This window comes from Amblyomma maculatum, chromosome 10, assembly GCF_055883805.1.
Source record: "Amblyomma maculatum isolate TAMU_Amacu chromosome 10, ASM5588380v1, whole genome shotgun sequence".
NCBI lineage: Eukaryota > Metazoa > Arthropoda > Arachnida > Ixodida > Ixodidae > Amblyomma > Amblyomma maculatum.
The window spans coordinates 177,199,324-177,271,412 of record NC_139353.1 but is presented as its reverse complement, the minus strand read 5'-3'; the positions used below and the strand labels follow the sequence as shown (position 1 = coordinate 177,271,412).

At 45.7% G+C, this 72,089-nt stretch overlaps 2 protein-coding genes and 1 long non-coding RNA gene across 3 annotated transcripts in view; 1 reads left to right on the top strand and 2 right to left on the bottom strand.

Annotated features, from left to right (window-relative positions):
• The window catches only part of LOC146178006 (uncharacterized), a 13,471-nt gene extending 7,910 nt beyond the window's left edge, over positions 1 to 5,561 (bottom strand). The window contains exon 1 of the mRNA XM_084581908.1: positions 4,632 to 5,561. Within this exon, the coding sequence (XP_084438034.1) occupies positions 4,632 to 5,561 (930 nt within the window). The remainder of the gene's footprint in view (positions 1 to 4,631) is intronic.
• Positions 5,562 to 28,923: 23,362 nt separating this feature from the next.
• LOC146178004 (uncharacterized) lies at positions 28,924 to 67,011 on the bottom strand. Its single transcript, XM_084581665.1, has 5 exons — positions 66,990 to 67,011; positions 63,620 to 63,732; positions 61,231 to 61,404; positions 43,264 to 43,353; positions 28,924 to 29,086 (listed from the first exon to the last, which is right to left on the bottom strand). Exons 1-5 carry the CDS (start codon positions 67,009 to 67,011, stop codon positions 28,991 to 28,993), a joined length of 495 nt encoding a protein of 164 aa, XP_084437791.1. The 3' UTR covers positions 28,924 to 28,990.
• LOC146178005 (uncharacterized) lies at positions 52,701 to 56,401 on the top strand. Its single transcript, XR_014701129.1, has 3 exons — positions 52,701 to 53,439; positions 54,204 to 54,608; positions 55,312 to 56,401. It is a non-coding gene; the product is annotated as an uncharacterized LOC146178005 (long non-coding RNA).
• Positions 67,012 to 72,089: the final 5,078 nt, after the last annotated feature.

The following is a 72,089-nucleotide window of genomic DNA, read 5'->3' as shown; positions in this document are numbered from 1 at the left end:
TCATACGGTTGCGCATAACTGTTTGAATTACCCGCGCCGTGATGCGTGAGCTGCCGACCTGGTGGGCCAGTCAGGAGTTAGCACAACCAAGATCCTTGTTAAGCTTTGAAATAAAGGCCAGAATGGTTTTATATATTGTAAGCAACTTAGTTTCGCTGCGCGGCCGCGTCCGACACAATGAAGATTTGAGTAGAGCGGCCACGTACTCGTGTGTTCACTCTAATGGCGAATTCGAGTGGGAGAGCAGGTGCACTCGAAAGCACTTCAGAAGTGCTCTCAGACAAGCGGGTACCCTCCAGTTGGAGAGCAGGATTAGAATCACTGGCTTCCAATGGTAGAGGCGGAGGGCTTTTCTTCCGCTGAGAGCACCCGAGTCCCCTCCCGGCGGCTCCATTGTCTAAAGCGAGAGTAGAGGAAGTCACATGGCATAAAGCGTCCTGTCCGCGCCATCTCTTTTTTTCTCTCTTGAGTCGGCGACGCTCAAAACGGCGGCTGCAAAACGTCGGCGAGCGGAAAGCATTGCTCAGGTGTTGTATGCATGTTTGAGAATCTCTGCTGGCGTCGAAAGGGCCAAAGGAGGCAGGTTACCGCGCTGTGAGAACAAAGGCATACAAAGCAAGCGGTTCTATACGGAGCGTTGACCTTCCCTCGGGTTGCAACGGCCGCCTCTGCGGGCAGGCGGGGAATGCTGGGGAAAGAAGTGCGGTCACATGGTCGAGGCGCTCTGCTTTCGACAAGCAGAGAGCGTTCCCGTGTGAGTACAGTTACACCCTCGCTCGGTGTGCTCCTGTACTGCTCTGTACTGCTCGGCGCCTCTGCTCTCGTCCCCCCAACCGAATGCGCCATAAGAGTGAATAAAGCGGTACGCTCCTGCGTCACCTAGGAGAGGCGTATATGATTCGGGATAAAAGGGTTCTCATCTCGGTTTGGTTCTCATCTCGAAGAAAGAGTCAGGGTTCACAACGCCTGTGACCTCAGCCGTGTCAGGTGGTTATCGACGTCGCACAGGCCATCCCGTGCCACGTCAGCTGAAACTACCACTAGCAAAAGCTACGAATGCTTTCGCTAGTGATCCCATATACTCCGTACATTCTGCACAATGAGGCACGTAACGTGGTCGCGTTAAAGGCCCACTGTCCACCCTCCGGTCGAAAATATTTTCTTCCCGGTGACTGTGAGACTTCGCCCCTGGAACGCAAGGCCGCAAAATGTTTTTGAAAAGAGCAACTAATAACGCAGTTACAGCCACCGCAATCACCCGATTCTATCCTGCCTCTCTCCTTCCGTTCCCTCGCAAAGGTTTTTCACTCTCCTTCCCGAGGTCGTCTAGCCTCCGCAATACAAATTCCCCTTCCTCCTCCGCGTTTGGCGGGAGGTGGGGCGTGGCTCTCCGCGAGCGCGAAAGAAAAAAACGGTCGAGGGAGCGCGCGCCGCTGGATTCAGTCTGGCCGTGGCGAGAGAAAAGCGCGCTGCGAGCGGTAGACACCCATCCTTCTCCCGTCAGTCAGCGAGACGGACCAATGGACGTCGTTCCCGGTACGTACGTCATTATCGGGGCCCGTCGGGCCAGCGCAGGAAGCGGTGAAGCTGGCTTCTCAAAGGAGAGCATGAGGGAGCTTTGAATTGTATTTTCGATGCTTTGCGGCGCGCGTGTCGCTGTAGAATTTTGCACAGACTATCTCCGGTACCTGATCGAAACACTGGGCTCTTTTTCTTAAAGGCCTTCCCTGGACAGTGGCCCTTTAAGGCTTTTGTTTAACGAGGACTTGGAAAGTCAGTGATCGGCATTTTTATTTCAGCACGCCGGTGGCTGCCGCTGCGGCGTTTAATGATTAACAGTGCATTTGACAAAATTTTGACAAAATCATTTTAAACCGGCCTGCACTTCGGTTATCTGTGGGGAAAAGAAAGCAATTTTGGTCCGCGCTTTTACAGGATTATTGTAGTAGCTCGTGACGATGACGTGTGCACTGTTCAATATTTAAGTTTGTATCCTACGCGGCAAAAGCCAACGGTTTTAGAACATTAGCATTGCCTAAAAGAACCATGAAACAATATTTAGGCTCAAAAAATTCCACGAATGATCGGTACTTCATCAACTATCACCACGCCACTAAATATTGGGTTTAGTAAAAGCGATATTATTGGTGACAATAAGGTGCTCCTCCTCTCTCTGCTGAACTCAACGCAGGCCTTTGTCAGCACAAAAAAAAAAAAACAACACAGGCAACCATCTGCTCTTCTTGCCCCATGCCTCCCTCGTATCTCGAGCCCGACCAATGAAAAGGCTCACCTGGATTTCCCACTCTGCATCAGAATGTCAAAGATGGCTACAACTGTGCGGTGAGATGCCCCTCTTATCGGTTGTAAGGAGCAATTTTTAAGCACTATCTCTAAATTATACGGCCAGGCAAAGCTTTTACATTTAACATAGTGCTGACAAAGGTCACCGGTAGGTATTTATGCAATACAGTGTGACAATTAAACTTAGTACGTTCACCAATTTGTGAATACGCAGAGGCATCCCCCCCCCCCCCAAAAAAAAAAAGTAATACTACACCTCCTTAACAAAATGCTAGCTTGCAGCATATTTCTCTGTCTGATATACAGGGCCAGGTGCATTCAGGTCACTTGACACCCGTCTAATCTAGATGATAGTACAGGCTGTTGAGTTACGCAAGATCCAGCTTTCGTGTTGGATTCCTAATTATAAATACACTTCGTGCCCCTGATCATTTATCATGTCTTGTGTGCGATCGTATTACCTGATCAGAAAATTTTAAAACTAAACGGGACTCTTAATTATCAAAGATTTTAACTGTTCGCATCTCTGATGTGGCACAAAATATTTATTTGCACGTTCTAGAGCAGGATGGAAAGTGCTAGATGAGGTTGTTTACTTCTGTTGTAGAGGTTTTCCTAAGTAATCCTCGAGTGCATCGTTCGTTTTTTGTTTCTTTATTAAGCGATTTATTGTACAAAATTGATCTCGCTCGACTGTAAACGATAACATGTGGTACACCGTACAACGAGAGTGGCATAGCGCATTCCTAGTGCAGAACTACAATTCTAAAAACGGAAAGTATCACAATTTATTCCGGAGTCATCCATAGGACAGCTAAAAAGTTATAGTGCAAAAACAAAAAAAAGCGACAGCCATACACAGACAGCGTGACGACACACAACACAGTCCAGCCCAATTTCTTCAATTGGATACATTGCAGCGCATAGCTACGGATTTTTAGATAAACGTGGGCTTAGATTTGAGCTATACGATAAATTTGAACTTATATTTACTTTGAAAAAATCTAATGAAGTAAGCATCTCTTAACCAGCTCAACAATATTTACAACAAAAATCAAGCATACTTTGTTCACATATGCTTCCAAATCAGCAAATCAGTCGCATTCAAAAATAAGCCACCAGTTTCGAAATCACTGACTTTGTAAACGTAAATTAGTTTCATGTACGCCATGTTGTCTCTATCCAGATACTGACCCAACCTGGCTGACCACCTTTGTTATATGGCCGCACATCGCGGCACTTGAAGCTGGCCGGAAAAATTTATAGCATGCTTCCTCAATTATCAAAGCAAAATGATGGCCGTGTAGCCTCACAGTTAGATAAGACCGTAATTTTGCTTCATTACCACACGTTATTTTCTAAAGAAGGACATAGACGTTTCTATCTGCTTTGCGCACAAATTTCGTGCGTTAATATATTATTATTTATTTTGAAAGACATAGCTTTAAGGCTCCCGTTGAGCTGAAATGAAGGTATTGTGCTGTTAGTGAGTCTTCCACCACGGTCACATGATACTGCGCGGGAATTTCAAAAGCTCGACTGTACTCATGGGAAACGTGACGTCCGGCTTGGAATGAAAACGGTTACATAATATTTATCAAGAGTTAGAAGTCGAACCTCATGTGCAAAGTGATGCTTTCATGCATGTGCTTTACATAAAATTTATTTCGTTTAAATAATTTAAAGAAACCTCACAATTTCACCACCACGGTACGACAAGCTACATTCGCCACCAACGCGACTACTCAAAGGAAGCTTACAGCCGGACAACAAGCATGATTTGTATGTATGTGGTGCAGGTTATCATGTAAAGTGGAATCGTTTGACTGTATGCAAAAAGTCTATTACTTTTGGGTAGCCTCGCCATAATATATATGTGCTAATAAGTATGAGTATAATTAGAGACTACGACAAGTGACTATCGCGACATACGCTTAAGGTAGAGCTTAATTGTCGGTTTTTTTTTTTGTTTACTTAATAAAAGACGTCTTTATTCTGCTCGCTAAGAACGTGCTTCCTGGTCACGAACAAGTGGCACTCGGTGATTATTGTCACCTATACATGCTGAGGTTTCCTGAAACTTGAGTCTTTATTTATCCTTTGTTTAACAAAAGACGTTTCTAACACGCGCGTTTCACTTTGCTCAAAATTTGGAATTGTTGTGAACATATCGTTTACCAATATACATCTATGCAGCTCAAATATACAACTCGTCATTGTCTACTATTATCATCGAAGTAAGGCGTATGGGACAAACTGAAATATTTAACATGCTGCAAAGATGATGGACACTATATTTTACAACATCTTGAACTTCAAGGGATTACCTCCATTTGCAAGTCCTGGCTGATGACCGCGAGTTCAAGAAACTTCAGGGAGCAGTAGCAGCTGTAAACGAATCCCAGCCACACGTCCAAGCGGGCAGCTCTGTCGGCGAACAGGCAGTAGAGGCTGATGCACTGGGCCCACAGGAGACCGACAGAGGACGTCAGGATGGCCGGGTTCCAAATTTCGTTGAGGCATGTCTTCAGCTCCCTTATCTTGCACAGATTGTCGCGAACCGATTCCAGCGCCCGGGACGCGTGAGCTTTAGGCTGCGCTTGCCTCCGGTCCCGCTGGCAGTCCTCGAAAAAACACCGCTGGGCCTTGACGTAGTGCACGAGGACTTCGGACGTGGAGCTCAAAACAAGGTACATGACGGAATCGTAGAAAATGAACACGACGTCGGCCAACAAACTAGCTATCTTTACCGCTACGTTCCAACTTTTTCTGACGCTTACCAGCGGTGCTTGGAAGAGCCCCATCATTAGGAGGCTCAAAGCTGCCAAGGCTACGGCTAACAACGCGATCCTCTGAAAGGCGAAAAACCACCGACGTCGCGCCTCGGCGCGTCGACTCGGACAGAGGAAACCGCTGGACTGCTCGAAAACCGCCGCTTTATTGAAGAACTCCAACAAGCTTCTAGAGCGTACTGTAACACTCAAGATGTTTATTACCACGTTGACCAGCGCAAATAGGCGGACTGTTAACACGAGCGCCTTGGTAAACGTCTTCGCCGAGTACAAGCGGCTGATCTTCTCGTGTAGCACAACGCCTTGGAAAGATAATGAAAACAATATCCATGCGGCCGAGTAGAACACGTATGGAGTCTTCCAAGTCACTTTTGCTGCGGGTAGCTTCCGTTCGTTCAGGTTCTTAATGTAGAGACATCCTAATAATCTGCAGAGCCTCGAGCAACGGAAGAAACGCCTCACCATAAAACAAGCTGCTGTCGGAACTTCTTGAGCTTCAGGTTTCTGAAGCGGAGGCTTGAAGGTGATTACACATGACGTCGTCTTACTTGTGCCTGCGTAAAGCATTTTAAAGCAGCTATTTTATTCAAACAGCAACGGCTGCATAACATAATAAAGTTAAAGTATGATACTTGAAAAACTTAACATGCTAAGAGTCTACAGAAACGCGCTGCTGTTCACTGTATGTAGTTGTAACGATTTAACAATGTGTCTTGTTTCCAGAGACCCCTCAACTTCTTTAAACTTTCGGCTAGCTGCTTTTTAATAACGGGTATGCTAGGCTCGTCTGAAGATTAAGGAAATCTCTTCTCTTTGATTTTTATCCCGGAGAATAGATCGATTTTAAGCATGTCTTATGCGTGTCTGTCGGCTGGATCTCTTGAGCTAGATCAAAAATAAGCAGAACACACAATTTTGAAGTTTCTCGATTTTATTACTGGTTACTAAATACTTGTTAATTGTAAAAGGCGAAGTAGGTAAATTTAATTTAGAATCCCTTCAGTCAAATATATGTTTGGCTAGTACAAAATTCTGCCAGTCGCATATGGCAGCCAGGGCAGGCTGCTAACCCTAATTTAGTTCTTCTGAAGTGTTGGGAATATTTCGGCAGCCGCGCACCGTCGACAACACTGTGTTATTCCTAAATCAAATACTCACAGCCTATGATAGCTCAGTACAATATTTCTGCTCCATCTAATTTAACGAGGATAAGTGCACCAGGACATACATCTGAACTGAAGCTATCAATCTCTAACAGAATTCAGCCGTGTATAGAAAACATTTATTATTGTCGACTGCTCAGGAATAACATAATAGCGCAAATAATCTTTAAATAAATGTTCTATGTCACGCGATTAGAAAGTGCTGTCGCTTCTTACAGTCCAATTTGTTCGTACTTTCTAATGAAAGCATTCCAGAAACCCGCCCACAGAAGCCGAGAGACAATCAGAGAGAAAAAGGCGGTGGAAAATTCTAAGACCAATTTATTTGTTTTCTTATATCCTGTAGTGAATCTCCTATATACTGCAGAAAGCAAATAAAGACAGAAAGAAACCTCACATTGTAGCAGGGTTTCCTGTTTCTTCTTAGAGTTCCTTTTTTGCTTACGGTCATTCATCGGTCGCATGCATCAAATCATGTTCCGGTCAAAAAGTGTAATCGCTTAACCACTGAACTGGCCCTGCACGGCACAATTATCAGTACAGAGGGACCTCCGGCGTTGCTGTTGTTTGTTCTGCATGAAGAGGGCAAATAGACCAGCTAAAGGAGGTATAAGAAATTTGGCGAATAGAAAGGGAATCTTACCCAGTGTGGCCTATTCAGCAGGAATGACTTTCGCGCGAGTACCAATATATACAATCCGATGTTCATGAAAACTTTAAAAAATTTTCCCGTCATAGTATAGTGCTTGCAAACACGTGATAAGTAGTAGAGTGAACGTTTTTCTTAAAGGGAAGCTGAAACACTTTTCGCAAAAAAATATACGTTCTGTGCGGCATTTATACTTTTTTGTCCACTGAACACGACTATCATGTATTAAAAATGGCGGAAATGAACGCGAGCAGCCGTTTGTTGCACGAACAAGCATCAGCGGGTCCGCCCTCTAAGCAAACGCCGCTATTGCCTGTAAATGGCGGGAACATTATGACGTCACTCTCGGTATATCTCCAGCCGGCGCCTGCACTGTTGCTGCGTGTACTTTGCTTCAGGCGACTTGAAAGCTCGATTTAAAACATTGATTATTCGAGCAATGCAGAACAGCTTGGATACTTGCAGTAAGCGTTCGAGAAACCAGCGGTTTCAAAAATCAGTGCTACGAACGGCGGTATCAAAGTAGGTCGACAGCTAAACTGAGTCATCACATTCTCATGATTCTGAAGTCTGCACACGAGTGCTAAAAGCGCACTAGCAGGTCCGCTTTAACAGCTGCCTTGTACACACTAAATCACGTAAAATAGTAACAAATGAGGTAGGCATTGTATCGGGAGCAATTCTAGTCAACAACGCGTTTGTACAACCTTCTAATGTCGCCCAAACGCGCGCAAACGAGCGCGCGTACAGCTTGCAGCTTATATTGAGCGGTGTGTGGTTCAACGCAACGCCGAAAATGGTCCGTTTACAGACACGCATGTAATCAGACAAGTTCACGAATCCTGCAGTGGCGTATGCTGCGAGCTCCTTGCAACTATGCTGCCAGCGAGCGCGGCAGACTGGCGCTCAGGCCGGGTGCTGCTCCCTGGTCGTCACTAGGCCTATATTGTTCCGCATCGACGCCACGGCAGATGACACTTTGGTACTGAGCAGCGATGTAGTTAACGACCTAGTCATAGACTGGCCTTACTGTCAATTCTATTGTCGCGTAATTAAATGATATGATTAATTACTGCGCCGCATTAGAGGAAGAGCTAATGTATACAAGAAGACCGGATGAGCCATGACGCACCGGTGACTGCTGATACACAGCTCTGATGACAAACTTGCTTGTATCGCAGTTATCCTACTGGCATCTCGGTATGGATCAGCGATTCTCAATAAGGGTACTTTTTGACATTAATTTATCCCTTGGCTTATTATTTGAGATGCCAATTAATTTTAGCACGTTTGTTTGGCGCTAGCGCATTGGATATGCATGGACAGCTTGCGGAAGGCGTGGCCGACGTAGAATGTGAAGGCAGTGCTGCCTTCGGACGACGCTTGAGCGCGTGGCTGCTACGCGAGCCGCACGGCTTTCCTATACACATGCGTTATAAATGACGATCGCAAATGCAGCTTCGTACTGCCAATCACCGTATCATGCATTTGGTTTGCTGTACTTATTTTCGCAATTGTTCACGTAGCCGAGAACGGTGGCGAGCTGTGTAACAACAGTGAGCCGCGATTCGCGTTTTAAGTTCAGTACCTCGATTAAGCATAACGATGATGAAGCGAGCCTCGCAGCAAGGGTATTAACCTAATTAGGCGCGACAACAATGAAAGAATGGCACCGGACTTCAGTTGGGCTGATCTATATGGAATCCCAAGTGGCAGCTATCCCGGCCAAGATTCGATGATCGTCATCAGTACGAAGATCAGTGCACAACACAGCTGATTTGAAAGGCAAGAATTTTTTTTCTATTTAATTTCAGAGACCCACTGGCTGAGATTTTATCTTCTGGGAAACTATGAAACACCATGAGCTTCTCCGCAATAGCTGCGTGTCTGCTGGCCGACCTCGTGGAACCTTTGCGCACGCGGAATCTTTAACACCGAGCGACCGAACTGAACAACGCAGAGGTCACCAGCAGCACACTGTGCTGATTCATTGATCACCAAAGCCTGGGGATGAAGCGGAGCAGTAGTGTAAATCGCGCGGCTAGCCTTGCCGGACGGCATTTCGAGATTGATATAACATCCGCCTGCACACCAGTTCCGGCGTCCCGTCCCCGCCGCTCCCGGCAGCAACGAGGGAGTGCCCGCGGTACGTTTTTAACAAGCGATTCGGCCTTTTTTATCGACAGAAATACAAAAAAAATGACGCACATGGTTTTTATGCTCCTTCTTTCCAACCACTTAATTTCATGCAATTTGAAAACCGTTTCAGCTTCCCTTTAATGCATTCCGTCTGTTCAGCGGTGTTGCTCTTCAAACTACTTAGAGCTTTGGAAAATAAATAGTAAGAATGAATATTAATTCCTGATTTCATATAACAGCAGCTATCGGCACGATGTAAATGAATATCCACTTACGCTGGAATAGCGCCATCGGAATCCGCACTGAGCCTATCCAAGATTATAAGGGCTATTTTCCTAGGTGCTACTTTTCAGCAACCCATCAATCGTATTGCCAACTTTTATTTCGTTCCCAGCAACGTTATCCCTATCCGGTGGTTTTATTTATTTTTTTGTTTTGTTTTATAAAGAAGTGTTGATTACGTGAAAATTCGCTTTTAAGAATTCATGCGTTTTCATGTCTCTCATGCTGCATGGAAGCGTTTATATACAGAAGGCTCAGCCAAAGTACGTGCCGTGGCTTAGGGCATATAATGCCTCACTGTCACGAAAGAAAGAGAGAGAGATGGCGATGGAACAGGGCACAGAAGCGCCGAAGCGAGGAGAATGCTTGTGTTGCCACAGACGGAGCGGAATTTCATTTCATTTCAAAAAAGATAAAGCTAGAGAATCGAGAAAAAAAAGTGGAAAGGGTTGTTAAAAACACAAAATCAATGGAGCGGGTATAAACATCTACGCGTCTTGCTTTTCTGCATCAATGCTAAGCAAGCACTGAAGGCGAAATACGCACGTTAAGAAATGAAAATTCAAGTGCAGCCAAAAGAACGATGAAGGTTGAACGAAGCATGATTCACGTGGAGGAAATGAGGTGCGAAGCAATAATGACTTTTTTCTCTTTCCGAAACGGGCACATATATCTGTTTCTATTATGTTCACGAAATGTGCACTTGTCAGGTTTAAAAAAGGTTGTAAGTTTAGAATTTATTGAAACTCACTGTTTGAACCACTCAGCCTCTAAGCCCAAGGAGAAACCCCAACACGTTTTTTAGACAGCTGAGCTCGTAAAATGAGTTTCAGATCCCAAGCGAACAAACCGCTAACAGAACAGCTCGGCTCATAAAAAGTATTGGAGATCTCAAGCTAACAAACAGTGATTTCGGATAATTTTTTGTGCTAACTTCACGCCTTCCGCTCATTGCCTTCTTTGGAACACCAAAAGTTTGCTTTCGTTAGAAAAAAAATACACTTTCACCTTCAGCCTTTAAAAAGGGCCTATTCCCCGTTTCTGGAAAAGATTGTCATTGCGACACACGAATATTCCGACTTGCATTCTTTGAGATATGTTTGAAATTCACCTTTCATTTCATCTTTTAAGGCTCTCAAGCTCCTTACTCCTGCTTTCGAAGCGTCCGGTGCAGGCCTGGGTTGTGGCCGTGAGGAGTTGTGCAGTCAGCGCTGTTAATGTCAAACACGCGCTCTTTATGCGAGTGGGTCAATGTCAGACACAAGGGCAGACCGACCCACGTACCAACCTATTTCCGCCGTGATTGAGGTCGGCGCACGCTATCAATGTGAATAATCAATGATACTGCGAAAAAATAGTGGGCTAGCTTCAGTCGACATGTGTCGTTCGATGAAAACGATTGTGACACCAAAGGCAAAGAATGGCGTGGTTTGCGTCACTTAATTTCGCTATTATAGGGCTTTCAACCATGTTGCTAACTTGCGAAATACGACCGCACGAAACGGTCATACGGAACGTGAATGTTTTAGTCAACTTCGAGCTCTACCCATTTTGGCACGTCAAGCGGTTTAGTGACGTCACATGACCCCCTGATCAATAAGTTCTGGGCCATGCTACTTTCCAGAGCACCTGCAAGTGCGACCTTGTCACATGGTCTCGTGACCTCACATAACACGCCACAAATTGCCGCTGGCCGTACCACCTCCAGCTGCCACCATCCACGCAAGCCGCCAGTGATGAAGGGGCAGCTTCTTTTAGAGCGTTGGCCTTACGACAATACACAGTGGGGCAGTTAAAGGGCGGTCTAGGGAAAGCAAATGTCTGCTCGACCTACGTAGCCGCCATGGACACAAATTTTAGGGTTCGCCAAGTTTCGCTCGTAAAGGGCCCCAATGCTTTCTCGATAATCTATTCGATTCACTGTGGCGGGAAACTGATGGCAGGTGCTTTCGTGAGACTACGTTTTTAGGCACCTCACGGTCCCCTCCCAATGGGGTTTCTACAATGGTTTCGCCACATTAACGGTCCACTTCTCGCTAATCGACGTTTTCAGATGGCATGCTGATGAATGCCTAATAAACATGTATATCTAATAGAGTTTTAGCGCCGTCGTATTGCAAACAAACACGGTGACCACAACGCACGACAAATGCGGCTACACATGCACGGCTGCAGCAGAAACAGCAAAAGATCCCCTTTTCAGCGCTACGGTAAGGATGTCTAACGAATTTTTCACCTATTTTAACAATGTTTACCCTTGATATGACGCCTTGAAGTTTAGAAGAGAAAAAACTAAGGAAATCATCGGTCCTTACTTTCGGCCACGTGGAAACAATAGGCAGTTTTAAAATAGGGGGACCCTATCGGTTAGGGGGATAGGATAATAGCGGGGCGCAAGTGCGCATGCGCAGAACCCAAGCAGGCCTTGGGTTTTTGGGTCAGCGGACGACGGTCACCCTATCTCGGCGAAATAGCGTGGACCCTATCGCCGGATAGGGTCGGGGAAAATGGCGGCGTTCAGCCAAGCGGCGGCCGCTCGCCTCGGCACACATTCGTCGTTGCCGCTTCATGGTGTCACGCGTTCAAGGCAAACGAAAGGCCAACGAAGCTTGTGCTATGTCTCACGATGCCCGCACCACCACATTTAAGCGATAAAACGCCCCATATTTTCTTATTGCTTCCTGATTTACTGAACCGCTAGGCTTAGCGAGTTTGCCTCGTTTGGTTGCCATGGGGACCAGGCGTCGGAAAGCGCGGAAGGTTCAAATGAGGTTTCCCGATTTCGTCTTGTCTGAAGAAAAGAGTTTATATAACTGGTATTTTTAGGGTACCTTTGTACAATGACAGCTTTTTCTGTTTATAAAATAGCATTGTTGGCTTTAATATATTTATATGCTTTTCACGGTTTACCGTCTGGGCGCTGCAATCGACAATCGCAAGCCCCGCGCCGCTGCGTCGTTAAAACCCTATTGTAAAACTCGCCGGTCGGCTCGAACGTCGCGCCACGGCACGCTAAATCGAATAGGGGAACCCCAAGCCTTGGGTTCCCCTATTCTAAAACTCCCTAATAACTGCCTCTAACGGAACACACCGTCGTGGTGGTGCAGTGGCTATGCCACTCGACTACTGTGCCCAAAGATGCGTGATCGAATCTCGTCCTCGGTGGCCGTTTTTCGATGGAGGCGAAAAGCAAAGCGCCCGTGTGCTCGCTGTGAGTGAACATTAAAGAACCCCAGGTGGGGCAAATTTCCGGTGCCCTCCACTGCGGCGTCTCTCATAGCCTGAGTCGCTTCAAGAGGTTATAATCCCTACAGACAAAATCTAACAGAGCACTAACAATGCGTCGCTTCAGAAGCATCGAATAAGTTACCCAGAAATTAAAAAAAAAAAGTAACTCAGCTCAGTAGTCGCATAAATAGTTCAAGGCAGCAAATGCTTCAACAAAGGTATATGTCTGCGCAGACAAGTTCTCTCATTGAAACGCTGACTAGTGGACTGCGGCTTCCTTGTCGATAATTTGCTGCGCTAGTTGTGAAGCTGAATATTGCTAGAGAAAGTGCAATTGTCTTCGTTCTAAAAAAAGCGTCCTTCCATGCAGTCCAGCGTCATCGGGAGAAGAAGGTTGGGGTAAGCAGGAGAGGAAAGGCATCGCTCACGCCGCGTCCTCCGCTGTGATCACCCCGTGGGATCTCTCTGCACTCAGGACATCTTTCTACCTCGAAATCAAAAAGTTGGCTGTTGCCCAGACTCACCGAAGCCTGATTCAACTGCACGCTTTCTGCCTGGCTTTCTTATATTAGTGGCATCTATGTATCGTGCGCGATGCCACTGAATCCCCAGGTGGTCTGATTCAATCTGAAGCCTTATAATGAACCGTACCTCATAGCATTCAAGCAACTTAGGCCCTTTAAACTCCCCCTTTTAAGTTTTATTTACTTTTTTTAATCTAGAAGCGATCTCGCCCTTTGCCTCTCTCCCTCCGTCACCGTGATTTCTGCCGCTCTTAAAAAATGCTATTTAATCCCGAAACAGATCGCGTCCCCACACTGTGATGGCGTTGACTTACAAGCATCCGTTTCGATGCCCACTGAAGCCTCCTGAAGACTGATAATTGAGGTGCTTCTTAATTTGCAGCCGCTTAGCTTTGAATTTCTTTCTGTTCGCTGTTTTGCTCATTCATATTTCTCGCTGCATTCGTCGCTTCGCCTGTGTACCTCCCGTGACACTGTCAAACCATCTCATGCGGTTCCTATGCGCAGAGGCGTGGCTGCCTACTCATCTTATTTCACTCAAGTAGTGATCCAGTGCCTCCAATAAGATTACAGAACGCGAACTCTTTCTTGGAGCAGGTTGGATTCGCCCCATTCAGAGAGGCAAGAAGCTGCAAGGACCGCACCTAGCTAACTGACTGCCGGTTTGCTCAAGCTGTTTTTATGAACCTATGCCTGACATCTTTCGGAATATACGAATTGCTTTAAAAATCGAGCCGGATTAGGTTTGGTTTGGTTTGGTTTGGTTTGGTTTGGTTTGTGGGGTTTAACGTCCCAAAGCAACTCAGGCTATGAGAGACGCCGTAGTGGAGGACTCCGGAAATTTCGACCACCTGGGGTTCCTTAACGTGCACTGACATCACACAGCCCACAGGCGCCTTGCTTTTCGCCTCCATCGAAAAGCGGCCGCCGAGGCCGGGATTCGATCCCGCGTCCTTGGGCACAGCAGTCGAGCGCCGTAACCACTGCGCCACCACGGCGGGGTCGACCCGAATTAAGCTTTAATCTCTGATAGTATTGCAAACATCGTTTTGAAATCATGCGCAACAATTTTTCCGAATATCTAGCCTTAATGTTTAACCCGTTTCTTTTGTGATTTACCAGTAAACTGGAAGATGGGCTAAGTTGTGCCTGTTCAAAAGGGTGGACTTCTGAAGCAAGTGGCAAACTATAAGCCGATATCTTTAAATTGTGTTTGCTGCAAAACTTTGGAGCATATGACCTACTCAAATTTAATAAACACCTTAATAATACTTTATTGTTGACTACCAGCATGGGTGTCGTTATGGGCGGTCTTGTGCTACGCAGTTAATTGGATTCTCGTGTAAAATTTGCGCTTCCTACGATCGGGGCCTACAGACGGATTGCTCATTACATGATTTCTAAACGGCGTTCGATACCGTTTCCCGCACCCTTCTCCTGCACAAGTTATTTCTCGGCTCGTTGCATATTGTACTTTCCTGGATCCAAAATTATTTGGCGCGATGCAGCCAAACATTCTTGATTAATGGCTCTTAATCAACGGACGTTTCCGAACTTTTAGGTGTGATCTAGGGGTCAGCGCTTGGCCCACTATACTGTTTCTTATCAACGTAAACGACATTGGCTACGGAATAACCTGAAAAATTCAGTTGTACGCTGATTTTTGCGTCTTATAACGAGGAATAAAGCATGATTCCGACAGGCTTCAAAATGACTTCAACGGTATTTCATCTTGGGGTCGTTCCTGTCGTATGGATGCAAGCATGTTCGTTTTACCCAAAAACATAATCCGATCAATGATCAATATTATATAAACAGTGAAATGATATCTCAAGCAAGCGAGGTAAAATATCTTGGCGTAGCATTTAGCTCTGACTTCACAAGGAACCGCCATGTATGTACTTTAAATCTGAAGGCTACCTGCCCTTTAAATTTTATACAACGAAACTTTAAAATGCTCTACAAAATGTGCAAAACGGCTGTACGTCACATGTGCCCGCCAATCGTACAATATGCTTATGTCACATGGGAGCCGTACACGCAAGTTCTTAACAATACGTTGGAAAATATTCAGAGCAAAACCGGCCGTTTTGTCTTCCAGAGCTATTTTTCACCGTAGCAGTGTCGCTAACATCGAAAATAGCTTATAATGGCCTCTTCTTTCCTCACGTCAGGAATTCTCGACTCGTATTTTTACGAGACATATTGTCTCGCCCTACTGAACGAAGATGCCTACCTTTTACCACCTACGTGCTACATTTCTCAGCGTCGTGATCCCTCGCATATTATTGAAGAAATATCAGCTCGTATCTCAGATTTTCCACATTCATTTTTCCCATGCTTTCATGGAATAGCTTTCCTCGCGCAAAGCTGTGGCTACGTCCAATTCATGATTTTGTGTTGCACTAAAGGCTTCTCTGGTTCAGCATTGATATCCGTCGTCAGTACGTCAACTTTTTTTTTTCGTAACATTCGTTCCTTTTATTTAGCTTAATACTTCGCAAATCTTTAGTGTGTGCAGTGAGATTGCCATGTATTTTCATTTCATTCCCAGTGCTCATTTACACTCATATTGTGTCCGCATCCTCTTGCTATGTCCTGCCGAACTGCTTGCATTATCATCTATTGTTGTATTTTTCTATATGTTGTTTTCCTCGGCTCTAATGTACGAAGCATACTGTGGTATATCCCCTACTAAAATGACCCTGCGGGCGAATGTAGGTACATGTATAAATATATAGATAAATAAATATCTTTCGGTGCACTGCAACATACGTGTTGTGTTCATCTGTCATGTCGGCGTATCACCGCACGACACAAGTGAAAAATCATCATTGTAATAAGCTCCATTTTAAGATTTCGTTCCGAGCTCTACAGATGCGGGATAGTGTTCCTGGACAAACTTGTTTGGGCAAGTGGGTTAAGTATGTGTCTTAATGCACACGCGAAACTGCTTCTAGATGGCTGCATCAACGAAGATATTGCCGCCTTCTCTGCGAACTCGCGGGAGGACGAAACGGAGCAGGGAGCGGAGGAGGAAAGAGGAGGCGTTGCTACATCACGAAGTTTCAAGTGTTCTAACTTAAGCCGATTCTGACTACTTCAGATACTTCTCAACGCACTCAAACGACCACTCCCTCGCCTGCCGACGCATGACTACAAAATCGTCCTTCGCCCTCAAGGTACAGTCGACCTGAACGCTGTTGGCCCCGCCAAACTGGCCATATCTATTTATGACGCTGCTCAGATCGACGGCCGCGTGGCCATCACCGCCGACCAAGTTAGAATCCACCCGAGCAACAACACCGTCACGGTCAGTACTCCGGACAAGGATCGCGCTCTCCTCTACGCCAAGGTCCAAACAATCCCCCTAGACAATGTCGCCATCCCGGTCGCCACGTACGCCCCAGCCCCCGACAACTCGGTGAAGGGAATAATCTACAGAGCCCACAGCCACGAGACCGACGCAGAGATTCAGGCTGAGCTCAAAGCCAGAAACCCGGACCTCACAGTGGTAGCCGCGCGCCGCATGGGCCGCACACGCCACTTCGTGATCACAATCGCCGGTGCCAAGTTACCCCGATACATGCGGTACCTTGGCTTTACTTTCGAAGTTTTTCCGTACAAAAGCCGCCCGAAGGCGTGCTTTAACTGCCGAAAGCTGGGCCACAGAGCGGATGTATGCCCCCATCAAAGAAAGCCAACCTGCCGCCGCTGCGGCACTGCGCACGATCCTCCCCCGGACGGCCAACCACCGACATGCCAGGCGTCGTGTATTGTCTGTAAGGGAGGCCACCCTACAGGCAGCAGAAGCTGTAAATACCGCTTCATACAATCCACTCCAGCCAAGTCCTCTTCACCAACCACCGACATTAACAGCGACGCGGACGAGACAAACACTGGACGCCAGTCTCGGCCCCGCGACCGTACCCAGAGTCGCCACCAGCCTCCTCGAGATCAATCCTTCCCCCCACTCGGCAGTGACAGCCGTTCCAGCCGGAGCCGTTCCGTCTCCGCCTCACGAAGCCCTCGGGCCAGACCCCAGACTGAACAGGCCAAGACAGTGAAGCAGGTCGCCTGGAAACCCCTCACAGAACTCACCGCCACGTCTCCCGACTCGCAGGTAAGGGAGCTGGCAGACATGGTAAAGAAACTACAACTTCAACTAGCTCAAGCGAATGCGAAAATTCAAACATTAGAATCTGCGCAAATGAACGCTAGGTTGCAACCGCAGCAGGTGGCTCGCGCTCCTACCTCTGACGCAGTCAGTGATCCAAGCATGGATACCAACGAACCTAAGCGCCCAAAACGTAAAGCGTCTCCCCCCTCTTCATTAGCAGACATCGACGCCAATTTTGAGGCCTCCGCTGCGCGTATGTCCAAATTTGAGGACACCCTACTGCAACTCACTCCCATGATCGACCGGCTCGCAGAGAGCTACGCTACAATGGCAGCAAATATTCAAGCCCTTACGGCCCGCCTCGATGCCATCACCAGCCCCCTACAGCCCACCACCCCTCCGAAATCTGCAACCCCTCCAAATCCCGCTACCTATCCACCATCCGTTATTGTCGCCACGTCGGAAAGTGCAGCCTCGAGCACCCGTGCAGGAGGTATTTTAAAATCACCTATGGCGCTCTCGCAGCGCCCCGAACCATACGCCAAACGCGATGGCTAATTCCCCCATCATAGTCTGGCAATGGAACTGCAGGGGCTTCAAGGCAAAGCGGCGGGCCTTGGAGCACTCCCTGCAGGCTCAGCCGCGTACCCCTCACATAATAGCACTCCAAGAAACATACACAGACACTAAACTTGTCAGTTACGCCGCATACAACCAGCAAAAAACCCACAGCCAAAGACCCAACACCGCGATACTGGTCCATAGAAATCTAACCGCTAATCAACTGGATTCATTCATATCCTAAATGTCTACAGCCCCCCCAGCGACAAGACCACACGAGTAGCCACCCTTATCCGCAAGGCCTGCATAGTCGCAAGCACAGGAATGCTCCTCATACTTGGTGACTTTAACGCGCCGCACGAGCAGTGGGGCTATCCCCACAGAACATGCGGCCGCAAAGGAGCTAAAGTATGGGAAACCGCCCAGACTATGGGACTTACACTACTCACCGACCCCGACAGACCCACCCGCATAGATAACAGTATCACACGGGACAGCTGTCCTGACCTCACTTTTGCTCGAAACATCACAGATGCGCGATGGGAAAATCTCGGCATGAACATAGGCAGCGACCATTACGCTCTCAGCACGACATTCACAGCCACACACAGCAAAGCCCCTTGCCGCACAGTCAAGCACACCAACTGGGACGCGTTCAGATACGTACGTACTAAACGTGCACCCATCCCCATCGAGGACCTGGACGTCTGGGCAGCCTCACTACTCCAGGATGCCGAAAATGCCACCTCCACAACACAGGAGGAGGATGGCTCCAACCTTGAGGCCAAACTCGTCCACATATGGGAAGCACAGCGTAGCCTTCACGCTCCCTCGCTCCGACGCCAACATAACTGCCTTCTCAAACTTTGCCTCGCACGCCTTGAGTGAGAAATCGAAACTTACGCCGCCAAGCTTAGCCGGGAACAATGGCATCCAACATGCGACCGCCTAAACGGACAGCTCGGCTGAAAAACTCACAGTATCTGCTTAACCATCGCCTTGATCCGATCCACACTAAGGCCAAATCCCACAAGAACCTCGCCCGAGTAATACACGCTTTTCAGGGCACAAATGAGGAACTGCTCGACACTCTGACAGACAAGTACATTAACACCTCGACCGACATCCCCATCACCGCGGCATACACGGGACTTCCAAACACCGACATGGACAGGGACATCACAACAGCCGAAGTTCATGCAGCCCTCAATCACATCAAGACCACCGCCGCCGCAGGTAACGATCATATAACTAACAAAATGCTCCGTAACCTCGATGACCAGTCCATCGAAGCACTCACGGAACTTTTCAACACCCATTGGCATCATGATCGCCTTCCGGATACCTGGAAGCATGCCAAAGTGATCTTCATACCTAAACCGGGCAAAAAATTTGAGCTGGGCAATCTCCGACCTATTTCCCTTACATCTTGTCTCGGTAAGGTGATGGAACACGTTATCCTTAACAGGCTTAAAAACCACGCAGACAAAGAAGATCTCCTTCCGCCCACTATGATTGGGTTCAGAGCCGGACTCTCCACTCAAGACATCATGTGGCAAATACAACATGACATACTCGACCCAGGTCCCATCCGGGCCACACGGACGATTCTCGGCCTCGATATTAGCAAGGCGTTTGACAACGTATCACACGCCTCCATTTTGACAAATCTCGCTCAGATGAATGTAGGCACCCGTACCTACAATTACATCGCGAACTTCCTACACAACCGCACCGCAGAACTCCACATTGGCGAACTCATCAGTGACAAGATTACCCTGGGCACCAGAGGAACCCCACAAGGTGCAGTCCTCTCCCCTTTCCTCTTTAATGTCACCATGAGGGGCCTTCCCCCAATTTTAAACGCCATACCTCACGTAAAACACTCCCTATACGCCGACGATATCACCCTCTGGACCAACTCTGGTTCAGACGGGGACATCCAGAGTTCCCTCCAGACAGCCATTGACACTGTCCACACCTATGTGCAGGCGAACGGCCTCACATGCTCCCCAACAAAATCGGAGCTGCTTGTCATCCGCGACAGGAGAGTGCGCAGACCGGCTCCCGCAGCGCTTGAGCTCATCACGCTCCACATCGACACACACCCTATACCTTCCGTTCAGACCATTCGTGTCCTGGGCATGCTAATACAGAACAATACACAGAACTCCGAAGCAATACAATGCCTCCGCACCACAGCTCACCAAATAATCGGCCTTATTCGCCGCATCTCCACACGTCGTAGAGGCATGATGGAGGATGACCTCTGCCGGCTAACACAGGCATTCCTCGTTAGTAGGATAGTATACTCCTATCCCTACTACCACCTTCGCCGAAAAGATGAGGAGGCAGTTAACAGCATCATCCGCTCGGTGTACAAAGCTGCCCTAGGGTTGCCACAATATGCTAGCACACGACACCTCCTCCAGCTGGGGATTTACAACACTCTTTCCAAACTTATAGAGGCACACAAGACAGCCCAAATTCATCGCCTCTCCAGGACAAATCACGGTCGTCTCATCCTTGACCGGTTAAACGTCAACCCAATAGGCGATCCCCATCTCACAGCCCCCCTCCCGACATGTGTACACAGCCGCCTCGTTGTCAAACCACTACCAAAAAACATGCTCCCTGGCCGACACGACGCGCGCCGTCAACGCAAAGCCAGGGCACTCGATGAAACCTACCATACCGATGAACACGCAACATACGTGGACGCGGCAAGGCAAGATGCAACAACATATGTGGCCTGTGCTACCACGCCGCAATCTACACTGATCTCCGCCGCCACGGTGCGTGCCCCCTCCCCCACCGCAGCGGAAGAAACAGCTATAGCGCTCGCCATCGCTGACCCGCGTACGCGTACAGCCCTTAGTGACTCAAAAAGAGCAATTCTAAATTTCTCGGCAGGCTACATCTGCCTTCCTGCTGCACGCATCCTGCGCGGCTGCACTCCCGACCACAAAATTAACCTAGTCTGGGTACCCGCCCACGCGGGCAACTCTGGAAACGATGGGGTCGACCAACTTGCCCGAGGATTAACAATCCGGGCGGTCGGTCTCACGCATCTAGACGCACTCGCTGAAGCCCCCCAGACTTTCGCCGAAATTACCAATTTACACAAAGAGACGCGACGCCTTTTCCCGCCTCCCCACCCCGACCTCGACCGAGCACAAGCCACCCTGCTGCGCAGATTACAAACCCACTCATTTCTTAGTCACTCCAGGCTATCACTAATTACTAACGGGGAATACGACCCCGCATGTCCAAATTGGAACAACGGAGAACCCGCCACTCAGGCGTACATCCTCTGGGGATGCGTAAATAACCCGCCCCCAAGGGCCCTCCTGCCAGCTCCCTCTGCAGAAAGCTGGCACCAACTTCTTACCAAGCCAGACAGGAACACACAACTTTCACTCATTTCGTGGGCCCAGGATGTCGCCCCCACCTGGGGCGCCACACAGGACCCATCTGCCCTAATTCACAACATCTAGGGCAAATAAAGTTGTCTCTCTCTCTCTCAGCCATGAAAGCACATCGACCATTTTTCACGACTACGTTGTAAAAAATCTCACTTTGCTCATGACTGTAAAGTACAGACAGAACTTCCAAATACCGCTGCGTTCGTTCGTTACTGATCTTTAGGTTATTTGTGCCGCTATATCTGCTGAAACGTCAGGTCGTTTCTTGTTTTCTTGAGAGCCTATCGATTGCTTCTCTTTATTTTTGAGGGTATTGTAAAACAAAAGCGCCGTTTCATATAATAGCAGTACTATGTTGCTCTGGGTCAACTTTATTTTATGTATAATCATCACTTATTTTCAAATTACCAGTTTTAGAATTGCCACCCGACTTTTATTTTTACTTTAACATTCGCATCCTCCTTGCTCTGTGCTTCGCACGGATCCTCTTCAGTTATTAATTGTGCGCAAGTCGCAAACATATTGCACTCTTCATGAGCAGTATAATGTCTAACTGAAGCTCATCCCACGTATCACGTAAGCCCATTTTTTAACAGTCGGTGCATTTTAACCCTGTTTTTAAGCTTATATGTACAGCTAGAAAGTTAGAACTACTACATGAGCAGTTGTACTGTAGCGTGCGAAAATAAATAAACTATAGCGTTCTATCTCCGTGCCCCGAACCGGGATCAACTTCTAAAAACCCATACTACTATATCAGCATAAAATTAACCCTAAATGTTTGAACAGTTTGTTCTGGATGCACTATGCTGTCAATTAGGAAGGAACGTCAACATTTGGGCACTCAAATCAAAAAGCTTGTTCAAAGAATTGTGAAGTATTCCTGTGGGCCTTAACGCTAGCCGTTTCCCACAGCCATCGACAGCACCATCACAACACCTTGCTTGCATCGCAGATTCCTGCTAGTCCCACTGAGATTTTTGACTCCACTGTCTCTGTAAGGAACGGAACTCTTTAGATTAAAGGAGAGCGCAAATGATAATCAAAGTCCTCTTTATGAATCGGCAGCCCTACTGAGGAAACGCTTCTTTAGCATTGATAATTTCCAATCAAATACACCTTTATTAAGCTTAATAGATGTCGGCACACTCATCATCGATATAATACACGGCCGTCACCCATCAAATATGCATTGACAATTATAGCTTCCTGACTCGCCACCGCTTTCAGCAGACTCTCCCTTGCTTTCCGCGGAAATGTGGAGGAGGGCCATCGGAAAAAGAGTCAATGTGTTCATGCGTCATTCTGAGCATCATAAGCAGGAGAACTTCATACATGCGTATGAATCGAATCAAGAGGGCATACCCAGCCTGCTTAAGCTTTCATGACCATTATCTCGCCCTTAATTGTCCATGCGATCGCAAGTGGTCCACTCATATCCGCAGTTGTACCACTTCCATAGAAGCAGGTGACACCGACTGCTTAGCAAAAGCAGTAACGGCGTCCGAAACTGCCAGCACTTCCGGAAAGCGCTTGGAGACTTCCAGAAGTGTTGGGTATTGTATTGCGTAAAAACCATGTAAAAACATAGAAAATGTATGTCATCAAAATTGATTTTTACGATCATTCAGTGAGTATCCAAAATGAAACTGCTATCGCATTTTCTGGCAAGTCTTTTACGGTGTTTCAGTGGCCTCAGAAAAAAGTACCAGACACTTGGCTCAGATGCAGTCGATTTATGCTGTATTTTATAATCGCGGTTTTTTATGCTCTCAACTTCTTCGGCATGTTTTGGTATGTGAACAAGGAAAAAGCACAATGGCAAGGTTTATTGGGTGTATGGCGTTGTGTTTTACTACACATGAGTAACTAATGTCTCAAGCGTCAAACGCAAGATGTACAGGCGCCGAAATCTTTACATGGTGCGCGCGAAGGCCGCCTTTCCTGTACACCTGCGCCTTAGGGCAGATAAAGCTTGTCGGAAGGTCAAGGTTATTTCTCTCGCCGTAGCTATGAAAGCTGAAATGCACTGCACGAGCAGAGTATCAAATTTCACAACAGGTCATAGAAGCTGGCAACCCAATTTCGATTAGGACTTGGTCAGGATATATCTACCATTGGAACGGCGTTGATGTTCTTTTCTTCCATTTTCCTTATGGGCTCGGTTGGTCGCCTTCTAGTTCTCACATGCGGCTGCTATGAAGCAGCCTGTGGTGATCAGAAAGATACAGGAGAGCACAAAAGGTACCATGGCGTCGTAAGTGAACCGGAGGAGACCTCGTCTTCTCTTACTCCGTTCGTGTACATCTTTTTTTTATTTTTTTGCTCTCCTGCATCTTCCTGAATATGCATCAACACGCCTGTCTACAAGTACTTATCTGTGCCGGTCTAACGTGAAAGAGGTGTAGCGCTTCTAATTTTAAAAAGCTCTAGAACAGCTCTCAATGTGCATGTGAATGCGCTGAGTGATTGTTCCTTGCATAAAGCGGAAGAAGTGCAATGATTATAATTTAATTCATACCCAACAGTACTCGGAGGTGTATACATCAGTGCACTTAAGGAAGTACCGGACCGAAAACGTTGAATTAAAAACAGCATTTTGGTAGCCGTAATTTAATTGGCCCATCTCACACATAATGCCCGGATTTTTTGTTTTTGTTTTTGTTTTTGTTTTTTGTTTTTTCAGCGAGAGCTACAATGACCCCAAAGTGGCATTTTCGCTGTGGTGGTGGCCGAGCCGTAGTCGCAGCGCTCCTACATTACATCTCGCGAGCCACATCAGTGGTGTAGAACTAAGGACTAATGGCTAACTAGTCACTAACCAGCACTAACTATTGACTAACTAGCCACTAACTAGTACTAATTAGTCATGAGTAATGACAATGTCTGGCTATGACGTTGTCAATGGTGACATCATCGGCTCTGACGGCATTGCCGGATGTGACGTCATCATGACATCCAATCATGTCTACAAACCATAAGTGACGTCATAATGACGTCACGCCTGGTGATGACATCACCAGGCTATTTACGCATATACGAAGTTGACCTCACCCTCCGTTCGAAAGAGGCGCCTTTCATCTGGCGCTTCCTTGAACGCCGCATCACAAAGCATATAGAAGCAGACTCAGTGCGGCAGGCATCAGCGGCGTTTCAAATTGGTTTACAGGAATGAAAAGGCGCAGTTTCTGTCGCAATTCTCCACGGACACTATAACCGAATCGTAAGGAAAAGGAGGAAGGTGGAGTGTAAATAGAGAGAAAGAGGTGCCGTAGTAGAGGGCTTCAGACCACCGCGCAACAGACGCTTTCAGCTCATCGCACTTTAGTGGTCCAAAGCGCTTCCTATGGCATAAATAAAGCTGTCTCTCATTGCTAAATATGAATCACCACAACAAGTTCAGCCAGGGAAACGTACCTACCGTTGCGCATATTTTTGCACAGCGGAGCTAAGCCACTGTCATTTTTCTTTTCCTGAACAAGGGGCATTCACGATTCGCGAACTTTTTTAAGCATCTGTTTTCTAATGTCATCTAGGTGAACATACTTGTATTGATTCCCACCGCCGGTGGTCAAGAGCGTCTATGTCTTTTTATACTTGCTTTTTCTCACCTAGAGCAATCGCCTCATCATCACCATCATCATCATCTATCTTGTTCATATTCGTGATGACATTGCCCGCCTTGTCCCTCAGTGCATCTGATTTTTGCCTATGCCCAATTTCTTCACCGCTTTAAAGTTTTCCCCTTTCTTTACGGCATGCTCAATTTTATCCGTGTTATACTTCCTTATATCGGCCACCTTGCGCTTATTGATTAGCTTTAATATCTCGGCCAATTCTATCTGGTCTGTTGGATTCGAAGCTTTCATACTCTGGCGTTCCTTAATCAAATCTTTCGTCTCCTTAGTCAGCTTACCGGTATTCTCTCTAACTCTCTAACTATCCTACCGCCTACTTATACAATGCCCTCAGTAATGATATATATGAAATTATTGTTCATTGGTTATAGGCTAATGTTGTCAGCCTCAGTTAGAGCTGAATATCTATTCTGTAAAGAGATCCTGAACTTTTCTGCCCTCCCCCTCACCGCTAATTTGTTGATGGACTCCTTTCTTACTAATTTGTTTCTTTCCCTCTTCAGGTTGAAGCTAATTAGAGACCTTACCATCCTGTGGTCACTGCATCGAACTTTCCCGATTACCTCTAAATTCTGCATCACGGCACAAATGACGCTGTTATTGGTTTGAAGTATGGATCCCTGAGCACAATTATAAAAATCAAGCGGTGCCTTATGTTAATCTTTGCATGCATCCACATTACTTAAAGAAAATCGTCTGATCACAAAAATTCTGCAGAATCCTAACGACTAACCAGGGCGTGTGCCAACATCACATGAACCGCCAAAATTTTCTTTGGACACATGCTTTCTAACTGCGCAATTTAAGACTTGAAGACCCTCAAGTCCTCGTAATAGCAGAATTCGACAATATTGAAATCAACGTACCTGCTATAGGTTTTGCCGACAGCAGCACGCGGTGTTCGTTGTCGTATTTCTAAATTTGAGCCCCCATAGACGTGTATTTGTGCCATACCATAAGGAGTGCAGTTCCTGAGTATCGCGTTTCCTTTTTTTTTTTTTTTAGAAAACCTATGATAGAGCATTTTACCCCATGAACCGGGCCAAAAAATAGGTCAACAATTAATATCTCTTCAGAAACCCACTTTCATAGGCAAATGAGTCGAGAACCTTCAGATTCTCACGCAGGATCCAGCTCAAAGTTATGCCGCTGCTAGACGAACTCGATCGCTATTTAAAGATTCCATCATCTCACATCGAGGTGCAGTGGCGCTACCATATCCCGCAATAATATTGTAGACATGGAAACAGTCAACCTAATATTTTAACCTCAAAAGGGTTAGAAAAGAAATTATTCCTTATACGAACATTGTTCCCTCTTGAAATCAATACCGTTGATATAGAGAAGCTTTGGGCATTCATGCACTTTTCAGTGCTTTTTTATCCTTGAGAGAGGTAAGTTCTCCGAAGTCCCATAACTGTGCAAAAATTATACTTCCCTGATAGCATTCCCCAGCGCGCGTTGCAACCAGCACTGCTTCGGGATGGCAAATTGCCGCCGATCCAACGCCTTAGACATCTCGATAGACTTCTGAGCGACTCCGTTGACTCGATAGACTATTGACTCAATAGTCAATCAAACGCCCGTGTAGCAGCGCTCGAGGGTCGGAAAAATTTGGCGGTGGCTTAGTCTGGTTAAACCTGGTAAATTGCGTTAGACATGACCGCATAGCTACGCTTGTGTGTTCGCTTGCGGTGTAGCTTGTGTGGTTCAATAGTTTGGCTATGGGGTAACACATGACACACAATGGTTACGATTGTTCTCGTTTCACTGTTCACGTGAAGAACGTTCTTCGCGTTCTTCCACTGTCTCTGTCTGGCGGAGCTCGGCTGAGACGGTTGCTAGGCAACGGCGCACTACCTGCTCAGCTGCTCGGCTCAACCGTGGCTATGGCCGGTGCTCCGCGACGAGGCAAAACCTGAGGTAAATTGCTAACGCAATAAAACTATGCTATCAATTCAAGGGCCTTAAACATGTCCCTGTGACAAGGATATAAGATTGCTAGGTGCTATTTTGGGAGAGCATTAATCAATGTTACATACCGCGTGTTTTAAGGTTTTACAAATTTGTATTTCAAAACATATGACAGTTGTCTTGGTGCATTATACGCTTGTAGAATGCGCACCAAGACACGATAAATTTCTTATTTGAAGGGTAAGTATTCTACATAGCAAACTTGATGGCATGCAGCTTCACTTTAACGTGATATCCTCATAGCCACGTGGCATATTCACGCAACTTGACTCACGTGACTTTGTCACGTGATGCACTCAATTAACGCCGCATTTTCTACCCATGAATGCGAACTTTTTGCGATCGAATTTCACGAGCCATCACTCAGCACTCTTTGTAACCCAGTTTGGAACCCTTGACTCAGCACTTTTTGTGATCAAATTTGGTACGTATATCTCAGTGCCTCATGTGACCCACAAGTCATGAATATGACTCATGACTTTTGTATGACTCAACGCAGACCTTTAACAATGCATAAACAAGTAAGGCTATATATCGTGCAACAACAGGAAGTCAAAAAATTTGTTGGCGGTTTTTACAGCACTATCTTAGATCGATAGCACTACTTACTCTCCAAGGTACAACTCCCGAGGTCATGACTCCCGGATGTGTCCATGGCTCATAACTATGACTAAAACTACAATGACTCACATTAGCATGACAACTACATGTGATACCATTTATGCACATCTCATTCACATTCAGACGTAACTACTAATTACAATATCTTACTCCGTATGAAGCGTTACATTTTGCACCGACTTTTTGCGGACACGGTTGGTGCCACATGGCCTGTAACGCTGTCGCCTTAATAATGAAGCAGTATATTTCGAGTGCACGTTTCTTCCAATTGCCTCAATCCTTCGTCCTCGTGATGTTTGCGTCGCTTCTCTTCGGCCTTTCAATGCCGCGTCTCCGAGTGTTGCTGCGGTCTTTCCTCGTCGTCTCGGCCCCTTGTAATCAATTTTCCGTCTGCACTTCATCAGCCACGTTAAAGACTCGCACAATAAACACGGCCTTTGGACGGTGAAACACAAATTTTCCCCCACGCCAAGCAAAGCTTTTTTCGCAAGGCGCAAGGCGCGCCTTATCTCCGTCAGGGTACTTGCGGGGACGCCCGCCCGCTGATCAAGTCGATGCGAGTTTTCCGTTTCCGTATGTTTAATTGCATGTGAATGCGAGGGGGAACGCTCAGGTGTGCGTGTAGAGGTTTGCGGATGTATGCTGGTGGTATTTTACACATTATAGTACCTACCGGCCGTATGCCAATCATCACGTACGAGATAAGAGAGGCAAAAATTAAGATTGAGTGGCTACGGGTAAGCTAATTGCAGTCCGCAAGGGAATCCGTCGACGGGAGCCTTTAGTGTGGTCGCGTCAGTCCCAAAAAAAGGTTGTAACACTCAGTGTCACTTTACGAATATTAAGACTTATGTAACGTAGGTTGTAGCGGAACTTATTCACTACAATTTAACAAGATGAGCCTTAAACAGACTAAGGCCACTATAAGTCGATCACGACAAAACGAATAGAAACGTAACAGCAATGGCAGCTATAGCAGCACCCGTAAATGTGGGCTTCCTAGAGAGATGTGATGCAGGAAGACGAACGCATAAATAGTGTCAAAGGTCGTGGAGTCTCCCTTTACTCACCCAATGCATGCGATTGCTTCGTCTCTCTCTCTCTCGCGTGTGTGTGTGTGCGTGCGTGCGTGCGTGCGTGCGTGTGTGTGTGTGTGTGTGTGTGTGTGTGTGTGTGTGTGTGTGTGTGTGTGTGTGTGTGTGTGTGTGTGTGTGTGTGTGTGTGTGTGTGTGTGTGTGTGTGTGTGTGTGTGTGTGTGTGTGTGTGTGTGTGTGTGTGTGTGTGTGTGTGTGTGTGTGTGTGTGTGTGTGTGTGTGTGTGTGTGTGTGTGTGTGTGTGTGTGTGTGTGTGCGCGCGCGCGCGCATGCATACGGACATTTGCTATGTCGTTCTTCGCATGCCTCACCACGTCGATATCTGACAGAGTAAACCAATCTTTCAATGTGGATAACCATGCACGCCAAAGCTCACAACGCGAAGAACATCAGCACACAAAACTTGAAAGAGCGGTATTCTTTTCATTTCTGAGAATTTCGTCATTAATTTTCTCCAATCAAGAGTCCTGCGTGTTTCAAAACCAGCCGTATTCTCTTCGCTCGACGTAGACCTTGTAGAAGGTGTAGGCGAAGTGCAAGGCATGCAGGCCTCCCGTACAGAGCCCGGTGATCTGCGCAAGCAAAAGGACGGAGTTGACATTGACGTCACACAAAGTCATGAACATTTTTAGGCACGGCAAGTGTGCGATATGAACTTGAGGGTTCCCACGAATCTCGCGAAGCAATAAATGACTCATTTCTGACTCATTACCTGGCATCTGAATTACTATCCGCGTAAGTCCTACTGTACAATGCTTTGCGCGGCAGTATGGTCGCGCGAGTACCTCTACATTGACTGTAGCAGGTCATTTAGAAACATCAGTGTTACCAGTGTAGAGTCGGGAGCCAATTGTGACCAGACATAATATTGCAACGACGCATGTAGGTTTAAAACACTACGTACAGCAGAAAGTAGTATCAGGACGCAGGGTGCACTTGAATGTACAGGTTGTTCCACAGTTGCAAGTGCATTGTCAGTCCTGCCAACGCATTCTTTAAGCAACGTTTATAGCTGCATTGTTTCTTCCAGTAAACGTCACTGTTACAGACATGTGACAGACGAAGCCTACTTTTTTTTTTTCCAGAGAATATTCCAAAGGTCCTCCCCACGGTCTTCATGAGGAGCTATGTGGAAGAGTAAGAGTGACATAGATAAAATACCTGCGAATTATCGCTACCTCAATGTGGCAACGCTCAAACATGTCTACCGGGGTCAACCAGAGGAAGACAGGCCCTTATCTGAGGCATCTGCACTGACAGGTGCACTGGGCATCGGAATTCGGTAGTGAAACTAGCGCAAAAGAAATTCAAAAGAAACAATGCCTACAAGTAAACGAAAACGTGCGTATACTCTCATTTTAACACCTTACCTCAGCTTTCTTTCTTTTCTGAGTGCTCACCAGTGCTGCCTGTGTACGGCCATTCGTGCTTTCTCAAAAGAAACGGCTACAAAAGGCACAAATCGATCATCGAAAGACGACTCTGGCCATAGATACCCATGCATTTATTACAGACAAATGTAAATTATACACCCTCATAAATGCCCCTAGGCTGCGCTTGATCTAGCATTAACAATCGTCATTAGCCATTAGGGATTACCGTAGAAAAATGGCATATTATACTCTACTCTCTGTAAAAAGCTTTACTTCACCAGGTTGTGGCTGAAACCACTTTCCGCAAGTTTTCTTGAGTTGGTGACGAGCATTTCCGAGCTATGTAAAGAAGGAAAGGAGGCTGCTGTGTATCGGTTAACTACCGAATTGTGGAAGGATCGCGAAACATTATTTTGAAATATTTTTCCACCCTGTGTATGCAGCGCCTCGTGCCTTCAGAGTAAAGGAGTATTTAAAAAGCAACTAGTGTAATCTCAGCCTACAACAAAAAGGACGTAAAGTACTCCAAAAAGATACGCCACTCAATTTGAATGTTCATTGCTTACTAGGTATTTACTAAGGTAATCAACACCCCTTCACGCCAGACCGAGAACGTACTAGGGTGACTTCTGGAAGGTTAGCTAAAGTGTAGGGATTACTTACGCGATCAGTTAGGTAAAGAAATGTGCGCAGTGAATAAAGAAGCGGTATACTAGATGCCCCGCTAAATTTACTAAATAAAAATGGCCCAGTGTCGTAGTGCAATGTGTAAATCAGGGCAATTATGAGTAAAAATAACAAACTGAGCTGATTGGATGGGCGCTCCTAAGAGTGGTGAACATCGAAAAATAAAGCTAGTACTAAGGAACACAACACACCACAAGTGCTAACAAACCTTAGCACTGTTAAGGGTGGTGTCGGCGAGTTAGCCGTACTGTTTTTCTTACGCAAAGTTAATTAGTAAATGCTAGTTAGCTACCTTTAACCTCTTTGTTTTCAATACCAGGAAGTCAATTCATGGGTTAGCATCATGGTGTCATTTAGACATTTTTTTACGGGCCTTGAAAGGAAGCCATAGGAGACCATATGCTGGAGCATGTCCGTCGCCAAGTGCACACCCAAAGTTCTATCGGAAAGATAGCTCCAGAAAAATTCGAATTTTGGTTTTCTAAGACGCGCCTTCATATACTGAAGCAGCATCGGTGTTATGCAAAAGCTTTTAGTATGGCGTGAGTTATCTTTTAAGGCTTGCTAAAAAAATGTATTGTTTTGTTCGAACTGTAGTCCGCACGAGCGAACCATGGCTATAAATAAAGCGTCCGTCATCTGACGGTATCCATACTGCGACCGCTTGCAGCGACGGATATCGGGGGAAGATTCGTATCATACGTTGCCAGCAAGCAGCCTACGATCGGTATGCGAAAACTTTGTCGTCAAGCGGTACAGCTCTTGACTTTCATTTGCTGAATAAAAGCCGTTTCGAAAACCGGCGAAATATCTCCCTTGGCCAAACGCAATCAGACAGCTTATGTTCGTCGAATTCAGCGAAGCATTCGTCCGTGTCTTCATGCCGTCAAGATTTCACACCTCTGTTGCAAGAAGTACAGTCATGAGCAGCCTTGTCTAGAGCGCTCCGACGGCGACCTGCGGAGCAAGTCAGCGCCGTCTAACGTTGGGCTCTAGGTAAGAGTTATGCGTCCTGTGCGCAAGCGCGACCACGATAAAGTGGAGACTGCTCGTTGGTTCTTGGCCTCATTTTCGCTCACTGCTTGCGCTTCATGCCGCCAGAGCTGCGCTGAATTAAGTATAACAGCAGCCGGAAAACCAACGTGCTTCTTGCGAATCATGAAGCAGCTATAGGCAAGCAAGTTCAAGTGATATCAGGTGACTGCGCTTCTCAAAAGCAAGTGCAAGTGATAGCATGTGATAGCGGGTTTCAATCACGCACCAGGCTGAGTGTGCAAGAATCGGCTTGGCTGTTTGGTGTTTTACATTACAACCACGCATCAGGCTTGCAGGCGTATTGTTTGATGGCTTGTCTGCGCTGTGTTATCAGCTAAAAGGCCCATCGCATTTATAATCCGTACAAACATAGGAACATGGCTTCATCTAGAATGATTACACAGGGGAGTAGCAGGTTACGTCGCAACGAGTATAGTGTATATTCAAGTGATTTCTCTGATAGTATAAAACTTAGAAGTGTTCCAATGGAAACGCATCACATTTATTTACATGATGCAAATACTTGATACAGCGGCGAAAGAAAACAGAAGAAAAAAAAAGAAAGACTGAATGAATGAAAAATCCCGGAGATGGGACAAACAAAGCGGGACAAAGCATCATGAAGCACGGGAGCTGGAGTTGTTCCAGTGTACTACGCTGTGGTTCTAAACGCGTAAATTACCGATCGCTCGACCTAATAATGGATAGGGCATTGTCGATTGCTTTACACTAGCCATTCTACACAATGCTAAGTTGTATATCGAGTGGATAGTGCTAAGTTGTATATCGAGTGGATAGTTTTGAACGTCGCACAGAATATTCCAGTCGTCTCCACTTGCCAAAATTCTGCTGTGAAACTCTCACTAAGGCTCACATGTTCGCGTTCTTACAGAAGCGTTCGCCTGCAGATTACAGGGCTGCATGTTTGATCCCAAGAGCGGAGGTTCTTTTAAATGGAATTGAGATAAAAAAAGGCTTTACGTCTGTGAGATACCAACGCATGCCAAGAACCCCTACGTGGCCTAAATGAAAAAAAAGCTTCGAGTACCGCATCATTTCTGAAAAGCACTTCGCGCATCTGTAGGAAGCAATGCTGCGAGGGCAGATAAAAGCTGTCATATGCGGCTACGCTAAAATGAAACCATAATTTATTCTGCATTTCTCATAGCCTGACTCGCTATGGAATGTTAAACAACATAAACCAAACCAAAACCATAATTTTGTCGTGAAAAAATAAAACGTGACAAAGGATCCCATTCAATAATTTTTCGCCTTTGTTTTTAATTTTACAAGTATGGTTGCTATGCGCCGACTTGCGTTTTATCATATCTTGCCTGTTTTTCGCACTGATGGAACTTAAGCCGTGATAAAGCTTGCCCTCGGAACGGCCCGTAACTGACGAACAAAAGCCAAACTGGCCAATGAGAAGAAGAATGCCAGGTATCGTCCTGTTAGCAAAGCATAAAGTCTGCCTCGGAGGAACATAATTTAATTCCAAATGGCGCCCCGTTTGACACCAGAAGAACGGCGACCTATAGTGGAGATGGGAAGGACAATGTCGCAACGAAAAATATGTGCTTTAACAGGGCGCTCAATGGCAACTGTTAACCGCGTGTTGCAAGCCTTCTATCGTGAAGGTGGAATAGCTGATGCTCCCCGTGCTGCAAGCTGCAAGAAGACCACAGTTGAAGAGGACCAGCAGTTTGTGGCGGCAGCTTCCTTGGATCCGTTCCTGAGTGCACGTGAAATTCGGGATGAGCTGGGGTTGGACAATGTGAGCGCCTCCACTATAAGACGGCGCCTGCGTGAAGCAGGGGTTAATTTCTGCATCGCCGCCCAAAAGACACATTTGAGCAGCGCCACATGGAACAGCGGATGGATTTTGCCTCTGTTGTCGAGTCCTGGTCACCTTCAAACTGGCGCGCCCTGGTGTTCAGCGACGAAGAATCATTTTGCACCCGCTTAAACCAACAAAAGCGAGTGTGGCGACCAGAGAAATGTCGGTAAGAGCTCGAGAAGCTTGCGGATATTTTTCTGTCTCCCTACACCTTCGCACACGTCAATGACCTATCATTGTTGCAACCGGTCATTGTTGCAGGCATAGCAAATAGGATTTGTGCGATCTGAAATACTTGCTCTAATATGTTTTTGAGAAATATCTGCCTGTATAGATGCCAATTGTTTTATTATCATGTCTCCTGCGTAGATTGAAATAATGCGAATCGTAACGTTTTCAAATGATTCGTACGGAAAATGGCTTTATAGCTAATCGCGTTGCTATTTCTTTATTTCTTGCTGTCGTTGAGGTCGCAATTTTCTATGGAATAAAACATCTTGCCGCTGATTGTGATTGGGAGCACTCAAATGTATTTTAATGTTTTCTAGCAAATTCGGAATACACAGAGGGATACTATATGCAGCGAAAGAGCAGCACTGAAATGAGAAAACATATACGTATTTGATTTGCAATTCGTTTGTCTCCATTAAATTCACCGCATTTTTATTGCGGCATTCTTTATGAACCGTTAATGTATCTTGTTGGCACCTGTAAGGCACGTCTATGAGCTCTCGGGAGAGCGCAGTAATATATCTCGGCATTTTTCTCGCACTGCAGGTGGGATCCGCGCTATGTGTGGAGCATTCGCTCAAGCGGCCGAACAACAGTCCACGTCTGGGGTGCTGTTTCTTATCAAGGCCTGAGGCCGATACACAGAATCGAAGCAAGAATGACATCGTCGAGCTACTCGTGGATACTTCAAACTGTGCTTCTTCGATACGTTCTCGACGGGCCATTTCCCGACGGTCTGTTTCATTTCCAGCAAGATGGAGCCCCCATTCATACGGCAAAAGCTGTTCGAGACCTCATGGATGAGCTCGGCATCATGCCTCTGGATTAGCCAGCGCGCAGTCCGGACCTGAATATGATAGAAAACGTCTGGGGAATCCTTAAAAAAATCTATGCAAAAGATTGGCGTCTCTCATAGCCTGAGTTGCTTTGGGACGTTAAACCCCGCAAACCAACCAAGATGTGGACTAGGTATCGCCAGCAGGGAACAGCTGTGGCAAGCTATTGAGGCCGAGTGGAATTGCCTACGAAATGTGCCCAACTTTGTCGACCCTTACTACGACTCATTACCAGGCGGAATTGCCAGTGTTAAAGAGGCCAAAGGGGGTACCATACCGTACTGAGTGATATGACTTGATTGAAAGATACTTGGCCTTTTCATCGACTCCATAAGTTGGAACAGTGTCACCACCTGGACCATTCACTGATGTTCTATCAGTGTCATTTATCCCTGTCACGTATACTACATTGTTTTCATGCGTGCATAATTATCCTGTTCTCCCATTATATCGCTGTCTCGACGCATTATTTTTCATTCTCTTCATGGATTGTTTTACCATTTGTGCGTGTTTATTTTTATCGGTTGTTACCTCTTAGTGATTTTAAACATTTAAATAAATTTTTCACTCTGTCCATGTCACCTCGTGCTTTTTTTTTTCGTAATTAAAGAGAAAGCACTTGAATTTAGTCTTACAGATGCAAGTCAAAATATTGTTGAGGAGTCATTTCATCCCTTGCTCTTGCAGCTGCATAAAATGCTCCCATGTCTCTGGGCAGAAGCAGCTAATTTGGCTTCTCTGAGCTGATGCGAAAGGCGCCGTGCCTCACAGCTAAATACGATGCGCAGATGCACGCCGAAAGAGACCTCGGAGAGCGGCGCGTATGCAGAACCGCGCGATAATCCGCTATCACTCGCGCTTCCTTGCCTGGCCGTCACGTTACGCTTGCTTAACACGGGAGGCATGGCAACGCCCATGGCCGCCGTCACAAAGTCACAAATGCAGGCAGCGCAGCCCTGGCGACACGGAATGAATTCACAAGGCAAAGAATGTTCAAGGAAGCGATGGTCAGGCATCCCTCCGTTTTTGCCGCGCATGCGCAAAAGACGCGTAACCGAACCCAGGGCGTAACGTTAGATGGCGCTGACTTGCTCCGCAGAGCAGCGTTCTAGACAAGGCTGCTCACGACTGTACTTACCTAGTCCGCCTTTCGTGAAGAGCTGACGATATCTTCCTTGGTGCTTTCTTCGGCAACTATTGTTCGAGGCACTGCTTCGTAATTCCCAGCGTTACTCGTCGAGATTTCGAGCCTTCATTGAGACATTAAAGAAACGCACCCACCACGAGGAGCACTCGCTTGCATAGATCGGTAGTATTCGCGTTATGGTGATTTAGCGTGGTAAGATATGGCAGGGCATGGTCGGGTAATGTTGTTTTTCTTTTTTCAACTTTTACAGCCACGCTAAGCGTTTTTTACTCTGAAAACCAATATTAAAACGTAAATCATGCATAGGTCAAATATTTAGAGGAATCCATCAAGGTGGAGTAGGTTTGTAATAAAGTAGTAATTCCTCATTGACATTCACCCAAGTGGAGCCATACGGCTACCTCGTAGTTAAACAAACATTCCGGGACGAATTTTTCTTCACTATGAAGCCTCTGAAAAAGCTGCATAGCTTTCCTTTGTAGTCAGGCGTATGGCTCCACTTGGGTGGATGTCAATGAGTAATTACTCCCTTATTAGAAATCATGCACAGTTTGAGCCGTTAGGCAGTCAACATTGAAATTATAAGCTCGGAGAATATAATGCGGACAATAAAGCACTTTAGTGCCCGAAAGCTTGGTACTAACATTGCATATATTTTTGAAAGCAACCTAGAACTTTGTGCCGGAAAGCAATTATTACCAAGTTAGTTAAATATAGCTTATTAATTTTTAACAATGCAGAACAAACAAATATTGGAGACTAGGCAACGCACCTCTCAAAAGAGCTGAATTGTTTCACTGGAGATACCCTCTTTACAAAATATTTTCGCATTAAACTAGGACACCCGATATGGTAACAATCATGGGTTACAAGAAAGCATCTCAAATGTATGATATCTAAGCAAATATAGAGCTAGCATTGCGTAAAAAATGATTCATACGAGGGAAGTGTTATCTCAGTATAAAGTGCTCTGTATGTATAGTATGTATATGCATAGTGTAGCATAGTGTAGTTGCCGCCGTTCGGATACTATATAGTCTTCCAGAGGTAGCCGTGAGAAAATTCCAATCAGAAACTGTGTCTGGCTCAGAGGCACGATCTCTCCAGCTCTATTCGCTGCCTGTTTATGGGAGGTATTCAGACAAGTAAAATGGGAAGAGTTGGGAATGAAAGTTCGTTAGCCTCGCAGCTACTGAGATGTCTCAGCGCAAAGGCATAGGATAGGCGCACTAACACGCACGCGTCTTTTTTTTTTTTTTTTTTTTTTTGTACGAGTGCGAGTGCACTTCGATGCAACACGACGGCGCATGGTCGGCAGGTTCATAGAATGGATAGACGGCGTTCGAGATCACGGAGCGACACTTGATAACGACACGGTAACGACGCGATATAAGCAGCAGGTTATGATAACCATGCTGACTAGCACAAGTGCTACCAGACAAGCATCATTCGCCTTATCCCCAAGCTGAATATAAAGCACCTAGCTTCCAAAAGGGGCGCGTGTAGCCTTCTTGAAATGGAAATTGGGTTATGCACCAATGCCCCGCCGGGGTGGTGCAGTGGTAAGACGCCCGACTACTGTGCCGGAGTTCCCGGGTTCGAACCCGACCGCGGCGGCTGCGTTTCGATGGAGGCGAAACGAAGTGGCGTCCGTGTGCTGTGCGATGTCAGCGCACGTTAAAGATCCCCAGGTGGTCGAAATTGCTGCGTAGCCCTCCACTACGGCTCCTCTTTCTCTCCTTCCACTTTAATTCCCACCCTCCTCCCTTCCCTTACGGCGCGGTTCGGGTGTCCACAGAGCAAGTGTGACAGTTACTGCACCTTTCCCTTCCTGTGAACCAATTTAACTTAACTATGCACCAAGCTGCCATGCGCACATGGAAGAAGGAAAGAACTTAGGAGAGGCCCTGACGTCAATTTTTTGAAGCCGGCGCGGTCGCGCCGCGACCGGACGCTGCAACGTCTCTCCTCCTCCTTTACCCTCCGCATTCTATTTCTTCCCGACGCTCATGTACCTATAGGGCCCTTCCGTGTGCTGTGCGATGTCAGGTGGTGGTAACAACTTTTATTGCCACGAAATGAAAGGAATTATTTCGGGCTGGGGCGAGTCTAGGGTGGCCTCCAGTCGGGAGCGACCTCTTGAGCTCGCGTGACGAGGGCCAGTTGCGTAGTTTTCCTTGGGCTGGCCAACAGCTTGTCCCATTCCTCCGCTGAGGGAGCTGGCAAGAGTGTCTTTGGAGGGGGATTGCTGGCGCATTCCCACAGTATATGGTCTTGAGTGGCCTGCGTCCCGTCACCGCAGTGCCGGCATGCAGGGTTGAATTCTCCGTTTGTAATTAACGATAGTCGGTAGGGGCTAAGAATGGCCTTTGTTTGTAGGCGTCTGAGTGTCGTGGCTTGCGCCCGGTCGAGGTCGGGGTGAGGGGCGGGGTACGTGCATCTTAGCTCGCGATAAAAGTTTGTTACCTCCGCGTATGTGCGCGGTGCCTCCACAGGCGCGTCCGTTCCCGATAGATCTCCCGTCTCCCGGTTGGTTAAGCCTCGGGCTAGACGGTCGACCCCTTCGTTTCCGGAGTTACCCGCGTGAGCCGGAACCCATACGAGATTGATGTTGTGATTGAGAGATCGGTTGCGCAGAATTCGCGCCGCGAGTGCGCTTACAGAATTTTTGGCGAAATTTTGAACGGCGCTTTTTGAGTCGCTTAGAATAGTTTTGGTGTGGGGATCCGCGATGGCCAGTGCGATAGCTACTTCCTCTGCCTCGCATATGGAGCTAGCATGAAATGTTATAGCGTTAATGAAGGTTGACTTTGGAGTGGCCATACATGCCACGTATGCTCCGTTTTTGATGTGCTGAGCTGCATCCACGTACACTGCTTGTGGATCGTCCTCGTACTGTTTCTCAAGGGTCTGTGCCCTTGTCTTCCTGCGGGCATCATGTCTACCTGGTAGCATGTTTTTGGCTATTGGTTTAACAACTAGTCTACTAGTTATGTCAGCCGATAAATGGGATGTTGCGCACACCTCCTCAGTGGGGTGGATGTGGAGCTTGTCGAGAATTACGCGTCCCGCAAGGCTGCGTGACAGGCGGGTCACTTGTGCTGTCTTATGGGCTTCAATTAGTTCAGATAGTGTGTTAAAAATTCCTAACTGCAGTAGTCGATCTGAGTTAGCGTATACTGGTAAGCTAAGGGCCGCTTTGTATGCTGTTCTAATTATGCTATTAAGTGCATGTTCGTCCCTACGACGCAGATGATAGTACGGGCAAGCGTACATGATTCTGCTTATCATAAAGGCTTGGATAATCCTGCACAGGTCGGCTTCTCTCATACCCCTGCGACGTGTGGCAATGCGTCTCACCAGCCCACCTATCTGGTGCGCCGTGACGCGTAGCCGGCGTATAGCTTCTGTGTTCTGCGTATTATTCTGAATCAACATTCCGAGAACTCTGATCGTGGCTACCGGGGGTATCGGATGGTTGTCAATGTGTAACTGGATAGGTTCTCGAGAATCTGGCTTTACCTGTGAAGCTTGTTTGTTCCTTATAACTAATAGTTCTGATTTAGCCGGTGAACAGGTAAGGCCGTTTTCCTGCACATAAGACTGTACCGTGTCGATAGCTCGTTGTAATGAATCTGTAATATCTCCATCGGAGCCAGAATTGGTCCATATGGTGATGTCGTCGGCGTATATGGAATGATGTATGTGTGGGATATCATCTAACAGACGCGGGAGGCCGCTCATAACGATGTTGAAGAGAAAAGGTGAAAGTACGGCGCCTTGCGGTGTTCCTCTCGTCCCTAGTGTAATTTTGTCGCTAACTTTGTCAACGAAATGGAGCGTAGCCGTACGCGCATTCAGAAAGGCAGCGATGTAGTCGTATGTCCGTTTGCCTACGTGTAACTGTGAGAGGTGATTGAGGATGGAAGCGTGTGACACATTGTCGAAGGCCTTACTCACATCGAGTCCCAGGATGGTTCGCGTGGCTCTTATGCGATTTGTATCTAGAATGTCTTGTTGAATTTGCCACATAATGTCCTGAGTCGAAAGACCTGCTCGAAACCCAATCATGGACGGGGGAAACGTGCCTTCCGCATCGGTGTGCATAAGGAGCCTGTTTAAGACAACGTGTTCCATTACCTTCCCGAGACATGACGTTAGCGAGATTGGGCGGAGGTTCCCCATCTCGAGTCTTTTGCCCGGTTTAGGTATGAAAATAATTTTAGCGTGCTCGCACGTAAAAGATCCCCAGGTGGTCGAAATTACTCCGTAGCCCTCTACTACGGCTCCTCTTTCTCTCTTTCTACTTTCACTCCCACTTCCACCCTTCCCTTACGGCGCGGTTGAGGTGTCCACAGAGAACAAGTGAGACAGTTACAGCGCCTTTCCTTTCCTATAAATAAATCAATCAGGGCCCTTAGCAACGCTGTTGCTAGTGGCCCGAGTTTTCATAGCAACAGCGTCGCCATTGCTAATGACCCGACTTGGCTAACCCTAAATTTTGACGTTACTTCCGCCACACATTTTCCAATGCATTAGGAATGGCAAAGGCCTCTCCTAAGTTGTTTCCTTCCTCTATGCATACGCATCTTCTTACTGGTGCAAAATGTGTCATTGTTGCTTCTCTAAAGGAAGAAAAATAGCCCACAAGACAGCGACAGCTAACGTTTCAAGGACATAAAAATCAACCACTGATATATTCCGTTAGGCAGAAGAGCATACACTGTGCAGGTTCTGGAACATCATAACCTCGTAGTGACCACAGTGCAACTGCAATATACGCGTATATATAGGTAGGAGCACTGCACGAGCGTGTAACTGGACCCAAGTGACTAGATAAGGTAGCAGCCACGCTCCTTCGAACCGGGTTGTTTGTCACCACATCAGCGTCGGTGTAGCAGAGAATCTTTGCCGGAAGAAAAAAAACACATACATGATCACCGCCGTTTCGATAGCAACCAGCTGATATCGCACGGCGCGTTTCTCTGGCGCAAGCTGTTCGCGTGGCCAGGCCTGGGCCATCTCTCCGTGTCGCCAGTGACATCACCGTAGCGCTTTATTCTTAAGCCATGCCCATTGGATCAGCGCAGAAGGGAAGTCCAGAATATTTTATTGGCTTGTCGATACTTTTGACGCAATTAGCGACGAAAAGGTTGTCGCTGCACTTTATATTGAAATGCGGTTTAGTGAGCAGCACATCACCCAACCATTGAGTCACGATTATTCCATCGAAAGCGCTTGCAAAGCACTGTTTTCTTACTTGATATGGCGTAAATAGGGCACAGAACGCGAGTGCCGCGTTCGATAAGGCGGACGCCAGAAAATATAGAAAGCCTCGGGGCATTCTTAACCACATCATTAACGAAGGAAATGTGACAGCTCCACCTACCACTTGTATATTACACAAATCACTAACGTGCAAACGACTGAGTGGAAGAATGGGATAAGCAAGCGAACGAACGTACATACAACCGAGTTTCATGTACTGCACGATCCCCAAGACAAGAAAAAAAAAACATTGAGACAGAAATTCGTACAGAGAAAGGGAGAGCGGAGGGGGGGGGGGGGGGGGGGGCGCGTTGAGTGGAAACTGGCAGAACCCAGTTAAAGAACCTCTGTAATTACGTAACGAGCGAACTAGGGATCAAAGGAGTGTGCGTGTAGACGGCGAACAGATGAGCGGGAAATCGATGCGCGAACCAAGAAGGTGAATTTAAACAATAAAGGAGACGAGCGATAGGTAATGCTTTAATGTCAGCAAACCGCCGCTTATTCGCGCTGGAGGTTCAGTTACGTGCGACAACTCCTTCGCCTTCTACTCCTTTATTTAAGCATCCACGACACCAATGATTCGCAAAACTGCGGTCAATGATGGACACAAACAAAAATAACGTAGCAAAAATATTTTCCTCTCATCATCGGCTACAGTTTACGAGAAAATAGTCCACAGAAAGCGTAGAAAAGCGTAGCCGCCCACTACGTCACAGGCAGCTGAGCAAACTGCGACCTCATAGGGCTCAGGATAACTAGTACACTTTACCTGGCACCAGCGCTGCCCGCATTGTACCCACCTATATATTTTACACCGTGGTAGTGACCCCGAAGAAAAACGTTCACCAGCCATACAAAAGCTTAAAGAAATCAGCTGACATTTCGGCCCCAATGAGGCAGTCAACTCTCTGGCTACTGGGACGCTCCCTAACAGTTCCAATAGGTAAGATAATGCAAGCCTTTCTGCAGTAGGTCTGCTCCTTGTAAGCCAAGCCAGACGTAGCGACAGCATCCTGCAGTTTAGCCTTCCTAACTTTATTTCTGCTTTCCACGTTTTTCTGCATTTTAATGTGTAATAAAAAGCAATTCGTCCAGCACTCTGTATTTCTTTAGACAGCCTAGCCACTCACGAAGAGAGCAAAGTTGATTTTCGTTCGCTTACGACACCTCAGAAAAGCGCTACGTTGAGAGCGTAGCTACAGAAATAAATACAGCCTCAAGACAACATGCCTCTTCGAGCTATTTACTCAAGCTAATCAATGGTTACCGGGGGCACCGTTGCACACTTTGTGCAACCTGTGAAATACTAAATCTGAACAGGAAGAAGAAATGTGAGGGCACTGCGAGCTGCATGAGCGCATAAGTGTAGTACCAAGCTTCCTTCCTCTCTCTCGTCTCACACACCGTTCGCATATTCTCGCGTGGTCCCATTGCGAGACGATCGAGTAGAAATGGAAACATGCGAGAATGCGTGACAAAGTATAGAGAATAAACAAACTTTTTCATTTTGAAACAGGGCCCGTTGTGGTGCAGCCGCCACTAGCTAGCTTCGAAGGATCTATCGGTGCGTTTAGAATGCCACGTGAGCGGCATCTGACGGTCATTAAGTGGCTTCTGGTGCGAACCCTTCGGAAATTGACTTTACCAGTGAAAACGCTCAGCTGCTGTAAGTAACGAATCAACCACTGTACGAAACGTTCAGAATAAGTCGACAGTTTCCTCATAGTATGATCCCCCCCCCCCACCCCCTATCCTTTCAGCAATCGCCAACTCTTCATTGCAGCGTGCCCATATTCATTTCGCCATTTGTCATCATGTCAGCATATGTCAGCATTTGTCAGCATATTTCACGATGTTGTGATCTGTTATCATCGCCAATTACAGCAGGACAAAAGCATTTGTCATTTCTCTCCCACTAAAAAGCTCCTTTCGGCACGCAGAGTCCTTAATTCCATTATTTGCATCTTACTGTGACTGCATTAGGTGGGAGGTTGTAGCAATGGGCAACACCGATGTGATGGGCGGGCTTCCTGGTGAATAGACCTGCAATTGATTTTGACTCACTGAGTACTGCCAGTGTGTGTGCACATGTCTAGTACTGCCTCATTGGTCCTTGGAGAGTCTCGGCACTCTGAAAGCAATATCCCAACGACCCTAAGGTGTTTTATTTATTCCTGCAGATTTTATAACGCCGAGTGCTGATTACCATCTACATATCTTCAGCACACGAAGCGTATGGTTGAAATCTGCACAATTGATGCACCAGATTCATATAAGTGACCGCTGATGTGCTCAGGGCGCAACCAACTTGAATGTGGTCATGCATACTCACACTCGGGGACGAAAATGTGCGCATCTCTTTCGCGACCAGGCTGGAGCTGATCACGTAGCAGCAAGCGCCGGTCACATTGAAGACGACATACTGCGTAAGAACAAATGAACGTAAAAAGGTGTTAGAGGTGCAATGATAAATCATGGTTGATTTTTTAGGCAATTCAACAAACACGGGAACTAAAAGGCCCGCAGTAATGAAGCATTCAAGGTCAATTGAGACTGATGATGTTTCTAAGAAAAGAACAACTTTGCTGAAAGTTCTGAGGTGATGAGCCCGTCACATAAATATCTCACCTGCAAAGCAGATCACACCTTGAACGTGACGCAGACATGTCCAGAGTAGTTTAAATGTTATCACATATATTAAATTTCCTTCATGCGAAAAATTATTGCTTGCATGTGAATATCTCAAAAGGGCTGAGGATGCTTATTATGCTCCATTTTAAATCTCCTGAATATCTTTATGGGCTTAATTCTGCAACTGAAATGAACCAAGGTAGGACAGCGGCCACGTCATGAAGTTTAGCAGCACATTTTACTTAGTTGCTTTGTCTTCTGCACTGCTAATATGAAAAATTTAATTCCAGTTACCTTGTTATTAAGCTGCCTTCTTTCGTTCAGGCTTGCGTTCGGTGTCTATACAGATGAATTCGGTTAGTGTATATATCTTTCCCTGCAGTTTTATTGTCACTACATTTCGGTCAGCCATGTTGGCAGGCCTTGTCATATAAGCCACGCTTTTATTTTGCTTTGGCAAGCCTGTTTCCTTGTGCATGTGAGTGACACGGTTGTAAACTCAACATACTTGTGCAGATCGTGCTTGCTAAAGGACTAAAAGCGACTTGAATCATTACCCTGGCGGCAATAACACGACCTTTTAGCAGATTTCGCTGAGCAGAGCTTAGATCTTCCCAATCACACGCGCACGCTACCCCACTGCATGCAAGAATTTAGAACGCTGATTGTTGTGACGGTGCTCCGTCATGTTCGAAACACTATGGATGCGATCGAATACTTTGGATAGGTTAGGTCTGGTTAGTCATTAGAAATTCCAGACGTATAAAATATTTGGTAGAACAAAATTTCGGGTGCAGCTCTTAAGAATTTTCATTTTGCCCTATGCTCAGATGAAGAACTTGATAGAAGTGCACACATATGCGCACAATTCTACTGTTTAGTTTCCCGCACTGTGAACCTTCAGATGCCACTGTGTTCTTCTCAATAAATTCTTATTTGTTACAAAGCAGGCTTGTGATCTGAGGACTGGCAGATGGTTCTCCTGTTCCGGACCAACGCCCCAATTTGAAGAGTTAGTTATATCTAGGAGCAACAACAGGTCGTCGCAGCAATGCCAAAAGTCGCTGTGTCTCGTCAACCTCGTCTGAGGCGGCGCATGGGCTAGTTTCTCATCTGCGCGGATATTCACCACAGGCCATTACGCATAAGACGGCGAAGAAAGAAAAGTGGCCCTTTTCGCTTTTCCCCGCCGTACTCTCCCCTTTTTTAAACCCAACACTCTCGCCTTTCCTCTATAGCCACTAATCTCCTTTGTCACCAGCCGCCTTTCATTATTGCCCTTGTGTCGTGCAATCCTACCGTTCTCGACATAAAAGTACGCTTTTACGATAGTCGCCCTTCTACTTCGTCTCGAAGCACCAATCGGAACTCATCATATCCATCCCTCACGACAGTCACCTACCGGCTTCTTCTATCGTGGCAGCCACCTACCAGTGGTACATGCCAGTGTTCCCAGGCCGCTAAGCCACCCGTTGCCTCTCACACCATTCTGCTCCACCCTTCATCTCCCTCCCTATAATCCCATACTTTGCCTCTCAGCGCTGCGTCTGATGCCCGAGTACACTGAAGCTTCGCCTTTAACTGCATGACGCGATAGCATTAAATGGTCCCTGTGAATTCCAACGCTGCCATTCACCAGACTGGCAGACATTTCTATGGTCCGAGTTACTACGGAGGGTGGCGGAGGGCAAGCGCAACCTTGTGTTTCTAGTTGGCCAATCCCAAATGGGATAGGGTGACCTGTAGTCGCCCTGTCACATATTGTCACGTAATAGTAAGAAGGCTGTAGGCACAATATAGGAGGCTTAAATTTCATTTCAATGGACTATTTATTGGACTGACTTGAGTCTTAATAGAGCTAGGCAATTCGACAGCGGCATAACAGCAAGAATGCTCGGCCGACATTCGAACTACAAATGCCCGTTGCATTCGTCAGCGCTGAATTAAATGTGTGCGAAGAGCCATGTAGATAACCGGCCAAAGGAACCTATAAACCTTGTTATTCGCTGCGATCACTCGGGAAAACTCTCGGCTCATATTGCGCTACGCAGAAATTAATAAAGCCGCGTCTAGCGACAATGAGCATGAACAAGGTCATTCCATGCGCTGCAACCACAGTAATAAGGCCGTACGCTGACGGCTGTTTAAAACAAGAACAAATAATGTTTTCAATGGTTCGCAGCATTATACAGGGTGGCCCCATGGACCCTCTTACGTTCCGTCAGTTACGCCGACTCTGCTCAAGCCAGGGCCCGCTTGCACAAACGATCTTAAGACTATCTTAGCTAAGTCCAGACTTAACTGCAGTCTTAAGGATAGGCCGTTAGCATGGCTGCTTAAGACTGGAGCCAAGACTGGGCTTCAGTCTTGACTTGAATAAGTCGCTTGCAAGATTACGACTCTAGTGCCGTCTTAGCTAAGACACAAGGACGGCAGGTACCTAAGTAGCGAAACAGGGGAAAGCAGGGACATGCTGGCCCCGTCCCAGCTTTGAGATGTAAACATTGCCATTCTTGCGTTGTGCTAGATCCGTGCCGTTGCTTTTTTGCGACTTAAGATTGTGTCATGAGGTAAAACGACTAACGTGGTTGCTGAGGGTGTTCGTGGAAGCTACTCTGGTGAACCCGGGCCGAGCCGAAGTGAGCAACGAAGATTGCAGTCGGGTGTTTTGCTGTTTGGCCTGTGCGCTCACTAGTTCGTTTTTTCCTCTGTCAGCATTCGTTCTCCAGCAGTCTATTTCTCTGCAACTGTTGAAATCACTGGTTCTGCGTTTCGGCATCCGGCTGCAAGCTTACGAAGCATTTGGGCCCCTTTCGCGGCACAGTAAGGCAGCCAAGCACATCGTTAATCAGTGAGCGTTCAGTGAAAAGAAAGAAAAAAAATAGAATGTGCGATAAAATCGTCCTTGTGACTAAGTGCGTCTCCGGTGATGGCCGAAGAGCTTCCGCGTCCAACGCGCATGCTGTGATGTGTAATTTTATTCGACGTATGTGTGTGTGCGCGCTTATATGTGCGCGCTGTGCACCGTGTGCATACGTCTCGTGGCGAAGTGATGAGTTGTGCGCGTGATCACGCCTGTGTCACGTCTGTGGTCGTCGGTGGCTTTAATGCAATGCTGTGCTCTCTACATGCCTCCATTTTACTGGCTCCGTACTGTAAACGACCGGTGATCAGCACAAACTTTCGTCCTTGGGTCGTGTTTGTGTTCGCAAAGCATTTGGGCTGCGATTGGCGTGAATTGCAGTAACATTCGCGCTGCAATTAACGCACAAATGGCAAGAAAGGTTTTATGAAGTTGGATGTGAGGAAAAATCGGGAAGAGACACGCACAGACCACGTTTTCACTAGTTGCTGCTATCGCAGCATTTTCCTTTATTTTATTTTATTCCTTTATTTTTGCAATGTGCGCCACAGATGTGCTACCGTTTCCCCCCCCCCCCCCTTTAGTACAGATATGCTCTTTGTATGAAGATTGGGAAAGACTCAACCTTGCTATTATCTTTGTTTTTGCTGGCCGTATTTTTACCTTTTGACATAATAGGAATTGCGGATATGGTGTGTTGCACTGCAGAAAACAGTCTAGTTTGATAGCTAACAAGGGGTATATTCATTACCTGTGTTGCTTGATGTTGATTAAATATAGTAAGCTTGACAGACAGGACTTTTTGTGTGGCACATGTCTTCAAAAATCGGAACAGCTGTCAGACGATTAGGTGGTGCTCCACATTTGTGAACAGGGCATACACATGCATACACATAGCGCATGCACATAAAACATCAAGTGCTTAAGCGACTCTTACTAAGCGGTGTCAATGACAGGACTTGTTGCCGCTTGGCTGGAATACCAAGCACTCATGCATCAATTGTAGTCGCAACAAGTCATTGCTAGACATTTGGTCATTACAAGTCATTTTATTCATTTCTAATCAATTGCAATTACAGGTCGTCGGTACACACGTGGGTCATCACAAGTCATAACCTCTAATAATCAATATCACTATCATTTTTCCTTTCACCTGTTCTCATATGACAGACACTTCCCGGTGACCGGTCCGCCGCTCACCTACTGAAAATTAACAAATCGACTATGTCTTCATTCAAGCACCCATTTAGTGCTGTCTGTACATCCTCTGCCCATACATTTGGAGAACATGATTTTTTTGTTTACAGGATTTAGCATGTCAAGTTTTAAGCAATGTCATAGTCAGGATGTGCACAAGCTTACTGTGCCTTTTTTTTAACATACACTGGGATTGCCCAGTGCACGGCCAGCTTTGTGTTTAGTCACCATCGAAACGCAGACACCAAGGCAGAATCGAAGTAGGGTTCTCCAAATCTAACAGTCAAGTTCCATAAACTGGGCCACTGCGTTGTGCTGAGACATTAGTACCCATAGGCCGCCGAGCTGCAAGCTGTGATGTGAATAATGTAATTTAGGGCCTAGGAACAACACAAAGGCTTGGTAATGAGAAATTATTGAGTCTGAAAACAAGGCAACTAACGAAGGAAACTGTTTATTTTGCAAGAGGAAATTACTGAGAAAAATTATTCTTGAAAAAAAAAAAAAAAACTCATAAGCAACAGGCATGCAAATGCTTGCTGGGCACTGGCCTTATTAGACAGTGACCAACTAGCATGAGTCTCTTGCTGCTGGCTGAAAACATTTTGCATGCACTTGCACAATGACATCGGCAAAGATGTTCATAGAACGGCTGAAAAAAGGAAACATGCAGTAGACTGAAATCAGTGACCCCCCCCCCAACAGTCTTAATAATAACTGTCAGCATTTCCAAACAAGGACCACTGAATAGGAATGTTGCATGTTTATGTAATTTTATTTAATATTTAATGTATTTAATAAAAATTGCATTGTAATATTCTAAATGTTACACAGGTACCTCTTGAAAAATTCAGTGTACTATGCATCACATTGTGAAATACAAAACAGCAATTTAATAATAATATTATTATAATATACTTTATTTTTCCTTTAATACAAGGAAAGGAACAGCCGCTAAAAAGCTGCTTCGAAGAGCAGCTTGACGCCCCGGCTGCCCCTGTATGTGATGGCATTCAACAGCAGAGAAGTCACGCTTACACAATGAATAAATAATGAATGAAGAAATAATTAGATTACAAAAAAGCACAAGGTAAATTAGGAAAAATGCATGAAAATAATACAGAGACATGCTGCACAATAGAACACTTAATTTAAAAATATGTATTCATAGAACATTTTACAGATTAATTTAATGGGAGGAAGAGAGAAATCTTGACCACTATAAGGGAATTATTGATTTAATATGGTAGAAAGCCTGAAGCGAAGCATCTGCTTGACATAGTTCGTCCGGCATGCTGTAACATGCCAATGCTCCGGGTTACGGGTGTCGTATGTGTGTGTTGTCTTGAAGCGCTGCTATGAGTGTTAGTGTGTTGTCCTTTTTATTGATGTCTTGTTTATATAATCACAGAAGCCTGTAGGTATACAAAGATGTTACTTTACCCATTTTTAGCTGCTTAAATATTGGTCCTGTATGTTCGAGGTAAGAAGCTTTAGCAATATTTCTTATTGTACGTTTTTCTGCTGTTGTTGTTGCCCATACTAGCAAGGAGTAGTTCAGAACTGACGAAAAGAGTGAATTATAAAGCATAATGTTAATGTTAAGTGGAAATGCTGGGAAACGTTGGCGTAGAGAACCTATTGTGTGTGGTAGTTTGTTGACTAAATATTCTATGTGAACTTCCCATGTCATGTGCCCTGAGAAGTACACGCCTAACGTTTTCACAGAGAGCAATTTCTGTTTTAGTGCCACTGAGTGTATTGATAAAGCTCGATTGCTTTATTTGTGGGATGGAAGAGTACTGCTTTTGTTTTATTGTCAGTGAGTTTTAGACTGTTTTGACACGCTCAGTGTTCAGTTTTTTTCCAAGGTTATGTTAGCCCGACTGGATAGCTCTATGCCCGAGTGACAGAGAAAAACAGACTTGTATCATCAGCGTAAATGTGTTTTGCGGATGAATCTATGGAAACAAGATCATTACTGTAGAGAATAAAAAGAAGGGGGCCTAAAAGACTGCTTTACGGTATTTCTCTGTATACCATATTGGTGGGCATGTCCCCCCCCCCCTTTTTTTTCCCTGAAGTTTCGTTTAAACCCAGCCAAACACCCCATTAAATTTGTAGCATCCCATCTACTTTCAAATAATAGGTTAACCATTGTCAATATGAGCTGCTAGTGCACATGCAGTTAAAGAATCACAGTGTTCAGATATTAGCGAGGACAAAGAACATACTTTCATTAACAGTATTTAACGTCCCTTATGAAATCAGGTACGAAGGAGAGTGCATAAATATGTCAACAACCATTTATTGGTGCTGGGTGTTGCGACCGTGACCTACTTTGTCTGCTGTAATCATTAAAGGTATTGAAAACCTCTGCCCGGAGGCTGAAAACCACTGAAAACCTCATGCCTGGAGGCTTTGTAGGAGGCTTTCACTTAACAGCAAAAGCAAAGATTAAGATGCTAGACAAGTGACGATACTGCACTTATAGAGCTGACGTGACGAACAGTATGCAATTTTGTTCTGCTGTACCACAATCGAGCTATTTCTCTGCTGAAATATTAAAATTTTTGTAAGCAGGAATGTGTTGGAACAAAATGCTTTCAAACTTGGCATATTGCAATCATTACACTCAATTCTTGGCCTTTTGTGATTCACATGAATATTTCAATGATGACCATTTGGAAGTGAAGTGCGGCATAGCACAACCACAAGGAAATGTGTACAAACAATTAATATATCATGATGCAGAATCTTAGCAAAATAGCCTGTTGTGCACATTGTTTCCATGCACTCAGCCTGCTCAATAACCTAAAGAAAAACTAAGCAATTTAAAAAGATCATGAGCCTTAAAGGGTTGAATGTTGAAGGATTGTAGTTTGTCATGTAAAATATTGTGATGCTACTATCTGAAAAAGCCTGAGTTAACGGCAAATAAAGATGAGACGGTTTTCAGCGTTCTGTACGTCGTAGTGCAACTAAGGTGCGGTTCGTGTAACACTGACAAAAATTCGAATAGTTCAGGCTTATTAACAATACTGCGGGCATTAACATTTAGCAGATTGAGTTCCTTATTGAATATTTGTCAATGGTCTTTATCGCATGAGCTGCCACGAGTGCTGCTCAGCTTAACACGACTGTTAGTTTCCATGTTCCAGGTATAGGCTACACCATTTACTGTCAGTTTGTCACGGATAAGTTTAACTTTTGTGCCTGCGTCTTTAGCGTCTTTTGCTGATTGCCACAGTAGCTTTCAAAGTAACATAATACATAAATAAATAACGCATAAAGGACAAGCCTTGGTTCAGAGCTGGATTTTGCTACAGCACATTTATATCGTGGTAATGCAGCCTGAGAAAAAGGTCTTCGAGACATGGGACAGAATATTCAAGGGAGTTGGAAACATCTCTCACATTCTTGGCAAACACATAACGTACCTGCCTGCAGCAACAGGTAGTATCAGTATTCAAAACACATTGCTCACATTGGATACAGGAGTATGAGTACGTGAACTCTGTGGGATAATGAAAGGGTTCCAAAAGTTGCATATGCAGTAATACATTTTAAACAGTGTATTGATACTTTGCAATAAATGAATGCAATTGCCTTTTTAATTGCATAAACACTTTGCAAACATCTGCATTCTTGTGAATCACACTTTAAAAGCAGGCCGGTCAGGACTCCACCAATTGTCTCCACGAAAGTGAGTGCTTAAATATGCTGGAGCCTGATACAGCAACTTTTAAGGTTTGCTAGATATGTTAGAAGTCCATTGGCAGCTGCAGCTTCACATGTGTTGACACTGATTGTTTCGGCACCACACAAAGCTGACAAGGCTGACACCAACAGCACAGGTGCAACGGGTCTCACTTCTCTAGCGGCACTGTGAACATCCAAGTTGCACACACTGAACACATAGTGCTGACACCAAGCACACATGAGCAATCAAAACGATCTGCAGCTGGTCTCACTTCTGGTGACGCTGTGAAGGGCTCCACACAATAAGCACGCAGCGTTGACACCAAAAGCAGCGGGGACGTATAAACATCCAACCATCAACGAGCTACTTGCGAGCTGCTACCTGAGATGGCAGAACAAGCGCTGTTTGAACAGCGCAAAATCACTGAAGCACTAATGCGAAGACGATCAGTTGGTTTGTGCACGCTCTCAGATGCAGCCCAGCACTAGGATCTTGAAGAGAGTGCAATGGATGGCGCCCACGACACGTTGGAAGCCTCCCAAAGCTTTGATGTATTCACGCCAGGCCCATCCTCCGGAGAATGACGGCTAGAAACAAGACGTACGTGTTTCACTTGTGACACATGTTTCAATTGCTCTTGATTTGGAACCTACATGTAGCGGTACGAACGCATGTTTGAGCTGCACGCCCCATTTTACACACTGAGCGGAAAGAAAGAGGCGATTAGCAAGCGAGACTCATGCGAGGTTTGAAACCGGCAGCTCGTGCCGCATTTAGCCGTATAGTCACACCACTAAAGGCCCCCGTGGGATATACGGTGCCAGTACACACAACAGGGAAAACGAAAAAAAAAGAAATATGTGCGTCGCAACAACTACGACGACAAATACGGTAACCAAGAAATGGGTTCGGAAACGCACCATCAATTATTCTGCATCGCCCGGTATCATAGCACAAACAAAACGGTGATCAAGAGCATCACTACGTTTCGCGTACTATTATTTTTTTTTTACTGCATTCACCGTTTAATACAGGAGAGACGTATCATAGCAAAGCACCCGCGCAAAAGAATGGCGAAAATGTTCAAGCTCACCTCAAGCCGACGAAGCCAGCGCGACTCGCATGGCAGTCCAAAGAGCAACGGAAGAACGTCGACACAAGTTCCCAGTCACTAAACAACTCCGAGAGGACGCGCGTCACCTCTGCATCAACACGAAGGGGTACAGAAAAACTTAGTTGCACGTTTTCCACGCTCGAAGGGGTCTATCATGTGTATCCAGCCGTAGCAGCCGCACTGCAGCCATTTTGAATCTTAATAAAGTTCGCAGTTAAGACTGCCTGAACGCTGTCTTTAAGCTCCGTCTTAACCGCGCACTGAAAGTTTTGTGCAAGCGACTTAAGCCGTAGGGAAATCTAAGCTAAGAACGCTGGCCATAGGGACATACAGAGCCAACCGAGATAGACTTGATGCCTGCACAAAGCCTATGAACGAGCTGGACAGTCACGACGTTTGCCGCAATATTTCACCGAGAGGTGGCAACGCCTTAGAAGTAGCGCTTGGCTTGACGCTCATATGCGCGTTTTTGTTTTTGTTTTAACCCTTGCCTTTCTTGCGTTGTTTTGTCAAATAAGGATGTGCGCGCCGCTTCTCGGCAGCTTTACAAAATAACTGAAACTGCACTAAATCCCGTCGTCATGTTTTGGGAGGCCGTAAAACTAAATAGATGGTCACTCGTTGTGTGTTGATCGGCGTGGTGTGCGTTCGCTCACGTTTTCTCGTTCGTCGAATGCCTGCGGAGCGTCAGTATCGCGTGCTGCCCGTTGCAGATCTCCACTTGTGTCGTGAAAGTGCTTTCAGGGACAGGAAATATCCCTGCAAGTTTGAGCTGCAGCTGCGATCTCGCTTCGGCAGGGTCAGCATCCGTTAACCGAGCCCGACTCATCGCAGTCATGCGGTAACTTCATACTGCCTGGTGCTTCTGGCGTTGAAGTTTTTGCTACCGGCGGTTTTCTCATAAAGGCTAGTGAACCGGTCGGCGCGGACGAGTCGACGCAAGCCGGGCAGTAAGAAGAGTCGTTGTCGCACTGAAACGGAACGCCGCAGCCTGGACACGGTAAGAGCAGCCGTTGTCATTTCACCCATTTTGCCTATTGTGATGTTTCTTGACCAGTAGAGTCAAGGCAGGAAGAAATAGAAGAAAGTGCTTAAATCGTGTACCTTTATTTAGCGGTTGTTGTGATATACAGGGCCCATAGCGGACGTTAGCAACAGCGAAGCAATATTTTCAGAAACGTTTATTTTTTTCACCTATTACGGTTAAGCGTTTATTGCCTTGATCGAGCACAACGGTACCGATTGCGCACCTTGACGGGGTTTGCATCATGCAGGGTCTACGACAAGCTTTTTTTTTTTTTTCTGTTTTTTTTTTTTTTTAAGGCTTGCCATGTGGCATAGAATGAGGCTGTCTTTTAACTTAAAGGGAATCATGCAGTCTATTTTATTCAAGGAATCGGAGCAAGCTCCGGCTCTTAATTTATCCATTAGCCACAAGTGTAAATGTTCCTCCTGTGTAGCCGACAGCCGATCCAACTTCTTGTAGTCGTCTTATTCTTGACGGCTGCATTCCTGGGCATGTCCATAAAATGTGGCGAAGATCCATCTAGGCAGCTGGCCTTGGACACTTAGGGCATGTGCTCTGCACTGCATCCTCTTCAGAGCCTCATCGGCACGTCACCGATGGAGTAAGGGACGACAAGTCTTGCTACGCAATAGCATCAGCATGGAATTCAATCTCGGTTTTGTGCCGCCACATGATTACCTGCAACTGTAACTGATGAATATGCGCACCAGAAGTGATACAGGTTTCCTGCTTTACAGCTGGCCATCCCAGGATGAGCTGCCGGGCTGCATGAGCGACTTCTGTGCTGCTGGATGTTTCCCTGGCATCGTGGGCACCATCGATGCCACTCATGTCAAGATCCAGGCCCATGAGCTGTACGAGGGAGCGTACATATAAATAGGCATTTCTACCACTCCATCTTCGTGCAGCTTGCAGTGGACAGCAAGTGCCAGATCCTCGATGTGGTCGCAAAGTGGCCCGGTGGCACATATGACGCACGAGTGCTCACACACAGCGCCCTCGCTCAGCTCTTCAAACCGGGCACTTACACCGGCATCCTGCTGCAGTGGCTATCCATGCAGACTTTGGCTCCAGAATGCGGACATGTGCGGCAAAAAGCGATACAGTGCAGCTCACGGCACCACCAGAGCAGTGATTGAAAGGTAGGTGCGCAGCACATTCTAAATATTGGATTGCATGATATCCCGGGCACTGACCGGTTGTGGATGTCCGTGTTGTTCGAACAGCTTGGTACAGTTGCAAGTGTTGTTGAGCGAACAATGTATGCTAAAAGAAATTAACTTTGATGTCGCAATTGTTTACTAGTTAAATAACACTGCAGTCAAATAACTTTGGCCAAGCCTGTGGGGGGGGGGGGAGCTTTTCAGCAAACAAACAAATTATGGTTGGGTGTCAGTCGAGTTATATTTGTTGAATGACACATATCAATATTACTTAGCAATTAGATTTGTTCAAAAATCATAGCATTATTTTGTCATTTGAGCATGATATATATTTCCTTAAATGAAGGTATCGAAATATTTGCATTCATTAATGATGCAAGGGTATTTACTGCATTACATTTCACCGGACACGTTTACAGGTTGTGTGATAGCCTGGAAGAACAAATGCTCAAAACATACATTCCATGTACAGCATATTACGAAGCTGTCAGTTCCATAAACCACAGGTTACTCAGAGCAGATGTGGCGTTATTTGAAATGCATCATGATGGAGAGAAAATTTTTATTATTCTGCATATGCATTCACTTTGACTGCAGCAACTTGCGTTACGCGCGTCACCAACTTTATAGTGGCATTGCATAGCCCACTCACGATGATTTTTTTTTTTTTGTTTTTTTGTAGGACAATAGGGCAGCTGAAACGCTGCTTCCATTCCCTCCATGATCAGCAGCACATGTCACTGGACCATGTGTGGACCAGCATCATGACGAGGTGCTAACTCCACAACGTGTCCCAGGAGTATGCGTGCAGCATAGGCAAGCAAATGGAAGTGCAAGATGAAGTGTCTGTACATGCTTATCCTCACTGTGGTTATAGATTTATTCTGCGCGAAGGCATGGTGCAGCAAGATTTCTCCTGCTTTAAGTACAGTTATGTGAAATGAATTATGCCTGTGCTAGTCACTGAGATTAATGTTTTCACTGGGTGACTTCTCATGACCGGATAACTATGCAAATGTGCTTATTTCACTATGTGCTACGTCAGTCTTGTATTGACATCCTGAAGCCTACGCAAGAGTGTGCATTGAAGTATTTGCTGTTGAGCTGTTTAGCATTGCAGTACATATAGAGCATAACAGATGGAGCATAAACATCTTTTTACTTCATTTTGGTTGTAACGTCCAATTCGAGACATGTAAACAGGAGATTATATTTGAGCACTAGCTTAATGTCTACCTGCAGTGGAGTTACAGTGGTTAGGGTGCTCAACTACTGCACCCGAAGATGAAGGATTGAATCCTGGCCATGGTGGCCACATTTCGATGGAGACAAAAACATAGGCGCCCGTCTGCTGTGCAATGTCAGTGATTGTTAAAAGATCCGAGGTGGTCGAAATTTTCCTACCTCTCCACTACTGCATCTCTCATAGCTTGAGTCACTGTGGGATGTTAAGCCCAATAAATGAAACCAAGCATAACCTTAACATCGGTTACACCAAGAGTAGGTTCAGTGTGGTAAAGTATGGTACTTAACAGATTACAGATATGTTTTTAAGCTGTGAATTTTTTATTTTAATACCTACAATATATATTTTGTTACAGTCTGTGCAGTAAATTGTTAAACATGCAATATGTTTTTCCATCACTCAAAGATTGCCATTTTGTCAAATACTTGCATGGCATCAGAGTGCAATGGTAAACTCTGGGAGACTTGGTGAATGTATGCAAAAGTAGAAGCGCGGGCTACCATATTGTGGTCGGTGCTCACAGCCCCAGATTTTGTATAAATTGTCTCGTATGGCATCCATGGCAGCAATGCTCGGACGAGCCATGTGGCATAAAAATAAAATGCAAACTACCTGCTCAAAGTGTAACGAGTAATTTTGCCATCAACTTTCAGTGATCACACCTTTATTATTGGCAGTGCTTACATTGCAATTACAGTTGCGACAACTGAAGAGTATATATAGGGCCACAGAAAACTGTCTTATTATTTGCAGGTACAATATTCAACAACATTTTGGTTAACCTTGTATTAGAATGTTTATAGCCTTTTGTAGCACTCCTCACCCACCATGATTCAAATCATGTGCATGTTTTGTTGTGTCAAGTTTTTATGTCAACTAAGCTTTTCTGCATTATACTCTTGCAAGTGCTTCAAAAGTATTAATTCCACCCTTTGAGACCAATACCTGTAACCATTACAAACTGTTGTTTGTTATTTATTCTCTGCTGCTCACTATGTAGCGTGACCTGCAGAACAAATATCAGCATGTCTGGTGTGTGTAAGGCATCTACAACTGTCATTTTGTACTTTTCTCAAGTATATGTTGTTTTGCTTGTATGATAATATTTCTTGCCAATGTGGGCCACCATTTCCTCAATTGTATGCTGCGAGAACAGTATATGCAAATGATTTTGCTCAATGTCGTGCTGGTGCTGGTCACATGCTTGCATTAAATCACCTCAAGGGCTACTGATCTTGCATATCTGTATATGGTTGCAATACCATTCGTAACCTGTGCACATCCAACACCCAGAACAGGCGAAAATTATATGACTGGAAGAAAAGTACCTGGTCGTTTTTGTTCATCTGCAGGAAAAAACGGTGAGAGCAAATGCTGTGGTTGCACAAGTATACCACATTACTGTCATGGTGGCAACTGCTGTAGTCATATGAACAGCTGTATTTGTCAACAATACTGTAACATATTTGTGTTCATTTGTGTTTCAGAAATTGGGGTGTGGAGTACTGACATTTTTATATACAAATCGAGTACATTTGTGGGGAAGAATGCATTAGAATAAATATTCTACAAACTAGTGCAAAAATAATAAAAATTAATAAAAATAAAATTTTGTCATTTTTGCCTAACATTTGCACATGACTGATATTGTGCATAGGCATACACCGAAACTAAAAGTACATTACAAATGTTACACAGCTTTGGACATACAATTTTTTTTCAATAAGGCCCTGCATAAAACTAGTGGGAGCTGTCATATCGTGGCAGAATGCAGTAAACTTCCATACACCTATATCAGCCTTTAAGGATCCAGAAAAATCTGCGCTTTATAAGAAAGCATTATTTATTTAAGGGGCCTGAATAAATTGACAGAAACCATTTGTACCTGACGTGCACTTGCGCGATTTTGTCTGCTTTTTAAATGAAAGCGTATTGAGAACGACGTTATTATCGGTTTTCGTAAAGCGCTTTATTGGGCACACCGTCGCAATGGCCCTCTTTACGAAACGGCCCCGTCGCGTTTTGAGAATACTTCACTGTATGGTCCACGCGATCACGGTGAAGCGTGGAAGCTTTCAAAGTAAGGTGATTGAGAAATTAACGGTATATTTGGTGTTTTTACACTAGTCACAAATTCAAATCAACTTTTCGGAAGACGGATAGATTAACAAGCATATTTCAATCGTATAGATTTTTTCGCGAAGCCGCTCTAAAACGAAAACCGCATATCTTGAAGTTCGTCAATACGTCCCCGTTTTCTATTCAGGGGTGTTGCAGGCATGTGTTCCAACCTGTGCCGCTGCTAAGCGCAAGTTATTCTTTTAGTGCTATTGCGGTCCGTTTTGTATACCGCTGGTAAATAGGTTTACAGGCAATGTTCCGAGCGACGAGCCTGTGCCAGCAGTGGGTAAGGAAACCGTGTCGAAGAAAGGATGTGGTGACGGCTCCAAAAATTGGAATGTGTGAGCGTGGCACCTAGTGAGGCGTTTTCTAAAAACGGAATAATATTTAATATTGGATTGATATTGGTGAATGAGCGACTCGAGTTTCGCGTCAAGATAAAATGCATGAATGGTGAATCTTGTGTCGAGATAAAACGCACGATCCGTGAATGAGCGACCTTTAGAGAGGTCGAAATTCGGTGAGCCTTCCAATACGGCATCTTTTGTCACAACCTGATTTTAGGTCACATTTGCGGCGCACATAACCTCAATTGTAGCTGCAGTGCGTAGAGTGCTCTAAAATTGTGGGAGACAACTCTCAGCTTTTGATAGCTGTTAGGACAGCGTCTAAATGTAACTGGTCGATTCCTATAATATGCCTCAGTAGCAATTCAACCGGCACTGACGTCAGCACAATACTTGCTTTTGAGGACTGCAGTTAATTAAAGCTCCCTAAAAGCGCTGCTACGTACAAGTTTGATATCTGCGGCCTGTCTGCCCCCCCCCCCCCCTCCCCCCCCACCTCACCTCACACACCAGCACCAGTACGCGCACGTACTTACACTGCTTACCCAAATGCATATAACCGCTGCTCTAGGAGGCTTTTTGAAGTCATCCCGAAAACGTGTTGTGGAAGGGCGTGGCGCGTTCCTGTAGGCATTTTATGAGAGGAAAAAAAAAATACCCAAGCAAAGACGTGGTAATTAATCAAAATGAGGCAAATGCTTGAGAAAAACTAGCGGCTTAACATTTTAATTGTCATTGCTAGAATGAATATCATTCTGATTGCAAATGAAGCACGCACGACGGCTACGGCTTCTGCTCCTTAAGACGTGAACGTCGCGTCATATGCATGCGAAGTTGAGCTCTGTTTTAGACAGCAACGACTGCAGCACGCTTTAACGTGCGCTCGCATCATGCCCCCTAAGAGATTAGACATGCAGAAAAAATCGACTTTGGAGGCGGCCTTGCTTAGCTGCTCATCGCTAGAGTCCCAACTGGCCCTGGCCAACGGGCAATGGTGATAGCTTTGTCCAGTGGCCTCCCATACTAGGCATTCCACTCATGCAAAGGACCCTTGACCTGCACTCTTTCTTTTTTTTTTCTTCAATAAAGTTTTTCACCCTCACCACGCCGTGACACGGCGCGTTCCCTAAGCAGGGGCCAAGATTTCCCATGTATAGGTACCCGCTGTCCTCAAACTAGGTATCCACTGCCTCTATGGGTATGTTAAGACAGCCCTGAATAACTTCGGTCTTGAAAAAGTCTGGTCTTACTAAAGACACTGTTTAAGTCTCGACTTAGCGCGGACTTTATCGTGCAAGCGGGCCCAGGAATGGGTACGTAAGAGCTGAGCTCTAAAACCCACCGCTATACAAGACTGTATCGAGGTGGCGTTTCTTCACATTTACATCAATACTGCATGTCAGATAACCACGGGGAACATGTCATTTTAAAAAGTAGGGTTTTGAGATAAAATAACAAACTTGTATCATAACGAAGACGGTACTGGCAGATGACATGAAACTTGGGAGAGTGGTTTAATACTAGCGTAAAAAGCTTAAATTAGCTAATCAATTTTCCTATTGTAGCTGCTAGGCCTTCACTTGAAACCATGCTACAGTGGCTAGAAAACATACAAGCAAATCATAACTATACATACGGAAATTTTTAATTTCCCATTGTTACTGCAGAAGCCTCAGAATGACGCCTGTCTAAACGCATATACATGACGCACGAAGGCGGCGGATAACGCGCAGTCCCGCCTACGGTGTGACATAGCTCAAAGCAAAAGAATGTCACTCCTTTCTTTGTTTTCCAGGCTCGATGGGGGACGCGACGCTTCCGATCCAACAGGAACCTGAGAGCTGGACGCTCTCGCTTTGCATCCGGCCGAGCCCTTCGATTCGGCTGGACGGACGACATTATTCATCCCTCCATTCCCGCAACAGCAGATACATTTCTGCGCATCTCCTAATTGATATAAAATTCTGGAAGGCCCGTTAAATTCTCTAATTGCAACTTTGTGCGAAAATAAATTGTCCATTACCCAATTTTAACTATTGCCGTTCTTTCGAACAATTTATCATTCGCGCCAATGCCGTCGTTATGATCACACGGGAATCGCCATTGCGTATAAAAAAAGCTTTAATTATGTGCAGTTCATTACACCTAACCCTTCATTTGCAGAATTATCGCGCAACCTCGCCGCTCAGTCCTCCGTCTATGTTGATAAAAGGCCGCACTGAATCAGTGCTACCTGGTAATTAATCCTGGCTAGGCCCGATTTCTCCAGGGTTCTTTTTTAGAATCGATTCAGTTCACTGATATCAAACTGAGGTATGCTCCACCAGGATGTCATCGAAATTACAGGGCATTTAAAACCAGCCTGCTTCGTCCTGCTCCCTTCGTCTTTGTTTGTGTTACTAATGTTTTGCACACTCGACCAGATGATCCATCTACAGCGCAAACGACAGGACAGAGCCGAAGGAGGGACACCACACAGCGCTGTGTGGTGTCCCTCCTTCGGCTCTGTCCTGTCGTTTACGCTGCAGTTATGGATCATCAAAAACACCAACTCGCCCAACAAATGCTTTTGTCGACCAGATGGCAATGCTCTTGTGCTTTAATTTCGTGTCCTTTCACTTCGACACACCTCAGAGGTACAGCAATCTTACTGCTCGAACGGCACGTCTGTGTCGTTAACAAGGGTTCCGCCAATTTCTTAAGTTCACATTGACTTTTTAAACCTGTGTCTTGCTTTATTTCTGGTTGGGCTTCGGTGTGCGCGTGGCGTCAGCACGGTGCAAATTGCCATATCTAGTGATGGCAATAGATACAGCGAGCAATATGGCGACGCAGTGGCTGCAAAGGTGTGCTGCCTGGTGAAACACGTGCATGTATGGTGACGTACGTAGAAGGTTCGCGGCAGGTGGTAAGCGCAGGTGGCGCTCAGCAGGCTGGAGACCACCATAAGGAAGGCGCCCAAGGTGAAGGCGAACGCCGACGTCGACAGGAGCAGCATGGCGTGGCTCGCCGCCGGACAGCGCCAAGGGGTCGTCCTTAGGCACAGTATCGTGCCACCCACCTGCAAACGCGAGTTCGGACGAACTAAAATTAGGTGCGGGCAAACACAACAGCATCAGTCGCCCACAAGGGCGTACTGCATGCACTATGTGGCCGCGTGGACAGTGTCCCATGCCTACGGAAAGCTGTGCTTCCTTTCTTCAGTTCAGAAAAATGTGGCATGTTTTGCGCGTCACAGGCTCAAAGTTACGCATTCCTAAGGTCGGTTCAGCCTGACATTGTTTCGCCTTTGTCTCTTTCCCAAGGTTTATCTTCATAACTACGTTACAGCAACTTCATATCAGCGCCAAAGTATCGTTTTTCAAGAGTTGATCACCAGCACAAAGTGCACGTTAGTAATTCCCACACAAAAACGTTTTATTATTCGTTTATGCCACGTACATCAAATGACTGGAACCACCTTCCCACAGAGACTGTGTAAATAACAGATTTCGATCTTTTTCGCCAGTCACTGCATTTTTGCTTCGTGATCTGATTTAGTTTTCTTTACAAGTAACTCGTTTATTCTTTTTTTTTTCATGACCAAGTTTGGTCGTACTTACATGGTGTCCTAATTAATGGCTCAAAATTTTGCGCTGCTTTCATTATGGTATCAACAGGTTTGATAATGTTTATATGGCGTTCTATGGTTAACTTTCCGAAAAATTTGTATTGTGTTTTTGTTTTCTGAATCTGCCGCTGTTTGTTAAGTTATTATTTATGTAACCCTACTGCCCTCTATAATACCTAGGCGATTGAGACTATAGGAAATAAGTAAATAAACTGAAGTTAAAGTTTTAACTTTAGTCAAAAAAATTCCAGATACCAGAAATCTTTAGCATCGTCTCCCGTATTAATGCCGTCAGCTAACTGCTGTCGACACCACTTGCTGCAGACTGTCATTTGGAACTGAGGCAATAGTAGCGCAGCGCGAACTATGCAGAAAATGATGCACCAACGTACTGGTTATACTGATGAGTTAAACGCGAAGACCATTAGAAACGCTGCAGCTGACAACAAAGTTTTCCGTGATCACTGCAGACCCTGCATTGAAGAAATGCGTAAACCTGAGCGTTCCTGTGTTGTGCGCGAGATGTGTCAGCGGGATTCTGCGAGTGACAGATTCTGAACCTTTCCTTTCCGTTAAACCAATTAGGCGACACTTATTGTTTGCCTACTTAACGCACACCAACCATTTGTCACTTGCACACCTTCTCTTGGCGCTTTATCTGCTGATGTCACTCGTTTTCCGATATACCAACTAGTTCCTCTTTTACAGCTCCGACCAAGTCACGCCCGTACGAAGCCCGCCTCCATGGCCATACAATGCTTACGCATTAAAAACGTCTTTCAGGTATCTCAGCCGGCTCAGAGTAACTGCGCAGTGCTTTGAACCTACTGCTTTACAACCTGCAGGACATAGGACTTTATACGAACTTAGCCTTTGAGCCTCCTGGAAATTCATTCACCATAAGCCCTGGGCGCACATTTTCTCGTTGCTGATTTTTGCAGTATCTGCAGCCACCTTTCGTATTCACCCAAAGATGTGCAGCTCGCAGTGCACGCTCCTAAATGCTGACCTCTGCGACTACTCTTTCCTGAGAATGATACTTCTTGAAGTCTAACATCACCTCTAAGTGGATTTTTATTTACAAAATAGATGTGGGGAGGGCCAAGTAGAAAGTTAACATCAATTCCTTGGAGAACCTTGAAAATTACATTTATAAGGCATGCGAAAAGAATAAGGCGCCGTACTTTGCAAAAGGCTACGCGAAAAGGCTAAGTTCGCAGGAATTTAGGACACGTGCTGGTCATGTGACAAGCCTGAGTGAGAACATTAGGAACGATCCACAACCTCCTATAACAGCCAAAAAATGAACTATAATATCCTGCCAGAAGAGTGGTAGAGCCGCTTGTACTGCCGCGAAGAAAAACCAAGCTTACTATATTTTGCCGCTTATCATACTTTGCCCGAACGCCGGATCATTTACAAATTACAGCATTATCCTTGGCTTCAGGACAAAGACAATGGCTTAGAAAAGAGCTAAGCAGGACAAAATCCATTGTTGACACGTGCGTCTTCTTTTGCAGAATATTTAAGCTAATTTCTTTTCGTTTCAGTGGCCCACAAGGGGGTCTTCCCCGAACGAAGCGAAATGCGATGACTTACTGCTCCAACAAATGTTCAATACATAGTTTGCTGCCCAGACGCACCTGTATGTGGCAATAGCGCTTACTAGCTCAAGGAGATCCAAGAGTCCGTGGGGCCTGTGTCCATAGCCGTGCAAGCCAATGCTGAAAACGGGCCGCCTTCGGATGCCCATCGTCGGAGGCAGTATCCAGTATTGCACTAAAGGAAAGAAATGTATACATAAATACAAAGCCGCCAATACTCGCACCTTTCTTGCTCAATTTTCAGCGATTGTCTGGCGATACAAAAAGCTCTTCGCGTTGTTTGCACGTTTTTTGACGTCACTGCGTGGAGAGTGATGTTGCAGTACTTGACTAAACATCACAAGGGAATCGCGTAATGGACAATGTCACCGAGGTTTTCTTACAAAAAAAAGACGGCATCGCCAACATTAAGTAACTTCTCTTGCAAGCAGATCCAGTTGTACAGAAGAAATTAAGACATGTTCTACCTTAGACACCTTCCGTGGAATTCTAGAAGCCTAAAACCATCTCACAGCTTTGATAAATTTTCAGAAAATAAACCGCAATATCTTAAAAGAAAACAGAAGGAAGGAAGAGCGGGCACACGCGAGGGCTGACCATCAAATGATTGCAGTTATTGCTTGAGATCGTAAATACACACGACAGATGCGCACAGCAGAGTAAAGGGGAAGCAGTACTAAAACTTTAGGCACCAGGCTTTAGGAATCAGGACTTAAGATTCGCCAGCTCGTTGCGGGAAAATGAAACTGGTGGTTTTCAGGCGCATACATAAAGCCGCTTGTCCTCCGTATGAACTTATTAGCCCAACATATTAAAACCGTACAAAATTAATTATTTCAGACAGGAAAGATTATTCAGTCCTCTCCAAAAATAGCGTAATTTTCGCACATAAGCTTTTCTTGCCTGTTTCCTCATATTCTTGCCGGCGGAGGCGGACAATAGGTGCTGTCAAAAAGAAATATTAATCTACATGGACCGTATACGGTGTCCTTGCCGGCGCACTTTGTCGCCTATCTTTTTGTAAGTTTGTCTTTTTTTTACTTTGTCCTTACCCTTTACCATTTTTTTACCCACGGCAGGCCACTACCACCACCCTAGTTGCTTGAGCCTAGAAGCGTAGCTTGGCTAGAGAACGCGCTGCTGGCCAAGCCAAGAACACAGGGTGATCGTGTATCTTCTATGAGTCGCTATATGAGGCTTACTTGATGCGGGCTATATATGGATGCGCAAAATTCTAGTCGAGAATAGCCGAGGATCAGTACCGTGTCAAGGGGGTAGAGGCTGAGCAACTGGCAATGATTAAGAACGTTATCAATACCTGTGAAATATTGATTTTTTAAGGATTGACTGTGAACAGCTTATACCGGTTTTCATTGGGCGAACAAGAGCACTTTTAGCTGCACTAAAAGTGCTCTCGCGAGTTTCAGCGTCTACCAGTGATCAAACAGGAGCAGTAGCGTTGTGTTCTATTGGCAGATAAGGTGCGCGTTTGGCGTCTCGGGAGCAGCCGAGAGCAGTCCTCGGTGCTCCGTCGCCAGCGGCGGAGTACAGGGAGAGCCATGGAATGGGGAAAACGGAGAAAGTCACGTGACCTTTTTGATGTCACTTCTGGCACGGCCGGTCTCGAAGGAGAGCGCGCGCGCTCTCTCCCTCGGGACCGGCCGCGGGCAGGACCGTCGAGAAAAATGGCGGAAGACAGCAGCGGTGGCGTTCGGCCGGCAGATACGGGCAACGCAAGCGCGGGGGAAGTTCGATCACATGACGCCTGACATCACGCGCTCTGCCTCGGTACACTGCTCTCCGAGCAGCGTGAATGTTTCGTTGTAGAGACGAGAACGCGCGTCCCCAGTGGTCTCGTGCGCTGCTCTGGCTGCTCGTTGCTCTTGCTCCTGTTCGCCCAATGAAAACCGGTATTAGAATCAACGTTTTATGGGGGAAGTAACCTGATGCCGCACGATCGCGCTTATTTCGCATGCTAGCAAGGTAATGTTAAAAATCCTTCAAGGTAGTCTGCAGCAGTATGTGGATCGGGAGCTTCCGGACGTGCAAGCTGGGTTTCGCAAGGGCAGAGGAACTAGAGACCAAATTGCCAACCTTCGCTGGATCATGGAAAAAGCGAGAGAGTTCCAGAAACCCATCTACTTCTGCTTTATTGATTATGCGAAAGCGTTTGGCTGCGTAGATCACAGCAGATTATGGCAAGCTCTCCAAGAGATGGGAGTTCCAATTCACCTCATCTGTCTCCTCAGGAACCTGTATGAAGGGCAAGAGGCCACAGTCAGAACTGGGCATGGTCTTACTGATTGGTTTCCGATTGAGAAAGGAGTGAGTCAAGGCTGCATACTGTCGCCCTGCCTATATAACCTATATGCAGAGTGCATCATGAGGAAGGCAGGTCTGGACGAGTCTTCAGCTGGAGTGAAGATTGCTGGAAAACGTATCAACAACCTTAGATATGCGGATGATACCACTTTAATGGCAGAAAGTGAAGTGGGACTCAAGAGACTTCTGATGCGCGTACAAGACGAGAGTGAGAAGTTTGGGCTTAAACTGAACATTAAAAAGACAAAGATCGTGGCGTCTTGCCCTTTAAAGTCCTGGAGCATCAAGGGACAAGAAGTGGAAGCTGTGACAGATTTTCTCTTCTTGGGCTCCAAGATTACCCCGGAAGGAGACTGCAGCCATGAAATTAGGAGACGCCTGCTTCTGGGAAAGAGAACTATGGTTAGCCTTGACCGCCTAGTAAAGAGCAGAGACATTAGTCTGCCAACCAAGATCCGTATAACTCGTGCTATGGTCTTTCCAGTTGTGATGTATGGATGCGAGAGTTGGACTGTGAGAAAGGCTGACCGCTGACGAATTGACGCGTTTGAATTGTGGTGTTGGCGAAGACTCTTGAGAGTTCCTTGGACTGCCAGAAGATCAACTAAGTCGATATTGTCGACCATAAACCCTTACTGCTCATTGAAGGGTCAAATTCTAAAGTTAAAGCTCAGCTACTTTGGTCATCTGATTAGAAGAGAGGAGTAGCTGGAGAAATATTTGATGTAGGGAAAGGTTGAAGGTCATCGGAGAAGGGATAGGCAGCGAACTCAATGGTTAGATAGCATCCTCAAGGCGCTGCAGATCAAGTTATGTGATGTTAGGAAGATAGTGAGAGATCGGAAAGCGTGGCGTGACGTGGTCCATAGGCTCACGAAGAGTCGGACACGACTGAACTGACGACTGAACTGAACTGAACCTGATGCCATTGTTAAAGCCGCGATTATAGCAGCTCATTCTTCCAGTAACTGCCTCTGTTCTATTGCGTATAAGGTAATACGCTGCTGAGCAGTGTGCGAGCCCAAAAATGCTCGCAGGGGTATAATGCTGATGAGTAACACTGGTTAGCAGTGACAGCACTGCCGTCGTATTAGATACTGCGTCAAATACCTTGCTGGGTAATGTTCCTCATCTTGACTCCGGTGCAGCTGGCCGACAAATATCGTCTTCTTCCTCATCGTCTCTTGAGCCTACAGAGTTACGGTTGCTAATACGCCGCAAATTTGTGTATATCTGCCCAACTACACGACAGGTATGCTTTTTAATTAGGTTCAAAATTTTCAAGCTTTAAAAATTGTCGTTCAGTTTTTGTTTTTATTCAGTTCTACCATATTAATTGATACATATTTGTCTCTGTATTTAGTGTATAGTTTTTAATACCTCCTAATTGTGCTTGAAATACCGATAATCTCGCGGAAGAAATCAGGTGCTCCAGAAAGGTGTGCTGGGTGGACAGCCCTCCTCTTCATGAAGTCTTGGAGCCGCCACTAAGCACAGTCATCAGCTCGCATTCAATTTATTTACTGTATTTGTCTCGCCTCATTCGCCCCCCTCCATGGGTACGTGTTGTGTTCCTAACGAACAGCTGCAACAGCAATGTTGTTCGTGGGCCAAATATCAGGCTATCGTATCGTATCGTATCAGCAGAGGGCGGCAGAAAGTTAGGTGGGTGGATGAGGTTAAGAAGTTCGCAGGGGTCAAGTGGGTGCAGCTAGCACAGGACCGGGTTAATTGGAGGAATATTGAAGAGGTCTTAACCATGCAGTGGATATAGTCAGGATGATGATGATGATGATCGTGCTGGTAATATTCTGCCTCATGTAAGTCTCCGAACGACTGTTTGAGGCGATGCATGAACCACACGGGTAGATTATATTGCAACCAGCGCGAAGACGACGACGCAGCCAGTGGCTCGAGGCGAAGACATAGATATAGATACAACTACGACCTTTGTTGCTTTTGGAGAGGCGCACTTTACGACTATGTCTGGGTTTACTAAAATCAGTTTACAAGGCAATCCTGTATTTAGAGGCCCGTGTATGAGATTTAACTCTCGTTTTCAGCTTCTTACTGTGCTAACCTTTTTACGAACTCTTGAGCCTCTGGCTGGAGTGGCTTCTCCCATTTATACTGCACATCAAGCTCAGTTTTTGGATAATCATTTGCCGCCGTATAAGCAACCACAATTTGTGTTTACTCAGTCATTACTGTCCAAAGTTGCCGTTTCGTGTTGGCACTTTTCAAGCTACTTCTGCACTGTTCTTTGACCAGTCGTTGCCATATAATGCAAAGCAGTTGGCAACTACTGTAATAAATGGCCACCTGGAAGATTATCTATTGCAGTATCCACTGCACGTAGCTATTTTCACAGATGCCTCACAACAGAATGAAAAAGCAGTAATAGGTACTTATTCCCAGACACTCAAAAAGAGTTTCTCTGTACGAATCCCTGATTACACGCCAATATTTAAAGCGGCATTGCTTGCACTTCGTTCGGCCCTTCAAACATTTCCCTGTAAAGTTACTCACGTAATTTTACTCTCTGACTGCCTGTCAGTCATAGCAGCGCTAAAAAACCTTTTGAAATAAACCGTGATGTTTTTCCTTCCCTTACATTTACAAGAAGTGCGTTTTCGGAGTGTTCCGGGGCACTGCGGCATTACTTCTAATATAATGGCCGATTACTTAGCGAATTGAGCTCTCAATGGGCCAAAGGCCGGTGTTGCCCCGAACATTATTTTTCTAACTATATCCCGTTTGAGCGGTTTGAAATATAGCAATCCTTGAGCCATGGGCCACGCCTTGAGACTACGAATTTCGGACATTTAAATTTTCATTGGAATGTCCGGTATTGTAACTCGAGACAATGTGAGGTCTCCATGATGCTCATGCGTTGTAGAATTTCTTGCCTCAATCTTTATTTATGTCGTTGTGTATTCCTGCCGTCGAGTTTTTGTGCGTCATGTGATGACCTGAAAACCACTTAGAATTATGTCCTCTCCTGCCACAGGTATGCTACACAGAGAAGAAATTATATAGGAATTCCTCTCGCTCGCCTAGGACTGCCGTTTACAGTTCCTGTCCTCATTTTCTTTGGTGCAATTGTCAAAGGATATGCCCTAAAACCGGAGTGTGATTTACTCCATAGCTACAATCAAGCTAATGGAAAATTTTCCTGTTAACTGTGATGTGTCTGAATTCTACTTAAAAATTTAAATTGCATTTTTTAATCCTTCTTTCATTGATTTCTTTTCTTATCACGTCAAAGCTTTTCCAAATTATTTCAGCAACACAAATTTTAATTAATAAGTTATCTACCATACAGACTAAATCGACATTATGAATTCTATTCATACAACTGCAATGATCTCTGGCCACTCCCCCACTGTAGATACATGCCATATGCACCGAGGGAGAAGCAGACCTAGAAATGCAGCTTAGACCACAACAGCTTAGACCATTGTGACCAGGTGCTGACTGGTTTTTTCCAATTTCTGATTGTGACGTTTTCTTTCCTATCTTGGAGGGTGTTTTTTTTTGTAATTTGAGGCAGATGTCGACATCTTTTTCCGGCCAGGGGACTTCACACTGGTCAGCCAGCCTTCCCATAGACGACCTTCCCCTGAACGCTTTCTTTTGGGTTGGCATCAGCAGCGTTCCTGATGCATTCGTCCCTTCGGATGACGGTATCATTAAGTGGAACAACCCTGGTTGAGTGCAAGCTGCGTTGACGGGGATATCACCACGTTTATGCACATCTCTCACGTCCACCTGTTCAATTTTAACCAGCCAAAGGACGAGACACAGGGAAGAACAGGACAGGACAAGGCTGGTGGACAAGGTGGACGAGAAAAGGTTCCCTGTGTCTCTTCCTTTGGCTGGTTAAAAATGAACCCTTGCCAACTTGCCCGGTCGTCAGCCTTGTTGAAATCCACCTGTTCGCCCCAGAAGGCATTTTCTGCAGATCAGCGGACCAGGCCTATTTGAAGGACTTACTCAAGTGTTCAACATTTGGAAATCACTCGATGAGAGCTTTTATTTCCCCGCACTTGGCATGTTCTAACAGAATAGGGCAGGGAGTCGACTCGAGGCTAAGTCCTTCAGAGACCCTTGAGAAGCTCTCTCCTGCATGGGTGGTTTCAGTCCATCGTTGTAACCGTGTAATTGATGGAATTGAAACACCAATATAGTCAGTTATTGCAACATTTGCCAGAACAACATATCCATCAGAAATGAAGGCGTGGCCCCGGCCTACTCTTCAGGGCTGACCAGTTTTTCTGTCAATCCCTGCAATGTCAGAATTAATTGCTAAAGGTTTGGACACATCGCAAACATCATCATCATCAGCAGCAGCAGCAGCAGCAGCAGCAGCAGCTTGACTATACCCACTGCAGGGCGAAGGCCTCTCCCATATTTCTCCTATTAACCCGGTTCTGTGCTAGCTGCATCCACTTGACCCCTACAAACTTCTTAACCTCATCCACCCACCTAACTTTCTGCCGCCCCCTGCTACATTTTCCTTCCCTTGGAATCCAGTTTGCTACCCTAAGCGACCATCGGTTATCCTCTCTTCGCACTACATGTTCTGCCCATGCCCATTTCTTCTTCTTGATTTCCACTAGAATGTCAGTAGCTTGAGTTATTTCTCTCACCCAGTCTGCACGCTTCCTATCTCCTAATGTTACGCCTACCATTTTTCGTTCAATAGCCCTCTGCGTTGTCCTCAACTTAAGTAGAACCCTTTTGGTTGGCCTCCACGTTTCAGCCCCGTAGGTGAGTACAAGTAAGATGCAACTGTTGTATACTTTCCTCTTGTGCGATACCGGTAAGCTGCTAGTCATATTCTGAGAGTGCTTGCCAAATGCGCTCCATCCAAATCTTGTTCTTCTTGTTATTCCCTTTTCGTGGTCCGGATCTGCGGTTACTACCTGTCCTAAGTAGACACATTCGCCTACTACTTCCAGTGCTTCGCTACCTAACGTAAACTGCGGTTTCTTCCTGAGGCTGTTGAACATTACCTTAGTCTTCTGCATATTGATTTTCAAGCCTACCTTTCTACTTTTCTTGTCTAAGTCATGAATAAATATTTGCAGTTCATCCCCCGAGTTACTTAGCACGGTACTTGCAATCAGATTACTGAGGTATTCTCCATCTACCCTTATCCCTAACTGCTCCCATTCCAAGTCTCTGAATACTTCCTCTAAGCAAACTGTGAAGAGTACTGGGGAGGTCGTGTCTCCTTGCCTAACACCTTTCTTTATGGGAATTTTGTTACTTTCTTTATGCAGAACTATGGTTGCTGTGCAGCCACTATATATATCTTCCAGCACTTTCACGTACGGCTTGTCTACCCCCAGATTTCGCAATGCCTCCGAAATCAAATACTTTTTCATAATTAATGAATGCTATGTATAAGGGTTGATTATATTCCGAGCCTTTTTCTATCACCTGGTTGATGGTATGGATTTGATCGATAGTAGAGTACCGTTTCCGAAAACCTGCTTGATCGTTTGCTTGATTGCAGTCTGAGGTTGTCCTGATTGTATTAGCGACTACCTTAGTAAATACCTTATACGTAACAGACAGTAAGCTGATTGGTTTGTAATTTTTAAGGTCCTTAGAGTTCCTTTTCTTATGAAGGATGATAATGTTTGCATTCTTCCATGGTTCCGGTACCGTCGATGACACCAGGCACTGCGTATACAGGGTGGCCAGTTTTTCTAGTATGATTTCCCCCCGTCCTTCAACAAATTTGTAGTTATCTGATCCTCTCCGGTTGCTTTCCCACTTTTTATAGTTTCTATTGCTTTCTTGACCTCGTCCTTCGTCACTGGTTTAACGTCTGACTGTTTTTCCCTACCTCGCATCTCATTATAGTCCTGACTACTTTGGCTACTGTAGAGATCAGTATAGAACTCCTCGGCTACTTTGATTATCATGTCCATATTCGTGATGACGTTGCCCGCCTTTTCCCTTAGCGCATACATCTGATTTTTGCTTATGCCAATTTTTTTCTACACCACTTTTAGGCTTCTCCTGTTCTCTACAGCTTACTCAATTTTCTTCATGTTATACTCCCTTATATCGGCCACTTTGCACTTATTGATTAGCTTTGATATCTCTGAATTCTATTTGGTCTGTTGAATTGGAAGCTTTCATAATATGGCGTTTCTTAATCAAATTTCTCGTCTTCTTAAACAGCTTACCGGT

Coding starts and splice junctions, on each gene's coding strand:
- LOC146178004 (XM_084581665.1), bottom strand. CDS start 67,011: ATGAGGAACATTACCCAGCAAG. Junction 63,733..66,989: donor GAGGAACATTACCCAGCAAG/GTATTTGACGCA, acceptor TCTTTCCTTTAG/TGCAATACTGGATACTGCCT. Junction 43,354..61,230: donor ACCTGCCGCGAACCTTCTAC/GTACGTCACCAT, acceptor GTTCTTACGCAG/TATGTCGTCTTCAATGTGAC.